The sequence below is a fragment of the Artemia sp. Qi Xiang Cuo genome, chromosome 6, assembly GCF_049724085.1.
Source record: "Artemia sp. Qi Xiang Cuo chromosome 6, ASM4972408v1, whole genome shotgun sequence".
Lineage (NCBI taxonomy): Eukaryota > Metazoa > Arthropoda > Branchiopoda > Anostraca > Artemiidae > Artemia > Artemia sp. Qi Xiang Cuo.
The window spans coordinates 3,230,897-3,302,985 of record NC_142799.1 but is presented as its reverse complement, the minus strand read 5'-3'; the positions used below and the strand labels follow the sequence as shown (position 1 = coordinate 3,302,985).

General features: G+C 34.7%; 2 protein-coding genes across 3 annotated transcripts; both read right to left on the bottom strand.

Annotated features, from left to right (window-relative positions):
• Positions 1 to 24,987: 24,987 nt before the first annotated feature.
• On the bottom strand, positions 24,988 to 42,135 carry LOC148950798 (homeodomain-interacting protein kinase 1-like). 2 transcript variants are annotated; one of them, XM_089090463.1, is made up of 4 exons: positions 42,009 to 42,135; positions 36,415 to 36,614; positions 34,956 to 35,168; positions 24,988 to 25,487 (listed from the first exon to the last, which is right to left on the bottom strand). In XM_089090463.1, exons 1-4 carry the CDS (start codon positions 42,109 to 42,111, stop codon positions 25,416 to 25,418), a joined length of 588 nt encoding a protein of 195 aa, XP_088946589.1. In that variant the 5' UTR covers positions 42,112 to 42,135; the 3' UTR covers positions 24,988 to 25,415. The 2 variants fall into 2 exon arrangements, with proteins under 2 accessions (XP_088946589.1, XP_088946588.1); XM_089090462.1 differs by lacking the exon at positions 24,988 to 25,487 and adding an exon at positions 32,655 to 32,953.
• Positions 27,883 to 31,755, bottom strand: LOC148950799 (homeodomain-interacting protein kinase 1-like). Its single transcript, XM_089090322.1, has 4 exons — positions 31,719 to 31,755; positions 31,316 to 31,567; positions 29,449 to 29,609; positions 27,883 to 28,780 (listed from the first exon to the last, which is right to left on the bottom strand). The coding sequence occupies exons 1-4, from the start codon at positions 31,753 to 31,755 to the stop codon at positions 28,598 to 28,600; spliced, it is 633 nt and encodes a 210-aa protein (XP_088946448.1). The 3' UTR covers positions 27,883 to 28,597.
• Positions 42,136 to 72,089: the final 29,954 nt, after the last annotated feature.

Genomic DNA, 72,089 nt, shown 5'->3' with positions numbered 1-72,089 from the left:
ATAAAGTAATTATAAAAACAAAACTTAGTAACAAGATAGAAGTATTAACATATCAGGTGAAGGAATAAAAATATAATCGTGTCATTATAGCGTCAGGTGGAAATATATTCGAGTATTAGAAAATACAAATATGTACCATTTTCAGTGACAAGATAATCGTATCAGGTGAAGGTAAACTTAGTGTTAGGTGGAGGAAACAATAATTACTGTGTAATCATATAATAAAATATAGAAACTCATTGGCCCCTTCGCCAAATCGAGTGAGAAGGCGTTAAACTTTAAAGTAATGTTGTTATATATATAATCTAATAAAGCAATCGGGGATTTGTAAAAAAAAATAAAATAAGTTTTACCAAAACAGAGCTAATTCAAGTAATGAGTACTAAAATAAATTCTTTAAAGAAAAATCAAAATTTGAAAGTGTAAAGAGAGAGCATAAAACAACGATGAGGACATCGTTAAGAACGGGAAGGATGATATGTAATGGAATCTATTTCCAAGACTCCGAAATTTTCCAAGTAGAAATGCCCAGAACATAGACCCAAACAATTTAAGTAACAATTAATTGTCAAATTTAAAAAGTAGCGAAACATTGTGTTACAATTGTAACTATGAAAAAATCGTTCCCACAAAAGAAGATAACAGCAATAAATATGCAGAATAACCAATTTCACTTGACATGCAACAACCATGTAATCTAAATCTTGAGATGGAAATTCCAAACGATCAACAGATGGTCTCTTGAGATAAGAAATAAAACTATGTGTTCCGCTATAATTAAAAGGTATAAACCTTAAAAACATTTTCTTGAGATGCAAAAGTAAAACTAAATAGTCCGCTATAATTAAAAGGTATAAACCTTTAAAATATTTTCTTGAGATACAAAATTAAAACTAAATATTCCGCTGTAATTACAAGGTAAAGCTTTAAAAACATTTTCTTGAGATACAACGTAAGACTATGTAGCTTGCTTTAATTATAGAGTACAAACTTTGTTCAACTAAGAAAAATTCCAAAGTGAATTCATAGAGAGTAATAAATCGTATCAAAAGCTAGCTAAAATCAAATAGCTGCTTGGTACAGCACTGTCCAATAGTAATGTAGGGGCATAGTACAACCAATAGGAATTGTAAAATGTACTTTTAGTGAATGCCTGAACGTAACCTCTGGCGAAATTGGAGAGAATAGATAGTTAGGACTTAGCAATTTTGAGTCAGTCTTACAGGAGTCTTACACAGTCTTACAGGAGTCTTACACCAGTCTTTTTGGAGTATTTTGTGAGATTAGTGGCAGTCTATTCATAATAAACTTTTGAGAAAACTTTTTATCAGTGCATTAACTTCTGCGTTGCATTCGCCCCAGATGACAGTTTTGTATTAGTGTCTTATATTGCAAGTGGGTTGATATAACCGAAGCTCTGCGACAATTATGTGAGTAATAATAAACACATTACTTTCTTACTTCATTCTCTCTATGTTAATATTTCTCAGAATAGCTAGTCCTTATGGCTCCAGTCACTCCCAAGGGAAATTGAAACCTTTGAACCTGATTTCGATTCAGTATGGCCGTTAGTTTAAGCTCCCCAATTGAACCGTCAAATTAAGCTCCCCACTCTAGGAGTTTCGCCTCCACTCAGGTAAGACACTCGCGAACCGTCAGCTAAGAGCTTGATTAAATTTCCCCATTGAATTAATTAATTGAAATCTCCATATGAGGAAACATTACAAGATATAAGATCAAGTTAATTTAAATCCTCCCCATTAGAATAACCTTGCCTTATTTTATTAAAACCCCCCCATTAGACATGTCTGGATTGTTGTATGAAAGTCCAAGTATTTGTCTTTGTTGGTTAGTATATCTAAAATACCTGTGTTTTTCTATTTTCTTGCCTGCTTATCTTTGATTGCAGATCGGGGCCGATGTTTGAAAGTCCAAATATTTGTATTTGCCTGCTGCTATATAAAAAAGGAATGTCTTGCACCTTATGAATACCAGAGGGTATTTGTTTGATTGTGCAGATTGGTATTTGCAAGTCAAAGTACTTGTCTTTGTCATTTTTTATATCTAAAATGCCAGTTTGTTTTCTGTTTGCATGTCTGATTCTATTTGTTTGCATGTCTGTCTTGTTGATCGGAAGTCCAAGTATTTGTCTTTGTTGTTTTGTATATCTAAAGTGCCTTTCTTTCTCTGTTTGCATGTCTGATTCTATTTGTTTTTATGTCTGGGTTGATGTTTGCAAGTCCAAGAATTTGTCTTTGTTGCTTTCATGTCTAATTCTATTTGTTTACATATCTGGGTTGGTGTTTGCAAGTCCAAGTAATTATCTTTGTTGGTTTGTATATCTAAAGTGCCTATCTTTCCCTGTTTGCATGTCTGATTCTATTTGTTTGCATGTCTGGGATGATGTTTGCAAGTCCAAGAATTTGTCTTTGTTGGTTTGTATATCTTAAGCTCCGGTCTTTCTCTTTTTGTGTGTATGATTCTATTTAATTGAATGTCTGGGTTGGTGTTTGCAAGTCCAACTATTTGTCTTTGTTGGTTTGTATATCTAAAGTGCCTATCTTTCCCTGTTTGCCAGTCTGATTCTATTTGTTTGCATGTCTGGGCTGATGTTTTCAAGTCCAAGTATTTATTTTTATCGCTTTGTATATCTAAAGTGCCTGTCTTTCTCTGTTTGCATGTCTTATTTTATTTTTTTACATGTCTAGGTTGGTGTTTTCTACTCAAATTATTTGTCGATGTTAGTTTGTATATCTAAAGGGCCTATTTATCTCTGTTAGCATGTCATACTATATTTGTTTGACTTTCTGGTTTGGTGTTAGCGAGTGAAAATATCTGTGTTTGTTGCTTTGTATATAAAATGTTACCATCTTTCTCTGTGTGCATGTCTGATTATGTTTTTGTGCATGTCTGGGTTGATGAGTGCAAGTCCAATTTTTTTTCTCTGTTGCTTTGATGTATAATTCTATTTGTTTACATGTCTTTTTTTGTGTTTGCAAGTCCAAGCATTTGTCTTTGTTGGTTTGTATATCTAAATTGCCTTTATTTCTCTGTTTTAATGTTTGATTACATTTTTTTGCATGCCTGGCTTGGTGTTTGCAAGTCAAAGTATATTTCTTTGCGGGGTTGTATATCTAAAGTGTCTATCTTTCTCTGTGTACATGTTTGATTCTATTTGTTTGATTTTCTGGGTTGATGTTTGTAAGTCCTAGAATATGTCTTTGTTGCTTTGTATTTTTTTGTTTGTCCTTCTGTTTATATTTGTTTGCATATATTTGTTTATGTTTACAAGTCCAATATTTTGTGTTTTGTTGTTTGTATATTAAAATTAATTGATTTGTTTTCATGTTTGTTTTTGAGTTTCATATTCAAAGTTTGTGTCTGGGTTTGATTGTATATATAGTTAGACAATATTTAACTGCTTGATAGTCTTAGTATATTTTTATGATTTTATGTGTGGATGTTCTCAACTCAAACACTTTGTTTTTGTCTCTGTTTATATATATAGTGCTGGTCTTTATATGTTTGAATGTCTGATTCTATTTGTTTACATTTCTGGGTTGGTGTTTACAAGTCGAAGTATTTGACTTTGCTGGTTTGTATAACTAAAGTGCCTGTCTTTCCTCTGTTTGCGTGTCTGATTCTATTTGTTTGCATGTCTGTGTTGGTGTTTGTAAGTCCAAGTATTTGTCGTTGTTGTTTTGTATATCTAAAGTGCATGTATTTCTCTGTTTGCATGTCTGATTATATTTGTTTGCATGTCTGGGTTGATGTTTGCAAGTCCAAGAATTTTTTATTTGTTGCTCTTTATATCTAAAGTGCCTGTCTTTCTCTATTTGTGTGTCTGATTCTATTTGTTTGCATGTCTGGGTTGGTGTTTGCAAGTCCAAGTATTTGTCTTTGTTGGTTTGTATATCTAAAGTGCATGTCTTTCCCTGTTTGCCTGTCTGATTCTATTTGTTTGCATGTCTGGGTTGATGTTTGCAAGTCCAAGAATTTGTCTTTGTTGGTTTGTATATCTAAAGTGCCTGTTCTTCTCTGTTTGCATGTCTGATTCTATTTGTTTACATATCTGGGTTGATGTTTGCAAGTCCAAGAATTTGTCTTTGATTGCTTGTATATATAACGTGCCTGTCGTTCTCTTTATGCATATCTGATTCTATGTTGTTGCTGTTCTGGGTTGGTGTTATCAACTCATATTATTTGTTGCTGTTGGATTGTATATCTAAAGTGAAGGTCGTTATTTGTTTGCATTTCTGATTCTATTTTTTTTCATGTATGGGTTGGTGTTTAAAATTCAAAGTATTTGTTCTTGTTGGTTTGTATATCTAAAGTGCCCGTATTTCTCTTTTTGCATGTCTGATTCTAATTGTTTTCATGTCTGAGTTGATGTATGCAATTCCAAGAATTTGTTTTTATCGGTTTGTATGTATAAAGTGTCTATCTTTTTGTGTTTGCTTGTCTGATTCTATTTGTTTGCATGTCTGGGTTGGTGTTTGCAAGTCCAATTAACTGTCATTGTTAGTTTGTATATCTAAAGTGCACGGTTTTCTCTGTTTGCATGTCTGATTCTATTTGTGTGCATGCCTGGGTTGGTGTTTGCAGGTCCAAGTATTTGACTATGTTGGTTTGTATATCTAAACGGTCTGTCTTTCTTTGTTTTCATGTCTGATTTTATTTGTTTACATGTCTGAGTTGGTGTTTGCAAGTCCAAGTATTTATCTTTGTTGGTTTGTACATCTAAGGTGCCTATCTTTCCCTGTTTGCACGTCTGATTCTATTTGTTTGCATGTCTGGGTTGATGTTTGCAAGTCCAAGAATTTGTCTTTGTTGGTTTGTATATCTAAAGTGCATGTCTTTCCCTGTTTGCATGTCTGATTCTATTTGTTTGCATGTCTGGATTTTTGTATGCAAGTCAAAGTATTTTTTTTTGTCGGTTAGTATATCTAAAGTGCATTTCTTTCTCTGTTTTCATGTATGATTCTATTTGATTGCATGTCTGGGTTGATGTTTGAAAGTACAAGTAATTTTCTTTGTCGGTTTGTATATCTAAAGTGCCTGTTTTTCTCTGTTTCCATGTGTGATTCTATTCGTTTTCATGTCTGGGTTGGTGTTTGCAACTCAAAGTATTTGTATTTGTTGGTTTGTATATCTAAAGTGCCTGTTTTTCTCAGTTTGCATGTCTGATTCTATTTGTTTACATGTCTGTGTTGTTGTTTTCAAGTCCAAGTATTTGTGTTTGTGGTTTTGTATATCTAAAGTGCCTTTATTTCTCTGTTTGAATGTCTGATTATATTTGTTTTCATGTGTGGTTTGATGTTTTAAAGTCCAAGAATATTTCTTTGTTGCTTTCATTTATAACTCTATTTGTTTACATGTGTGGGTTGTTGTTTGCAAGTCCAAGTCTATGTCTTTGTTGGTTTGTATATCTAAAGTGCATATATTTCTCTGTTTGCGTGTCTGATTCTACTTGTTTTCATGTCTGGGTTAATTTTTACAAGTCCAATTAATTTTTATTGTTGGTTTTTATATTAAAGTTCATGTATTTGTTTGCATGTTTGGGTTGGATTTTACAAGTCCAAGTTTTTGTCGCGGTTTGATTGTATATCTAAAGTGCATGTCGTTATCTGTTTGCATTTCTGACTCTATTTGTTTGCATGTCTGAGTTGGTGTTTACAAGTCCAACTATAATTTTTTGATGCTTTTTTTATCTAAAATGCCTGTCTTTTTTAGTTTTTGTATCTGACTCTATTTGAGTGCATCTCTGTCTTGATATTTTTAAGTCAAGGTTTTTGACAATGTTGGTTTTTATATCTAAACGATATGTCTTTCTCTATTTTCATGTCTGATTAAATTTGTTTATATGTCTGGGTTGGTTTTTTCAAGTCCAAATGTATGTCTTTGTTGGTTTGTATATCTAGAGTTTCCCTCTTTTTATGTGTAAATGTCTTATTCTATTTTTTTGCTTGTCTAGGCTGATGTTTGCAAGTCCTAGAATTTGTCTTTGTTGCTTTGTCTTTCTCTGTTTGTGTGTCTGATTCTATTTGTTTTAATGTCTGGGTTGGTGTTTGCAAGTACAAGTATTTGTTTTTGTTGGTTTGTATATCAAAGTGCATTTATTTGTTTGTATGTTTGGTTTGGAGTTTGCTAGTCAAATTTTCTGTCTTTGTTTTTGTGTACATCTTGTGAACATGTATTTACATGTTTGGGTGTGTGATTTTCTCTGTTTGAAAGTCTTGCTTGGTGTTTGTAAGTCCAAGAATCTGTTTTTGTTGCTTTATATATTTAGAGCGATTATCTTTCTCTGTTTGCATGTTTGAGTCTATTTGTTTTCATGTCTGTGTTTATGTTTGCAAGTCTAAGAATTTATCTTTGTTGATTTGTATATCTAAAATGCCTATCTTTCTTTGTTTGTTTGTATGATTCTATTTGTTCGAATGTCTGGTTGGGTGTTTGCAAGTCAAAGTATTTGTGTGTGTTGGTTTTTATATCTAAAGTGCATGTCCTTCCCTGTTTGCATGTCTGATTCTATTTGTTTGCATGTCTGGGTTGATGTTTGCAAGTCCAAGAATTTGTTTTTGTCGGTTTGTATATCTAAAATGCCTGTCTTTCTCTGTTTGCATGTCTGATTCTATTTGATTACATGTCTGGGTTGATGTTTGCAAGTCCAAATATTTGTCTTTGTTGGTTTGTATATCGAAAGGACCTATCTTGTAGTCTTTGCATGTCTGATTAAATTTGTTTGCATCTCTGGGTTGGTGTTTTCGAGTACAATAATTTTTCTGTTATTGCTTCCATATTTATATGTTATAAACTTCTGATTCTATTTGTTTGTATGTCTGGGTTGGTGTTTGCAAGTCCAAGTATCTGTCTTTGTTGGTTTGTATATCTAAAGTGCCAATCTTTCTCTGTTTTCATGTCTGATTCTATTTGTTTGCATGTCAGGGTTGGTGTTTGCAAGTCCAAGTATTTGTCGTTGTTGGTTTGTATATCTAAAGTGCATATCTTTCTCCGTTTGCATGTCTGATTCTATTTGTTTGCATGTCTGGGTTGGTGTTTGCAAGTCCAAGTATCTGTCTTTGTTGGTTTGTATTTCTTAGGTACCTATCTTTCTCAGTTTGCATGTCTGATTCTATTTTTTTGCATATCTGGTTTGGTGTTTGTAAGTACAAGTATTTGTCTTTTTTGGTTTGTATATCTAAAGTGCCTATCTTTCTCTGTTTGTGTGTCTGATTCTATTTGTTTGCATGTCTGGGTTGGTGTTTGCACGTCCAAGTATTTGTCATTGTTGTTTTTTATATCTAAAGTTACTGTCTTTATCTGTTTTCATGTCTGATTCTATTTGTTTGCATGTCTGGCTTGGTGTTTGCAAGTCCAAGTATTTGTCTTTGTTGGTTTGTATATCTAAAGTGCATTTCTTTCTTTGTGTGCATGTCAGATTCTATTTGTTTACATGGGTGGGTTGGTGTTTACAAGTCCAAGTATTTGTCTTTGTTGGTTTGTATATCTATAGTGCATTTCTTTCTCTGTTTGCATGTCTGATTCTATTTGTTTGCATGTCTGGGTTGGTGTTTGCAAGTCTAAGTATTTGTCTTTGTTGGTTTGTATATCTAAAGTGCCTGTCTTTCTCTGTTTGCATGTCTGATTCTATTTGTTTGCATGTCTGGGTTGGTGTTTGCAAGTCCAAGTATCTGTCTTTGTTGGTTTGTATATATAAAGTGCATATCTTTCTCTGTTTGCATGTCTGATTCTATTTGTTTGCATGTCTGCGTTGATGTTTGCAAGTCCAAGAATTTATCTTTGTTGGTTTGTATATCTAAAGTGCCTGTCTTTCTCTGTTTGCATGTCTGATTCTATTTGTTTGCATGTCTGAGTTGGTGTTTGCAAGTCCAAGGCTAGATTAAGTTGGGCTAGATTAGGTTAGGTTAAGATAGTTTAGCCTACATACGCGCGCATACATTTTGTTACAACTGTAAGCATGCATAGTGAGAGCAGTGCTTCCAATCTAGGGATTTTTGCCATATAATGGGGATTTTTGACGTTTGTTAGTGGCAATTTTTTTCATTTAGGAATTTGGGGATTTTTAGGGATTTTTTCAAGTATTCTGGATTTTTAAATGAATTTCTAAGGTTTTTCTTAAATCTAGTGACTTTTCACGATATAAGGCAAAGATTCATTATTCAATCAAATAAGTCATACAGGAGGCTAACTAATAAAAAAAAGAAAATTGAGGGGTCCATTACACCTCCCAATACGCTCCAAATTAACATTTATGCAAATATACCGCCTTTAAAACTTCTAATCTCGCACCTCATCATAAATAGAAAGACTCCAGAGCGTTGTCATCAAAATGATAGGCAAACCTACTAAATCGCTAAATTGCAAATATGTTTTATACTTCTTATTTCCTAACATTTGCTGAGGTCAATTTTTTCTTCATATTTAAGATTTTTCACTCTCTAATATCTATCAGTTCCAAAAAAGATTTCAGTGGAGTCATTGAAAAAAAAGAAGGTAGGTATGGATTAAATATAATTGTCTGAAACAAAAAAAAATTATTGAAAAAGAAAATACGACCTGGTGCTTTCAATAATAAGATTTGTAATATAGATAGGTTAAATCGATTACAGTTTGATGATTGAAGTCGGTAGGGAATAAGGGGGCAGGGGTGTCGTATCGGGGGTAGCTGCCTCCCGAATAATTTGAAGAAAATAACAATTATATAGCCTATGCCCCTTGAATATCCGGATATGGACCCCTCTTGTCCCCAATAAAATACTGGACTTACTCCCCTGAAGGGGGGTGGAGTATCTCCTCTGGGAATTGTTTAGTTATTTTAGATTTTACTTCTAATATCTATTGGATACTACAATAATTCTCAAAAGTATTTTGTTTGTTATTTATATGCATAGTGAGTGTGAACAACTTCCTAGTGTCTAGAGGTTTCAATCTTCTATCTGTAATTAAATACAAAAAAGATGTTTTTAACTGAAAGTAAGGAGTGCTAGTCGATCTTAAACGAACAGAACTACCTCCGTATATAAAAGGGGTTGTCCCCTCCTCAATGCCTCACTCATTATCTTAAAGTTTGACTCTTTGTCGCAAATCTACTTTTCAAAACAATTAAAACAATAATTCCCTTTTGTTTTAAGTTTCAATGTCGCTCCTTACTTTCAGTTAAAAAAAAACTATTTTTTTTACATGAGAATTAAAACAAAATTTGTGTATCAATATTCATAGATTTATTCCGTATATGAAGGGTTCCCCCCTCCTCAATACCTTGCTCTTTATGCTAAAACTGTTACTATTACTACTCCTAACAACTCACCGCAGCACAAAGTCACCTGAGGCCAACCCAGTCATGAAGTGCATGTCTGAATTTGTTGCCTTTGCATTGGGATTGGTTACTGAATTTAATGTAATTTTTCAAGCTGAAAAACCACTGTTTTATCGCTTGAAACTAGTTACTGAATCTATTATCAAGAAACTGTCTATGAGCTTCATGAAGAAGGAATATGTATCAACAAATGCATTTCAGCTTAAAGTGTTTACCTTCCTCTCGATAGTATTTATTTAGGTCCAAATGGTCAGGTCTCTCTCTTGACACTAGAATCAGATCCAGATGTGCCCCATGACGCAGTTGAGTTTCATGACGCAGAGCTGCAAAATCTTTTTCCATTGAATCTGTGCACATTTAGAAATATGCAGAAATGGTTGACCCTGTATCAGCTCAGTCACTAAGGCCTCATTTCCTCCCACCCTTTATTTGAAAGTATGGGAAAGTATCATGGGATGGAAACAAATGGAACAAGAGTGGATGAGGCAAATTCTGATCAATGTTGAAAATATTTTTTTTTTACCACCATATCCACTGACCTACTGACGCAACCAATTAAGCGCTCTGATTGATCACGCGCAGCAGAAAACAGAATTGAAATCTGTTTGGAATTTGAAATTTTTAAAAACAGAATTGAAATCTATTTCTCTTACTTAGTCTATTTCGCCTTGCTGCACCTTACTACACGAATGTGAGAAATGCCTAAGTATTGTTTCATATTTTACCTTTTTGTATTACTCAAAGTACATTTTAAGCAATTTTCTATCCTTAAATATTATAATTTCAGTCACCTTTTGACAGATCCGTCGGCAGATAAATTTGTCTTTTTTTCAGACAATTTTATTAGACATCTAACACAATTCAATATGAAAAAAGTCGAAACAAAATAATGTTTACAAAATCGACCGGTTGGAAACCATTCATGCCAATCCTACGTTACAATTCAAATAAAAACAAGGGGGCTGCAAAAAAAACAATAAAGAAGGAAAAAATAACGGACAAAAAAAATATATTCATATGGTCCAGAATCTGAGATCTGGCACTGGAATCTATAAATCATAACCGAACTTAACTAGTCGATAAATACAAAGCATTGTTTTAAATGAAGATATAAAAAAGAAGATATTTTTGTACAAGTAAAAGGTATTGAGTTGCAAAATAAGTCGTCTTGAACAAATACTATTAAAAGTCAGCATAACAAGGCTTGTGAATTGAAGAAATCAGAAAATGGGGAAACCCTTAGGGATTTTGGTATTGAAAATGGGGACTTCTAGGGATTTTCCACCAGTCTACTAGGGATTTGAAAAAATTTGAAGTGGAAACACTGAGTGAGAGAGAAATACAAAGTCGACCTGCAGGGATTTTCCGGCGAGTAGGGTTAGGTTAGGCTAGATTAAGTTAGGTTAGGTTAGTCTAGGTTAGATTAGGTTAGGATAGGTTAGGTTAGCCTACGTACGCGCGCGTACGTAGGCTAACCTAACTTAACCTATTCTAACCTAACATAACTTAATCTAGCCTAACCTAACCTAACCATACTCGCCAGAACATCCCTGCAGGTCGACTTTGTATTTCTCTCTCAATATGCATGTTTGCAGTTGTAGCAAAACGTATGCGCGCATATGTAGGCTAACCTAACTTAACCTAACCTAATCTAGCCCAACTTAATCTAGCTTTGGACTTGCAAACACCAACTCAGACATGCAAAAAAATAGAATCAGACATGCAAACAGAGAAAGATAGGCCCTTTAGATATACAAACCAACAATGACAAGTACTTGGACTTGCAAACACCAACACAGACATGCAAACAAATAAAATAAGATATGCAAACAGAGAAAGATATGCACTTTAGATATACAAACCAACAAAGACAAATAGTTGGACTTGCAAACACTAACCCAGCCATGCAAACAAATAGAATCAGACATACAAACAGAAAAAAGACAGGCACTTTCGATATACAAACCAACAAAGACAAATACTTGGACTTGCAAACACCAACCCAGATATGCAAACAAATAGAATCAGACATGCAAACAGAGAAAGACTGGCACTTTAGATATACAAACCAACAAAGACAAATACTTGGACTTGCGAACACCATCCCAGACATGCAAACTAATAGAATCAGACATGCAAACAGAGAAAGACAGGCACTTTAGATATACAAACCAACAAAGATAAATTCTTGGACTTGCAAACATCAATCCAGACATGCAAACAAATAGAATCAGACATGCAAACAGAGAAAGACAGACACTTTAGATATACAAACCAGCAAAGACAAATACTTGGACTTGCAAATACTAACCTAGACATGCAAAAAATAGAATCAGACCTGCAAACAGAGAAAGACAGGCACTTTAGATATACAAACCAACAAAGAAAAATAATTGGACTTGCAAACACCAACCCAAAAATGCAAACAAATAGAATCAGACATGCAAAACAGAGAAATACAGGTAATTTAGATATACAAACCAACAAAGACAAATACTTTGGCTTGCAAACACTCACCCAGACATGCAAACAAATAGAATCAGACATGCAAACAGAAGGCCCGTTTTTTAGTACTAAGATCTTACATCTAAGATCTTACATCTTTCTGCAAGGATTATCATTTTTTAACTCATCTTTGTTCTAAGATGTTGCAGCTCACTGATATTAGAAAAAAGTGTGAAGACCGCCACTGTTTTGCAATGTAGGACAATGATGAGAGAACTTTGATGATCTACTCATCATTGTTCTCATGCCGCTGATCTGAGCAGAATGATGAGAGACGTTTGCACAAAAACGACCAAAGATGTAAGATCTTTTTTCAAAGATTTCACTTTTAAGCGTTTTCTGACAAAAGTTGTAAGATCTTAGCAGATTGACGATTGAAAAAACGGCCCTAGAGAAAAACAGGCACTTTAGATGTATAAACCAACAAAGACAAATACATGGACTTGCAAATATCAACCCAGACATGCAAACAAATAGAATCAGACACACAAACAGAGAAAGATAGGCACTTTAGATGTACAAAGCAACAAAGACAAATAGTTGGACTTGCAAACACCAACCCAGACATGCAAACAAATAGAATCAGACATGCAAACAGAGAAAGACAGGCACTTTAGATATACAAACCAAAAAAGAAAAATACTTGGACTTGCAAACACCAACCCAGACATGCAAATAAATAGAATCAGACATGCAAATAGAGAAAGACAGGCACTTTAGATATAAAAACCAACATAGACAAATACTTGGACTTGCAAACATAAACCCAGACATGTAAACAAATAGAATCAGACACAAAACAGAGAAAGACAGGCGCTTTAGATAATACAAACCAACAAAGACAAATATTTGGACGTGCAAACACCGCCCAGACATGCAAACAAATAGAATCAGACATGCAAACAGAGAAAGACAGGCACTTTAGATACACAAACCAACAAAGACAAATACTTGGACGTGCAAAAATCAACCCAGACATGCAAACAAATAGAATCAGACACGCAAACAGAGAAAGACATGCACTTTAGATATACAAACCAACAAGACGGATACTTGGACTTGCAAACACCAACCAAGACATGCAAACAAATAGAATCAGACATGCAACCAGAGAAAGACAGGCACTTTAGATATAAAAACCAACAAAGACAAATACTTGGACTTGCAAACATCAACCCAGACATGCAAACAAATAGAATCAGACATGCAAACAGAGAAGCCACAGGCACTTTAAATATACGAAACAACAAAGACAAATACTTGGACTTGCAAACATCAACCCAGAAATGCAAACAAATAGAATCAGATATGCAAACAGAGAAATATTTGCACTTTAGATATACAAACCAACAAAGACAAATACTTGGACTTGCAAACATCAACCCAGACATGCAAACAAATAGAATTAGATATGCAAACAGAGAAAGATATGCGCTTTAGATATACAAACCAACAAAGACAAATAGTTGGACTTGCAAACACCAACCCAGACATGCAAACAAATAGAATCAGACATGCTAACAGAGAAAAGACAGGCACTTTCGATATACAAACCAACAAAGACAAATGCTTGGACTTGCAAACACCAGCCCAGATATGCAAACAAATAGAATCAGACATGCAAACAGAGAAAGGCAGGCACTTTAGATATATAAACCATCAAAGACAGATACTTGGACTTGCAAACACCAACCCACACATGCAAACAAATAGAATCAGACATGCAAACAGAGAAAGACAGGCATTTTAAATATACAAACCAACAAAGACAAATACTTGGACTTGCAAACATCAACCCAGACATGCAAACAAATAGATTCAGACATGCAAACAGAGAAAGATAGGCACTTTAGATGCAAACACCAACCCATTGATGCAAACAAATAGAATCAGACATGCAAGCAGAGAAAGACAGGCACTTTAGATATATAAACCAACAAAGACAGATACTTGGACTTGCAAACACCAACCCACACATGCAAACAAATAGAATAAGACATGCAAACTGAGAAAGACAGGCACTTTAGATATACATACCAACAAAGATAAATACTTGGACTTGCAAACATAAACCCAGACATGCAAACAAATAGAATCAGATATGCAAACAGAGAAAGATAGGAACTTTAGATATACAAACCAACAAAGACAAATAGTTGGACTTGCAAACATCAACCCAGACATGCAAACAAATAGAATCAGACATGCAAACAGAGAAAGATAGGCACTTTAGATGCAAACACCAACCCATACATGCAAACAAATAGAATCAGACATGCAAGCAGAGAAAGACAGGCAATTTAGATATATAAACCATCAAAGACAGATACTTGGACTTGCAAACACCAACCCACACATGCAAACAAATAGAATCAGACATGCAAACTGAGAAAGACAGGCACTTTAAATATACATACCAACAAAGATAAATACTTGGACTTGCAAACATAAACCCAGACATGCAAACAAATAGAATCAGATATGCAAACAGAGAAAGATAGGAACTTTAGATATACAAACCAACAAAGACAAATAGTTGGACTTGCAAACATCAACCCAGACATGCAAACAAATAGAATCAGACACGCAAACAGAGAAAGACAGGCACTTTAGATATACAAAACAACAAAGACAAATACTTGGACTTGCAAACACCAACCCAGACATGCAAACAATGTGGGGGCCCGGGGGCACTTGGGGGGCGGGGGGCATTTGGGGGCTTTGGGGCATTTGATTGGGCTGGGGGGCCTTTGGGTTGGGGTATGGGGGGTCGGAGCCCTTTGGGGTTGGGGTAGAGGACCTCACAACACTGTTCAAATACAACTTGTGTATTATAACGACCACAGAGTTTCACCCTCAAATCCTCTTCTAAAAAATCTTCTAAAGGCATCTTTTAAAATGTCTCTAACTGTTTCGCCGAAATAATTCCCAAAATGTCTAAAACGGTTTCGCCCAAATAACCCCTAAACGTAATTTCTCCGAGTTCCTTTTGTTTTTGCATCCCTGTGCTGTCACATTTGAAATTCCTAGGAAACCCTTTCCCGCGTTAATCTCTTCATCTCTAAGATCAAAATATCTCTCCCCCACCGTTAATGCGCATTTGCAAACTTCGCCCGGAGACAATTCTCCTTGGAAATACATCAAAGTGAGAAAAATCCAGTTTTTTCATTCCCATTGACAAAAACCATAAAACAGACATAAATTGCTGTTGACACCCAAGAAAAACAACAAATAAATAGACCAACACTCAATACCGTCCAAGAAACATCCATCAATGTGAGAAAAATCCTGTTTTTTCAAGGGAGAAAAATCCTGTTTTTTCATTCTCAGTGAGAAAAACCATCTCCCTAGGGACTCTATGCCCATATATGGACTCCCGTTCGGAGTCGGATCCTCCTCTCTACTTGTAGCAATTGTCGCGAGAATTAAAGTTTTAGTTTTAGTGAATATTGGTCCAAGTCACTCTTTACTTCAAGTTTTTTTCACAAAATATTTGATAAGATTCTCTTACGAGAAAATTTTTTGAACTTGTTCATTTTTTTAGTTGAATAGGACAATAAAAAGAAAAAGGGTCAAATTGACAGCGGGATGGTAAGTCTAAATTTTGTTTTTCTTTCGCTATTCTATTTTTTTTTTCTTAACATATGAATATATAATGGATTTAAGTTCAAGGAGAAGAATTGTCCTGTTATGAAAGAAGTATATTTTACATGGCCGTTATAACATCAAAACGTGGCATTTGTGCTGGCAGGATTATTTTTGAGCATGTCTACTCCTTGTGTAAACTAATCTAAGGCGTGAGAAATTGTATAAAGGCAAGTCTACAACTGTTATAATCTACGAAAGCAATCTTTCTGTAATTATGGTTTGAGTTTGGTTTTCTCTTAAAATTAAGTGCATAATAATTAAATATATTATTGATTCAACAAATTGATCCTTTTGCCAGGAATCCTTGCGGTTTAAAATTTACTGTATTTTGTTTCATTTTGCAGGTAATTTAGTTGCTCTGTTTTTAAATTTCTTTTCTAAAAGTATTTAAAAATAAAATTATTCCTACGAAAAAAAAATCCTGAAATATTTTCCATGTCACCCGACCACCACTGATACTTTGGCGTTTGCCCCCCCCCCGGAAAATTTTCTACCGCTGTCCTTGTATTTCACAAAGCACTTTTGTGAACTAACTAGGCCAAGTTCTTCTTTAATTGCATTTCTCTTAGTCAAGTTATTCCTTTCAAAATCCTCTACAAGTTCGGGTTAATTTTATTAAATTTGTTTTTACCGTTCTTTTATAAAAGCTGAAATGGAATTTGCACTAAAAAGCCTAATTTAGAAAGCCAAAAAAAAAAAAAAAATAGCAAACTCAGATTATGTTGCTAGATCAAGGGAACAGATAGAAACCAAAATTGATCCCTTTATGCGTCTTTTGTCGCCAGACAAGCCAAAAATATTTAACATGGAAGAGATAGCAGGGAATTTTCCTATGCCGTTCCCCCTTAATTGGCCAGCCGCATAACTGACAACCCTCGCTCCTAGGCTGTGGTGGTTTGTACCAGCCCCAAAAGCCTTGTTGTATGATCTTTGGACTATTTTAAATAAAATAACTGTCTAGAAATCTTTTTTCAATGTAATTTGGTAAAAAACGACGTGTTGAGGGGGTACAGCCACCCTCAGATCACTTTGACTCTTAAAAAAGGTACTATAAATTCATATTACCAATTCAATGAGTCCCCTCCGAAGTACATACGAACACCGCTATTCTATAAGAACCTTATATGACCCCGGGGCATACCTTACAAACCTTGCCCTGAGAGGTATGGGAGCAGGATTGTCTTCATCAAAGACATAATTTCCGGATGGTTCAACTACAATGAACAAATTTCCTGTCTCCAAATTTTAATCGGACGTCTTTGGGGAAATGATGAGTATGGGTGGGGGCTAGTTGGTCTCAAATCATTTTTGACTCTTAAAAAGAGTACCAAAATTTCTAATCTCAAATCAAATGAGCCCTATCTGAAATTTATACGACCATCCACTCCATAAAACTTTTTATACCCCCAGGGTGTGACTCACAGCCTTATCCCCAGGGCAATGAGGGGTTGTTTCAACCCTAGAGGCATTGTTATATGTTATTTTAATTATTTTGAGCAAGATTGCTATCGCAAAGTTTTAATCAAATTTGTTTGGTGAAGGGGGTTAGTTGGGGGGGGGGGGGCTTGCCGTTCTTTGTCACTTTTTACTCTTAAAAGAAAACTAGAACTTCCTATTTTTACCCGAATGAGCTTCCTCTAAAGCTTATACAACCATCCCATCCATAAAAACCTTAAATGCCCCCAGGGCATAACTTACAAACCTTGCCCCCAGGCTCTGGGGGTTTATATCAACCCCAAAAGCCTTGTTATATGATATTTAAACTATTTTGAATAGAATTACTATCTCAAAATTTCTATTAGATGCATTTCGGGACAATACTACGCGTGTGAGTGTGTGTGTGTGGGGGGGGGGGGGGAGGTAGCTGCCGTCGGATCACTTTGACTCTTATAAATGGCACTAGAGCTACTGATTACCAATCCATCGAGCCCCCTCTGAATTTTATATGACCACGCTTTCTATAAAAAAAACCTTATATATCCCCAAGGGGTAACTTACAGCCCTTGCCCTAATGGCTGGGGGGGATTTGTCAGCCTCAAAGACATAATTTCCAGAACTTTCAACTACGTTGAACATAATGGTTATTGAATTTTCGATTGGAAGTATCTTAGGAAATGTTGGGTGTGGTGGGGGTGGGACATTTGCCAACCGATAACTTTTGACTGATAAAAAGGCACTAGTCCTCTCAATTTCCAATCGAATGAGCCTTTTTTGAAGTTTTTACGACAACACTTTCTATAACAACCTTATATGCCCCAAGGGCATAACTTATAACCCTAGTCCTGAGGGCCGTGGGAGGTTGTCATATTCAAAGATATAATTTCCAAACTTTTCAACTATGCTGAACATAATGGCTACATCAATATTTTGATCAAAAGTGTTTGGAGAATTGAATGGCGAGAACGGAGAATTGAATAAGCCGTTTTCGAAGTTCCTACGACAACTCACTCGATACGAAGTGCCCTGGTCTAAAAGAAACAAACCAAAACAAAGAAAAAAAAATAACTAATACATTGTGCAAACATCGTTCTTTACTCAGGCAGCGCTATTGCGCTGCCTATGATTTCTGATCTTTTTTTTTAAACACAGGGATATCTAGCTCAACTTCCATGGAAAAATCCACCTGCCCACGGAAATATCTTCTGGAAAATTCAATCCCGGTGAAAATTTACCCTGGGCAGTTACCCTTAACATCTCCACACTTAAAATTGGATCAGTAAAGAGAAAGCAAGACACAAGAACTGTCGTATAGGAATTCTGGCGAATTCCGCCCGTATAAAATTTCACCTGAAAATGTCACCCACTGTAAACTTGTCTCTTCATAGAAAATTCTCTCCGTGAAAAATATCACCAGCAGAAAATTTGTCCTCTCATCCCCACCTAAAATATGTTTGCATACTTCCCAATAACAAGTACTATACGTAAACAATGGGCAATTTTTTTTAATTTAACGACCTTTCCCCAGTGGCTCTGGAGGATCATGCTATCTTCAAAGACATATTTATTGGGCCTTTCAACTATGCTGAACAAATTACTCATCTAAAAAGTTTCATCGGATGATTTTGGGAAAAAAGTGGCGTAGAAGGGGGCCTAGTTGCCCTCCAATTTTTTTTTGGTCCCTTAAAAAGTATATTAGAACTTTTTGGTTTTGTTAGAATAAGCCCTCTCCTGGCGTTCTAGGCCCACTGGTTTCATACAATCAACTCTGGGGGATAAAAATAATAAAAAAAAAACGCATCCGTGATGTTTTTTCTGGCAAAAATTACCAAATTCGACATTTTGGCAGATAGGACCTTGGAATCTCTATAGTAAGATTCTTTCATACTTCGAATCTGCTGGTGTGACTTTCATTAAAATTTTATGACTTCGGGGGGTCTTTACCCCTCTTTTTGAAAATCAGACAAATTTTATCAGGATCGTAGCTTTTGATGGGTATAGTTAAACTTAATGGAACTTATATATTTGGATTCAGCATAATAAGACAATTCTTTTCATATATCTATTGGTATTAAAAATTTCTTTTTTAAAAGTTTCGGTCACTATTGAGCCTGGTCGCTCTTAAATACAGTTCGTTACCACAAACAGTTTGCAAGACTATTAGGTCTGAGTGAACTCAAGATTTTCTTCTATGCTATGTTGTCATTATGGAGCAGTGATGATTTATTTAGTGTCAACTTAAATTATGTATATCAAACAGTTCGTGGTAACGAACTGTAAGTAAGGAGCGACCCGGCTCAATGGTAACCGAAACTCTAAAAAACGGGATTTTGATACCAATAGATACATCAAAAGAATCAGATTTTAATTCTGATTTCAAATATATAAGTTTCATTAAGTTTAATCTTACCCATCAAAAGTTACGTGCCTGAGAAAATTTGGCTGATTTTCGAAAAAAGGGGGAAAGACCCCGTAAAAGTTATAGAACCGTAATGAAAATCACACCATCATATTCAGTGTATCAGAGAACCCTACTGTAGAGGTTTCAAGCTCCTGTCTACAAAAATGTGGAATTTTCCATTTTTTGCAAGAAGAAAGATCACGGATGCGTGTTTATTTGTTTGTTTGTTTGTTTTTTGTTTTTGTTTTTTTTTTTTTTTCCCAGGGGTGATCGTATCGACCCAGTGGCCCTATAATATTGTGGGAGGTCTCATTTGAACTGAAATTAAAATTTCTAGTGCCCTTTTTAAGTGAACAAAAAAAATGGAGGGCAACTAGGCCCCCTCCCACGCTTATTTTTTTCCCAAAGTCACCCGATCAAAATTTTGAGATAGCCATTTTGTTCAGCATGGTCGAAAATATGATAAAAATGTCTTTTAGGATGACTTGATCCCCCAAAGTCCCCAGGGGGAGGGCTGAAAGTTATGAACTTTACTCAGTGTTAACATATAGTATTGGTTATTGGGAAGTATACAGACTTTTTCAGAGGAGATTTTTTCTGGTAGGTGGGGGAAGGAGAGGGTCGGGGGCTATATGGAAGGATCTTTCCATGAAGGAAGTTGTCATGGGGGAAGGGACATTGCTATGAAGGGGGCGCCTGATTTCACAGAATTATTAAATAAAAATATCAGGAATTAAATAAAAAAGAACAAGTTTTTCAACTGATCAACTGATTGTGATTAAGAGGTCATTTTTAAAGAACTGGAAAAAAAATTCGAACTATAGTTTAAAGAGCAGGGTATTGACTAGGGTGCGAACCCCCTAATATACGTGTTAAAAATTTATGAATATAGAAGTTCGTTACGTAAGTTAATTCTAAGTTACGTATATTTATTACTAATAAAAACGTTCTTAAATAAAATTAAACAAGTTTCGAAAAAGCCATTAAACCAAATATAATATGCAAATTTTGTTTTAATTATTCATGTACGGTGAGCCAAAATCAAAATCTGCATTAATTTAAAAAAGTTCAAAAATTAAATAAAAAAAAAGAGTTTTTTTAACTGAAAGTAAGGAGCGACATTAAAACTTAAAACGAACAGAAATTATTCGGTATATGAAAGGGGCTGTCCCCCTCCTCAACGCCTCGCTCTTTACGCTAAAGTTTGACTTTCTCACAACTCTATTTTTTTAAACAATAAAGAAACTTTAGCGTAAAGAGCAAGGCGTTGAGGAGGGGACAGCCCCCTTCATATACGGAATAATTTCTGTTCGTTTTAAGTTTTAACGTCGTTCCTTACTTTCAGTTAAAAAAACTTGTTTTTTTTATTTAATTTGTTTTAAGATTGAACATTAAAGGGCCAGTATAACCCTGTTTCTTTGCTAATTTCTAAGAAATCGTGAATTGTTTTTTTCAAAAAGTATGTTATGCAAAACAAAGGTCTTTTACGCCATAAAATACCTAATATTTCACCTGAATTTCGATGGACATAAATTAAAATAACAATTTAGGCTGTAAGTAAATCAAACAGTTTGGGGTAAAGAACTGTTAGCAAGGAATTACGCGGCTCAGTAGTAACCAAAACTCAACAAAACGCAAGTTTGATATCAATAGATATATGAATAGAATTGGCTTATGATGCTTATTCCATATATATATATATATATATATATATATATATATATATATATATATATATATATATATATATATATATATATATATATATATATATATATATATATATATATATATATATATATATATATATATATAATATAATATAAAGTTTGTTGTTACCCATAAAAGTCTACAAGCCCAAGAATATTTGCCTGATTTTAGAGTAGGGGTATGAGGAAACAGACCCTAAATGTCAAGGAATCTTAAATCATACTATCAGAATCATACTATCATCATAAAATCAAATCGTACTATCAGAATCAGCGTATCAGAGAACCCTATTGTAGAAGTTACCAGCTTCCATCCTTAATAAAGTGATAAAGTTAATTTTGTTTATTTTGGGAGAAAAAAGACCACGGATTCGTGTTTGTTTTTTGTAGGATGATTGCATAGAACCAACAGTCCAAGAGTATCAATATAAATATAGGAAAGAATATTAATGAGAAAAAGGCTCATTCAAACGGAAATTAAAAGTTCTAGTGCCTTTTTTAAATGACTAAAAGGATTGAAGGGCAAGTAGCCAATAGAAAATTATTTTTGTTTGTCTTACTTTCTCTCTGCCTACTCCATTTTACATGATGATATGTTAACGGTCATTGTCCCGGGGAGCGAAATTTTTACTGGGTTGGAATTATCTAGATTATCTTTGCATTTGGGGGGGGGATATTCTGTGGAAGAAATTCCCCAGGTTGGACTTTTCCACGGGATAAATTCTCCAGAGGGAATTTTCTGTGGGAGCAACTTTCTTATAGGGGGGCTATTTGCTGGAAAAATCTCCCACAGAGGAAGTGATTTCCGGTATTATTTTAAAAGCAATTAGAAATTAAAGCCTTCTTCAAATGGAAGTGCGCTAGGAAAATTTTCACCTGGTATCGTCCGAGAAAAAAATTTCCGTAGGGAATTTTCAGCTAGAATGGAATTGTCTAGGGGCAATTTTCCTGGAAGGGTAGGGGTGGATTTTACTTGGGAAGACATGTTGATTGAGAGATTTTCTGTAGAAGTAAGGGAATTTACATTGAAGGATAGCCGGATTTCACGGCATTATTTAAAATTGATAAGAGCTTAAACAGAAAAATCAAGCTTATTAGCTGACTGTAAGGAGCAACATTAAGACATGAAACGTACAAAAATTATTATACATATAGGGGGAGTTCACCCCTTCTTATTGCTTCTATCTTTAAGTTAAAGTCTGACTTTCCATCTCAACTCGTTAAGAATAAGTTCTTTGAGAAACTTTAGCATATAAAGTAAGGTATTGAGGAGAGGGTAAAACCCTTTATATACGTAGATATATTAAAAAGTTACCAAAAAGAATTGACATTTTTTTGCGTGATATTGTAGGATTTGTGAAAGAACAATTCAAAGAGGCAGGACTAATTATAAGGATATCAGGATTTTGTCAGGTGGAAGATCATTAATGGCTTCAGACTGCAAGCAGGCCACAGATTTCTCTAAGAGTATTGGTTTAACAAATCTTGGAGAAGTGAAACCAGTTTCTCTCGATCATCGCGAACCAAAGAGAAGATGACCCAGCTGGAAATCGAGGACTTCGAGGAATCGAGGACAGAAAAGACTTCTAAAATTCTTGCCATCAAGCTTGACACCTATGTGAGAATTGGTCTTTACTTTCCTTCGTTTGTTCTACAGAAGAGACAATATACTGAATAAAGAATTTTAAGCAGTTGAAACATGGATCTACAGGCTTTTGAACAGTTTATGACAGAACTTTTGTCAACTTAATCCGTTTTATTAAACAAAAAAGAAATAAAATGCATTCGAGATCTATTTGAAGTTTAGCCATCTGTATTTGGTCATTCAAAGAATATCGTAGAGCCAAAGAATTGAGTTTGAAGAGCAATTTGGCTTTAAGCTTAATTAAATTAAAAAAAAAATTTTTTTTTTAACTGAAAGTAAGGAGCAACATTAAAACATGAAACGAACAGAAATTATTATGCAAAAGGGGGGAGTTTGCCCCTCCTTAATACTTCGCTCTGTAAGCTAAAGTTTGACTTTTCATTTCGATTCGTTAAGAATGAGTTCTATACAAAACTTAAGCGTATAAAGTAAGGTATTGAGGAGAGGGCAAACCCTCTCATATACGTCTTTCTTACGAATTTTTTTTTATCGCTGTCTTTTTAAGTATTTTTTATTATGTTAATATAATTAATGTTTACAATTGAAAGATATAATTAAAATTTACAAAAAAGAATTAACATTTTTGTGCGTGATATTGTAGGATTTGTGACAAACAGTTCAAAGAGGCAGGACTAACTTTAAAGATATCAGGATTTGGTCAGGTGGAAGATCATTATTTGCTTCAGACTGCAAGCAGGCCACGGATTTCTCTAAAAGTACTGGTTTAACAAATCTTGGAGCAGTGTAACCTATTTCTCTCGATCATTGCAAACCACAGAAAAGATGACCCAGCTGGAAATCAAGGAATAACAGAAAAGACTTCAAAAGTTCTTGCCTTCAAGCAAGACGCCTTTGTGAGAGTTAGTTTCTACTTTCCTTCGTTTGTTCTATAGAAGAAACAATATACTGAATAAAGAATTTTAGGCAGTTGAAACATGGATCTACAGGATTTTGAACAGTTCATGGTAGATTTGTTTGTGGCTTTAAACTGTTTTATTAAACAAAAAAGAAATAACACGCGTTTGAGAACTATTTGAAGTCCAGTCATCTGTATTTGGTCATTCAAAGAATACGTAGAACCAACGAATTGAGTTTTGAAGAGCAATTTGACTTTATGCTTTATATCTTTACTTGTCCACAGTCAATCCATATGTCAATTGGAGATTTAACAAGATCGAGAACCTGAAAACCAAGCTAAGAAACAGACTGCTGACTAAAACAGTACGCGAATCAATGCATTGGAAGCAGTACATTTAACGTACAGGCAGCAATGCACTTTCTTGTAATGTGTCCATACAGCTACTTGTAATTTTCAGGAAAAAAAGAAGAAAGTTCTATGGGGGAAGAGGAAGAGATTCTCATAAGCGACTCAGTTTTCGTTCTAGGCGGGACGAAAAATAAAAAAGTTACTAGATCATCCAATATTAACGACGACAGTAATCAAGTAGTACGTTTGAGCCCCCACTGCGATAGTTGAATTAATTACAGTCTTACTGTATGACAGCTAAAGGTCTGAACAATAAAAGTTAACATATACAAACTGCTTGTAGAGTATTACCTTTTAACTATAAAAAAATTGAATTAGGAAGCCCTTCAGACTTTTTTTGTGTCAAGTAGGGATACTTTAAAAAAAGTTTAAAGACAATTTTCTAAATGTTTGACCATTAGGGCGGTTGGTCGTTAAGCATCGCGGGTCTGCATGCCAAATGTAACCTAAACTAACCTACCCTAACCAAAATACCAACCAAACTTTTATTAAAATATACCTACAATGTAGTTTTCCACTGAACCAAACTGTCTCAGTTTACAATCAGCAATAAACCAGTCTTTGGCTGATTCTATAGATCCAATTTCTTGAGTGTGTACTGGCTAAGAGATAAGTACAAGAAAACCCCAAATATAGTTTTTACTAACTATAGAGGGAGGCAAATAAACTTCCACTCCCATACTCGACACCATTCTATTCATCTTGGGTGTAATTACCCACATGCGTGGTCTTCTGGAAGTGTAGAAATTTGGCTGCAATTAGCTGGGGATGCATTGAAACTTGATGAGATCATCCACGTATTACGGTGAAGGGTTGAAAAAAAGATTGTTTTCAACACAGCTTAGTGTCAGGTATATATAATGTTATGAAGCTCCCAAGGGTCATGTATACTTAAACACTCGTCAACTAACTCAAACTTACTTCTTCATGAACATAAAAATGAGGCACAAACAAATAATGCGGTCTATTTCATCTGCGACTTTTATAAATTATAAATAAAGAATAAAAGTGTGAAAATTTAATTTTTTTATTGTAAAACTAATGTGTAAACATACAATTTTAATATAATATAAGTGGTCATAGCGCTATATCATTCTTGACAATGAACATTACCTTTATAAAAGATTTTTTCAATACCATCATAAAGTTATGCAAGAGTAAACTAACGGTCGCAAAACAGCTTTTGGCACTGTTTATTTGAAAATTCCTCAGTTATACTAAACAATCCAAATGTGTAATCACTTTAGAATTTAGTTTTCAGAGCTTATTCTTCACAAGTAACAAATCTGAAATTGACGAAAACTCTGTAGTCGAACAAAGCTCGTGATTGTTTATTTTACTTGCATCAGCAGTACCCCGACTAAGAAAAACACGTAAACTGGGGTTGGGTGTATTTCTCTTCGTAACCGTGGCCTCAAATGGACGTCCATAAACTTTGACCGGTGGTTCTGTGTAATCGCTAAATCTCACTGCTCCAGCAGCATTGAAGTACAGTCTTTAGATATCCAACTCTTCTTTTTGACAGGACTTTCTTGAGCCTTAAAGGGAGATTTAGCTAAGATTATGAACTTAAATCAAAAGATATTACTCAAGATCAATCACAGTCGGACATGGAAGCAAATTGAAAAAAAAATTGCAATCAAAAGTCACTACCATTTTTGGGAACGTCAGGCTAGAAATTTAAAACAGTTAATTAAAAGTAAATGAAAACAAGAAATTATAAATTGAAAACAAATGAGCCACAAAAAATTAGCATCCTTGACTGTTTATGCAAAGGTAAATGAGAATATACTTAAATGCGAGCATTGGTTAAGATTTAAGATATTTGATAATTAATTTCTGTCTTTGCTCCTGTTGCAAGTTTCAAACGTATCTTTTCACAGATCCACTAAAGTCTGCCGTGGTTCTTATGTTTATTCCCACAACTAGAACACAAATATTTGACAAATAATCAGACTTCAGCTCATCAATAAATTTCATAAATTATAAAATAATGTTGGAACTGACTATTACAAATAGATACATAGTGGTATCAATAGCAACATTTCTTTAAAGCCTTGACTATGGTCACTTTTGTCTGAAAGGTGAGTCGTAACGGTAATGTCGTCAGTATTAATCAGAATAAAGATGAAGTGAATGTTGTGTATTATAATATCTGGAAAGCTTTTTTACCAGAATAAATACTGATATCCCAAGAAGTTGGCTAAGTTTCTTCAATCAACTTCCTTTCAAAATGTCTCTAGAAACAGGGCCACTATACGTCAGGTGGTATTGTTGTAACTGGCAAAATTGGTCATGGTAATTTTTGGGTATTTTACGTATTTTACCGTAATTTTACGGACCCTTTAAATATTGTATTTCATGTATTTTACGTAAATTACGTCAGTATCTTACACATTTTACTGACATATTTTACGTCGCCCTGCAATTTTCATGGCACAAAAGCGCATAGGGGCTGGCAGAAAAAAAGGATTGAATATGAATTTGTTTTTTGTATCTTGCTATCAGAACGCTAAAGTGTATCATATTAAAGGTGTTCATAATTTTGAAATGGTGAATTATTAGGTGAAATAAAATTACATTAGTTCTGTAAACTATTAAAGACAGAAAGGGCTAGAAGCAGGATTGACATATGACAAACAAGAAAAAAAGCCGAGAAAATGAGGGTAATGTCAGCCAGCGGACAAAAAAAGGAAGCAAAAATGATAGAGGCAGATATATTGTCAGGGACTTCTTCCCAGCCGTCTTCAAAATAAGAAGGAAAACTAATATTTTGAATTAACTGTAACTGAGCTGAAGAAAGACTGAACCAAGACAACCAAACAAATCAAGCCATAACAAACGAAACACTATTCACCAATTAGATTGGGTAAGAATTCTCTGCTTAGTAATTGACTTAGCTTATCTGCTGACCAAATTCTCATTAAATGTGTGGTCAGAGAATCTTAATTTAAACTGAAGACATTTTTTTTTTAATTCTTTATTTTTAAGTTATTTTAATTTGGGTTTATAGGAATATCGCCAGTATCTCTATTTAAAGCTAGGTCTCTATTTATTGATTCTTTTTTAATTTTAATTACCTCCTAAAAGAATGTGGAAGGCCATTTGCTTCAAATATTAAAGTTGCCTCATCAAAAAGAACTACATGATCTGGATTTTCAACAATAAAGGGGGTCAAAGCAGAATTAATATCCTTGTTTTTATTTTAGATTTCACATCTCAGTGACACTTTTTATTCATCCCGGGAACTGGAGTTTACGCCCCCCCCCTTCCAGAAAGAATATCCCTGCTGAATATCTCCTACGTAAAATACTTCCCTGTTTTACCCTTGGATAATTCCAGGATTTTCATTGGAAGAGAAATTGAAATTTTTACTCTCCTGTTTAAGTCAGGGTAAGGTATTGCATTACCTATAGTAAAGGCATAGACTCATAGAGGTTCAATGTATAAATATTTGTTATTTTTTCCCCAGAGGCACTTTATGTGGAAGGGGTGATCGAATAAGCTTCGGAAGAGGCTAAGTCAATTGGAAATCAAAAGTTCTAAGGCCCTTTTCTAACCAGTTACTACCAAATGGGCTTTGGAACAGACACGGTCACCTGAGCCAGAATCTGAAGGAGAGGTTGATATCCAAATGGTTGATACCATTTTCAAAAGTGACTAAATGTTCCGCTTTCATGATCCAGTGCTTAGTTAATCAAAGTCATCAAAGTGTTACAAAGTTATTTTTTAATTGTATTCGGTACTTTCATAAATAAATGAGAATAACATGTATATGATATGAGGAATGTGGCTGGACACGGCTATTTAAGTATATTTGATTTACTTCCAAATAATGATAAATTTAACTTATTTATTTTATTTTTTTCATCCATTTGATTTTACCAAATGGATGTCCGAAATCAGGAACTGTCCAATTTCTGAGGTATTTTCCTAGGCACAAGATTACCAAAGGGATAAACTAGACAGTTAATTAAATTGATGAAGCTCTAGATGAAGGGGCATTACCTTTTATAAGCCCCGAAAATCAGAATCATTAAAAAATTTCATTAAAACCTGTGAGTGATGCTTTGAAGAAATGTTCAACTGGTCTTGTAGCTACAGGGCAATTCTAAAACACAATTTTACCCTGTATTTCATAGGGAGTACCATATTTTACCCTTTTTTTTTTACCAATTTTCCCTTATTTTACCAATTTCACTTACTGAGTTTTTATTATACGGTAATTTTACAAAAAACATGTGCTAGTTTTAAAGGGAAATTGTAGGAAGCAAAATATTAAAGAGATAACCTTATTTTACCTTTTTTTTTACAAATTTTACCTTATATTACCAATTTTGCCTTATTTTACCAATTTTACTTACTGAGTTTTCATTATATGATAATTTTACAACACTATCTGCTAGCATTAAAAGAAAATTGTAGGAACCAAAGGGAACCTCTAGATTGGAAGAAGGCAAAGGTAGGTCTAGAGCAAAATCATGGAATGGGGGTTCATTTTGAAAAGGGTGCCAATAATTGACCAAATTATCAAAATTATTTTTAAACTGAGTGAAAAACAGAAAGAAACAAGGAATGATGGTACCAGAAAATTTCCTGGGGGACAGGGTCTCCCCTTGGATCCACCAGTGGAAAAGGGACTGGCAAATTAAGGTTGCTGAGGGAACGATCTCTGGTAGCTTCTTTTTCTAGAATGATTGTAGATGCTCGTGTTACAAATGTCCATCAGTTTGATTGCCTCTGTAATGTAAGGACTGTGTTTGTAATCTGACAGATGATCCATTGTACAAAAACTTTGAACCAATCCCTTGGCAGGAGTTAGGCGTTTCCCCTATAAAATAAACATGTGTCAAAACATAACTTTGATACATAGTTTGTCAATTGTCTCACGCAAAATAGAGCCGTTCGATAGAAATGTGTTTACAACACTTTGTGTTTACAACACAGAAATGTGTTTACAACAGCTCGGTTTTACAACACTTTAGTTTAAAAAGACTTAATTTCAAATTCCTAAGTTTGTCTAACTTGTAAATAATAATCTCCTAAACAACAAGAGTTTCTTTAATTTGTTTTTGACATAAATTAAATTTCTAACACCATTAATGTGCTCCGAATTGTTGTTTATTTTCATAATTGATCAAGAAGTCTCCACCTTAACAGTAGTAAAATCTTCTGTTCTAAAACAGCTTATCAATCAATAACAATCAAATATCAAATATAAACATTTCAAAGTTGTTTTAAGTGAAGTATGTCAACAACAAAAGTAATAAGGTGGTTTGTAAAAATTGGCCTAAAGGATACATCCAAGAAAACTGTAAAAGATGGCAAAACATTTTTTTTTTCAACCACTGAAGAAATACCTCAGATTAATTAAACATCTACAAATTTTTTCATGACATTAACCTTTTTTTTCTGAAGACCATGGATAAAAATAAACGAAATTATGGAAACAAATAAAAAAAAATATTGATTTCTGGTAAAAGGAAGCAACAATCTTACCGGATCCAATGCTAACATTTTTTTAAGCATTTCAACAAATTCGAGTCTGTCGGTGTTTTCTGCCTGTAGACATTTGCCGTGTAATTCAGAAGGTGTACCCATTTCAGTAATATCTTCTAAGCAATTAAAAATGTAATTTAGGTCTTCTTCTGGCTTGATGCCTGAAAACAAAATGTTTATTCAGGGACGCGAAGCAGAACAACCAAAATGGGATTGTGGTTTTCATAAAAAAAAGGCCTAATCAATAGTTCTTATGTATATAATATCTATTCATATACCCATTCATTTGCAAGCATTCTGATTAAATGATTTGAAATTTCTATACACTATTTTAATCTCAATTTGAAAAAAGCACTAAGAAGCCAGACAAAAATCCAGTCAAAATAAATGGCAGGAAAAGATCAAAATTTATGTTAAAACTGAAATTTCATTGCCAGTGAATGTTAGCTAGATCAAAATATGAATCTGTTTGACACACTTAGTTTAAAAACTGGAAAGATGAATCTTAATTTTTGTTCTATGGAGGCTACAACTTTAAATAAAAGGACTTAAAATGTTTCTTCTGGTTATGATTTCTTAGTTCCATGTAATTCCAATTTCGTTTATTGCACTATATTTGTTCTAGCACAACAAATAGACAACTTTGCATATGAAAAACACCAAGAAAGGTGAGAATGAAAGCTTATGCTATGGATTGGTTAAGTGGAACTTTATTTTCCGGCTGAAGTGAGTGATATTTTTGATATATACTTTTCAAGGATAAAAAACCTGGTCAAATGTGACTAGTAATTTTTAATATGTTTATACGTTTCAACTTTACTGCATTGACAAAAATCTAGCAGAGCAGTAAAAATATTTTATATTTGAAATAGCCAAATAAAAAACCTTGAATGCCAAAAAATCGGCCGAAAGAAAAATCTTGGACAGGAACAGTTTTCATGTAATGTTTCATTGTGTTCTCAGATAAGTCAGGTTAGTTAGTTTGAATTTTTAGTAAAAATTTAACGTAATGCTTATTTATTTTAAATTTAATACAGATTAATTATGAACTTGGGACTTTTTATTAGCTCTGGCCTTAATATGCATTATAATGATGAAATAAGCTTAATAAATATTTATTAAGATTAGCATCGCTGATGATTTTAAGTTAACCGTGTCGACGAAATTAAAGAAAAATTCAACATGAAGTTAATTTTTCATCTTTCAAGTAGTTATTTTGATTTCTCACTTAGAACGAACACTTAAATTTTATTTAGTATTTTTAACTAAAAAAGATCAGAAAAAAGATCATTATCTAAAAAAGATCAGAAATCAAATACAAATATAATTTCAACTGAGCGTAAGGAGCAACATCAAAACTTAAAGAGAGCAGGAATTATTACGTATGAGGGCGCTGCTCCCAATTTTGATAGTAAAATTTAATTTTGTTGCATCTTCGACCCCCAAAACATACGGCAGATCAGAGAATGGTCAGTATCTGTATACATCTGTAACAACACAACTGATTTCTCGTGTTACTGTGCATTAGATGCAACGATCACAATAGCAAAGATAATTTAGTAGTCTAATTGAATTGATTAAATGAAACAGATTGAAGAATAAAATCGATTTTATTTCTTCTGCAATTAAAAATTTATATGTTAAGAATTCGGCGCGAAAAGAAAAAGGCACATCTCATATTCTCATGTTGTGAAGCATAACAAAAGTCAGTATTTATGGCTTTTGGGGAAAATAGACTCCTCTATTACGAATTTCAGTCTAAGGAACAATGTAAAACTTATAAATGCGACTCATAAGAAAATATATATGCAGACACTAGATTGTCCTCTTTCCTTCTCCTAAGAAGCAAGGAGAACAGAAAACTTACCAAATTCTAGGTGATACTGATCAGGTTCTTTCAGTTTCCAAAAATAGTAGTTTGATTTTGGATCCTTCCTAAAGAACTCTGCTGTATAAAAGGCAACTTTTAGCATAGTATTTGGAAGGTTGCCTCGATTTATCGTAATTTGCCTGATAAGGTCGTACTCATGTAATGCAGGATATAAAGGCACTCCAAGAAATAGTTCTGCCAGCAAACATCTCAGACTCCACACATCAATTGCCTCAGAAAAGGTTAATCCTAAATAAAAGATAAAAAGATAAATTTTATTGGTATTCGTGTAGAAATAACAAAACTAATAATATGATAAAAGGATTTTCAATATTTTGAAAGGAAAAATTTCTTTGTTGAAAATATTTATAGGAATTGATATATATGGGCTAGTCCAAACCAGCTTCATTGTATTCATTGTATTCATTGGTATTCATGTAGAAATAACAAAACTAATAATATGATAAAAGGATTTTCAATATTTTGAAAGGAAAAATTTCTTTGTTGAAAATATTTATAGGAATTGATATATATGGGCTAGTCCAAACCAGCTATGCGAAGCTAATAATAACGAATTAATAAGCACAACAAATTTGAGACCGAAAAAAAGAAAAACACTTATGCTACTAGTACCAGAAATTGCAAGACCTTAATGATGGCGTTGTTGCTGAAAATTTGAATCGGGTGTCATTTTTATAGATTAATTTAAAAAACTTTTTCCACAAAATAAATTTTTCAAAAAAAAGTAAGGAACTCCATTAAACAAGAAATGAGCAAAAATAAAATCAAATAATCTACCAAGCGTGAAACTACCACAGGTCAGCGTCGATAAATAAATGAAACCCAAAACGAACAGAAATTACAATAAATAACCGAGTCAAACTCAAAACAAGCAGAAATTAACATGAGTAGGGCTCAAAACACCTATGCCTTCCCAAGGCCAGAACATAATTTGCACTTTACTGAAAAAATACAAATGAATGTGCATTGTCAGTTTAATATACATATACTGATATTTAGTAATCAAAATGTTAATATTATTTGATTTATTAAAGTTATAAAAGTAAGAACATTTATATTTTTTTCAGTAAAGTGCAAATTTTGTTCTGGCCTTGGGAAGGCATAGGGGTTTTGCGCCCAACTTATGTTAACTTCTGCTCGTTTTGAGTTTGACTCGGTTATTTATTGTAATTTCTGTTCGCTTTGGGTTTCATTTATTTATCGATGCTGATTTGTGGATGTATCTATTGTTTTGAAAATTCTGTTTTTTAGGGTTCACACTACTATTTTATCGAGTTGGTCTTTACTTACAGGTCATTACCACGAGTTGTTTGACTACTCATTTCTACATGGAAGATGGTTTGGTCTTTGTTCTTATCGGACCCTCCTATTTTAGGGAAGGTATTGAACAGAATTGATTGAATTGATTGACAAGGAATTTTAACATTGTCAAAACTTACCTAAAATAATTTCAGGGGATCTATAATGTATTGTTTGTAAAGTAGGGTTGAGTGCTACATTGCTTGAGTAGCAAGACATTCCAAAATCAATCACCTTGACTCGGCACGGCTGTTGAACAGGATCTATGAGCATTATATTCTCTGGCTTCAAGTCTGTATGGATCACTCCCAGCTCCTAAAAATGTAGAGATTTATCCAAATACCGTAATAAAAGAAGATAAACTACACTGGTATTTGCATCTATCTAAGACCTTACATAGGTCTCCACACGCTAAGCTTGTCTTATTCTTCCTTAAAAATTTTCCAAACTGTTTTTTTAGGCATAGTCAAGAACGTATCATCGCGTGAAACTGGAACTGGGAGGCATTTGAAGGTCATACATTTATATTGTATGCATCTATTTAATAGTTCTAAGCATTTCAGAAAAAGCTTAACGGTCTGTTGTGACACCCCTTCAACGCAAAGATCAATAATTTGTATTTTTCTCAATAAGGAATCATTGAGACTAAATTCATCGATTTATTATCATTGAACAGTTACTTAAAATACTTCTCAGTTCAGTGACAATGTTTTCAAGAGCTGATAATCTCTCCCTATTCTTAGATTTATTTGATTTTTTTTTATAAACAAGCAGTTCGTGTTAACAAACTGAAAGTAAGGACTGGTGTGGCTTAATAGTTAACGAAACTGTAAGAAACAGAGTCTTGATAATAATAGATACACCAGAAGAAGCAAATTTTGATGCTTCTCCAAAATATGTAAAATTCATCAAATTTAATTTTACCCATCAAAAGTGACAAGCCTAGGAAAATTTGCCCAATTTTTAAAAAAAGGTGAAATACCCCCAAAACATCAAGCGACCTTAATGAAAATGACACCATCAGATTCAGCATACCAGAAAAACCTACTGAATAGGTTTCAAGCTCCTCTGTACAAAAATGTGGAATTTTCCATTCTGTGCCGGAAGAAAGATCACAGATGTGTGTTTATTTGTTGTTGTTTTTTTATCTCAGGGGAGATCGTATTGAACCAGGGATTGTAGAAAATCAGGAGAGGGCTCATTTTGATCAGAACTGAAAATACTTTCTTTTTAATGTTTTTATTTTTAAAACTTTAAGAAATCAAAATTAATTAAGATTTTAAGAAATAAATATTAGCATATGTATATTAAACTGAGAATGTACATTCATTTTTTTCAGTAAATTCATTTGAATTTTATTCAGTAAAGTACAAATTATATTCTGGCTTTTAGAGAGCATAGGGTTTTAGCACCCTACTCATATTAATTTCTGCTCGTTTTGAGTTTGACTCTGTTATTTATTTTGATTTCTGTTTGTTTTGGGTTTCATTTATTTATTGATACTGATTTGTGGTAGTTGTATGCTAGGTAGATTATTTGATTCTATTTTTGTTCATTTTTGGTTTAATTGAGTTCTTTACTTCTTTTTGAAAAACTTTTTTTTAACAAAAGTTTTTTTTTTAATTAACCTAAGTAAAGAGTGACAATATATCTAAAAACTATATTTACCACTAACAACTCACTGTTGCACCAAGCCGGCTGAGGCACACTTGCATATACACCTCCGCTAGCCCAATCTATTCAACGCCTCCCTCTTTACACACTCCCGAGAAATTCCTATTTTTTCAACCTCATTTAAGGAGGACCCGCCTTTCGTTTGGCACTAAATGGATAATCAAAAACCTAGATCTTTGGAAATATGTCTTCTATAAGATGTGCCACAACCATCTCAAACTTTCTCTCATTATAACTCTACGAAATGGGATAGAACAACATCTTTCATATAGATTACTGTTTAATATACAGTCAGTTTAAGTTAGTTAAGGGGGGGGTGTTAAGTCCCCTGTGAACTATTTACCAATAACCCCCATCCCTTTCTTTTTGAATGATCAAAATTAGGCTTACTTAGTTATTTTGATATTTCATACCCCGCGTTCTCTCCTGCCAATTACGGTTACCATTGCTGACATTCCTAAATACTAAGATAACTTAAATATTTAAAGCAAAATGCAAAAGAAAGGCCGCAGATCTTGTATAAGATTTTTTTTTCTGTCTGCCTTTCATTCTATTCGAAATAGCCTTCAGATTTTTTAGTTTTAAGGACCGTCGTAATGCTTCAATGCTGAATGACATCATAATCTAAATATGAAATAGTTACCTTTAATCTCTTTAATGCAGTAAGTAGTTGTTGTGCAATGGGTCGGATATATTTTAAAGGCAACACTTTGTTTTGCTGCAAGAAATCATGTAGGCTCTGTTCCAGCATTTCAAATACCAGGCATGGACGGTTTTTGTGCTGAAAAAATTCCAAGTACTGCACCAAGTTGTACTGATCAGGATTTTCCTCGTTTATTTTTGACAAAATATCAGCCTGGAAGGAAGTGAAATGAATTTAAGAATTTTTTTTTCAAAAATTTTGCGGATGAATTCTAACACCTACCCAACATTACCACTAAAACACTTTTTTTCTGCTTTTCAGAAAGCCGATAAATTCTATTAGAACAATGAGTAATTTAGCGTTTCATCCAAACCAAATTTCCCTAAACATGACGAATTTATCCACTTTCTTGTCCCTGATCCAGTTTCTGAAGAATAATCTCCTTCCAATGTCCACTATTTCTAGTGCTATGGTATTTCTATTTCTTAATCCCTCCTAGTATGTCTTTTTTTCAACCCTATTGGAAAAACTAGTGGTATCTAATGCTCCCATGACTTGTTTACGCACTTAAGCAACGCATCCCCCGCCCACTTTTGTTCACTTAATATGAGATTAATAATTATCTTATGATAATTGTCTCTATTCTCAAAAATCCATGATATCTAGTCTTCCCATTACCCCTTAGCACCTATTTAGACCACAACCGAACAATTTACTTACCTAAAACAAAATTCTAATTTTACTTTGAATATTATTTACAAAAGTTAATTAGATTTAGTCCTTTCAGGACATCTTGTCACTCTTCAGCAAACCACTCACAACATTTTATGAATCTAAAATATCCTTTTCATTTTGACTGTATTTAAAAAAGAAATCTTATATCTACTCCTTATAAAACCCTTTCACGAACCTTACAAACCACACCCAAATATTTTTTTTCAAATGATGTGAAGTTGCTACTTTCATCATATTTTTAAAAGTCAAAACATTTAGTTCTCTCAAGATCTCCTTAATAAAGCTTAGCAGATCATAGCAACATTTTATTCAGCTAGCACGAAAATATTCTTTCGTCTTTGACTTAATTTATACCTAAGCAGATCACCTTTCGCATTTGATTAAACTTTTATAATATTTACTTTTAACTCTGTTTTTGTCTCGAACTCTTCTGAAAGTTGTCACGGGAAAATTTTTACACAGCCAATACTTGAGATGGCTAAATTTTTAATGAATTATGTAACACATCCTTTAAATTTAATAAAAAATATGGTCACTTTTTTAATGAGTATATTTCAAAGCCAAGGCTATCTTTTTGGATAATGTGTGCAGACATTAAAATAATTTTTTTTCTTTGCCTTTATATGTTACAATTGACAACAGTTCTATGTTCAACAGTTCTATACAACAGTCTCATTCTCTATTACTTTAGATAAAATAATGTGAAATCCTTGAAAAATCTTACCTCGTTTTGGGCCTGAACAAAATTTGGATCATTTTTCAAACTTTTAACTGCAACGATGCTATTGGTTCCTTTTTTCCTGCATTTAGCGACTTGGCCATAAGAGCCACTACCTAAAATCTCCAAAACTTCATATTCATGGTCAAACGAGCGTAAAATCCCATGCTGAGTAAACGAAAATTCCCCACTTGAGCTGCTGCTGCCTAGGGTAAAACAATCAAATTATATATCGATAAAAATAAATATAAATATAATATATATATATATATATATATATATATATATATATATATATATATATATATATATATATATATATATATATATATATATATATATATATATATATATATATATATGTATATATATATATATATATATATATATATATATATATATATATATATATATATATATATATATATATATATATATATATATATATATATATTTATATATATATATATATATATATATATTTATACAATGTGCCAGATAAAATGTAACAAATAAAATACAATGTGCCAGTATGGCTCTTTACTTAGGCAGAGCTATTGCTCTATACTATAAGAGATATAGAATTGATTTACTTTTTTTACGAAGTTATATCATACATAGGACATATTTAGATTTGCGAAAACTGAAGTACATTAAAAGAACTTCAGCAGTTTAGTAAATATTACTCACTGACATTCATATTATTTTTGTACCGTGTTTTTTGCTGCAATTCTGTATAGAATTTTTTGCTTCTCATAAAAAAAAATATAGAATGAATGATAAATATCTTCTGAGCTATTGCTGGCGCAATGGGTCATGAAATGACGTTTCAGTTGTTGTGTCTTTTCTACAGGGACAAGAAGGTAGCTTGCAGTTTAACCTTGTTGCGGAAGGCATTGAGCTCTGGGCCTCGTATTGCCAAACATAGCATCAATCCACTGCATAAGAAAGTGTAAAAGCAGTTTTTTCTTCTTGTATTGGACCCCCTTAACCCAATGAGCTAATAAGAAAAGTTTTGAGCCGACTGGGAAATATAAAGTTGGCTAATCCTTCTTAGGCTCAATTTTCAGACACTTAGTAACCCTAAAAATGAAAATTTGAAGCTCATTAACTTTTAAAATAAAATTGGACTTATTTTTGGTGTTAGACATTTATGGAACAAAATTTCAAAATATTTTGTCTCTGTTGGTGTTTACTTCAGAAAATTTATACACAAAATGTATAACACTATTGATGGCCCCTGATTTCTTTTTCTTTTGGTTTGTAATAGTCATAATAGTCAGTGTTATGTAACTGCTTTTGGTTTGAAAAAATAAAAAATAATCTTCGCTGACCAAAAACAATAATGTTTTTTTTTAATTTTTCTTTTCTGTGCGTAGGGATGACCTTGATTTGGGACTTGTGTATATGCACTTTCCAAATAAATATTGGCCTTTTGGGAGCTAGACCAACGTACAAGATATAGTCAGTTTCTGGCCATCTTATTCCCCAAAAATATTACTTTCAAGCCTTTTGCCATAAAATCTCCCAATGCATACCCTCAAAGTTTTATTTACAGCTACCTATTGCATCTAGCTGTTCATAAGACATTACTGATACGCTATTTTAACAGTCTAGACTTATATTATATAAGACATCCGATCAAAATTTTGAGATGAATATTTGCTCGACATAGCCCATATATCAAATAACTATGCCTCTTGGGTTGAAAAAACCACAAAGCCCTCTAGGGAAGGGCTGCAAGTTGCCTGTTGTTTACATATAAGGTTCTTATAGAAGAGGTGATCACACAAAATTTGCAAGAGGCTCATTCGATTTCAATTCAAAATTTGTATTTCCCTTTTTAAAAGTTAAAATTGATCGGAAGATAACCACCCCCCTTCACCCTTTCTCCCAAAATGATTCCGATAAAAAAATTAGACAGCCATTTTGTTCAGAATAGTACAAAAGTCATATAACAATGCTTCCGGGGTTGATCGTGAGACAAATATTCAGCTGGCCAAAAGGCAACATGTTCGTACTGCTGCTCTTGGTGCAAACACTACTATTATGACGCTAGTACTATTATGCTAAGGGTATGAAGGCGAAAATTTGAACTAAATTAAGACATACTATATGCATGCAAATTGTAAAACGGAAATATGCCAGGAAAAAATTATGGAATTAAGTCAGAACTTTCAGGGTGTACCTCAGGGGGAGGTTTAATTGACCAAAAGGTTATTTATGCACCCTACTATCAATACTAATATCACTGCTGCTTTTACTTCTACAACTACTTCTAAAGCTAAAGTACTAAAAAGAAAATATCAGGATGTGCTGAGGTTCAACTAAATAAAAACTCAAGTTAGATCCCTAACATAAGCGAAACCAATATTATACCTTGAATTCCAGTATGAACCGGGTTATCTTTTGAATGTGATCCAATATTATATGAGGGTGAGGCATTTCTGAGAATTTTCTGAATTCTTAAATCCAAAGCCATTTCAATCCCTTGTTCAAATCTTGACAAAACAGTTCAACAATCAAAATGTAACTAAATCATTATTTGGAAATTGCAAGAAAAAATGTTAAGGAATTTTATGAATAAGATTAACCATGACCTGGTATTATGAATAAAAAATAACCCCGCAATTATTTGACTGAATAATTAATGCCTTACCTCAAGTAAAGTTATTTTACTAACTACTTTGAAATAAAACATAGTCTTCCTGATAAAAGAAAAGAAAGAAATAAACCATAAGTGAATGACACAGAAGAAAATTAACAAAACTTCAAAAGAATTTATTTTTTTGCGTTTGGCCGGTAATAGACTATTGACTGCCGTGTAAACTCTCCTTTTATTCTCTGTAGGCTACTGAATGAATTGCCTGCTCTTAATTCTGCTTTATTGCAAAGCTTCTGTGATTTTAGAACCTTTGCAATAATAGGAAAATGATTCCGATTAAAATTTTTAGACAGCCATTTTGTTCGGAATAATACAAAAGTCATATGCCAGGAAAAAATTATGGAATTAAGTCAGAACTTTCAGGGTGTACCTCAGAGGGAAGTTTAGTAAATATTACTCACTGACATTCATATTATTTTTGTACCGTGTTTTTTGCTGCAATTCTGTATAGAATTTTTTGCTTCTCATAAAAAAAATATAGAATTAAGGATAATAATCTTCTGAGCTATTTCTGGCGCAATGGGTCATGAAATGACGTTTCAGTTGTTGTGTCTTTTCTACAGGGATAAGAAGGTAGCTTACAGTTTAACCTTGTTGCGGAAGGCATTGAGCTCTGGGCCTCGTATTGCCAAACATAGCATCAATCCACTGCATAAGAAAGTGTAAAAGCAGTTTTTTCTTCTTGTATTGGACCCCCTTAACCCAATGAGCTAATAAGAAAAGTTTTGAGCCGACTGGGAAATATAAAGTTGGCTAATCCTTCTTAGGCTCAACTTTCAGACACTTAGTAACCCTAAAAATGAAAATTTGAAGCTCATTAACTTTTAAAATAAAATTGGACTTATTTTTGGTGTTAGACATTTATGGAACAAAATTTCAAAATATTTTGTCTCTGTTGGTGTTTACTTCAGAAAATTTATACACAAAATGTATAACACTATTGATGGCCCCTGATTTCTTTTTCTTTTGGTTTGTAATAGTCATAATAGTCAGTGTTATGTAACTGCTTTTGGTTTGAAAAAATAAAAAATAATCTTCGCTGACCAAAAACAATAATTTTTTTTTTTAATTTTTCTTTTCTGTGCGTAGGAATGACCTTGATTTGGGACTTGTGTATATGCACTTTCCAAATAAATATTGGCCTTTTGGGAGCTAGACCAACGTACAAGATATAGTCAGTTTCTGGCCATCTTATTCCCCAAAAATATTACTTTCAAGCCTTTTGCCATAAAATCTCCCAATGCATACCCTCAAAGTTTTATTTACAGCTACCTATTGCATCTAGCTGTTCATAAGACATTACTGATACGCTATTTTAACAGTCTAGACTTATATTATATAAGACATCCGATCAAAATTTTGAGATGAATATTTGCTCGACATAGCCCATATATCAAATAACTATGCCTCTTGGGTTGAAAAAACCACAAAGCCCTCTAGGGAAGGGCTGCAAGTTGCCTGTTGTTTACATATAAGGTTCTTATAGAAGAGGTGATCACACAAAATTTGAAAGAGGCTCATTCGATTTCAATTCAAAATTTGTATTTCCCTTTTTAAAAGTTAAAATTGATCGGAAGATAACCACCCGCCTTCACCCTTTCTCCCAAAATGATTCCGATAAAAAAATTTAGACAGCCATTTTGTTCAGAATAGTACAAAAGTCATATAACAATGCTTCCGGGGTTGATCGTGAGACAAATATTCAGCTGGCCAAAAGGCAACATGTTCGTACTGCTGCTCTTGGTGCAAACACTACTATTATGACGCTAGTACTATTAATGCTAAGGGTATGAAGGCGAAAATTTGAACTAAATTAAGACATACTATATGCATGCAAATTGTAAAAAGGAAATATGCCAGGAAAAAATTATGGAATTAAGTCAGAACTCTTAGGGTGTACCTCAGGGGGAGGTTTAATTGACCAAAAGGTTATTTATGCACCCTACTACCAATAGTAATATCACTGCTGTTATTACTTCTACAACTACTTCTAAAGCTAAAGTACTAAAAAGAAAATATCAGGAAGTGCTGAGGTTCAACTAAATAAAAACTCAAGTTAGATCCCTAACATAAACAAAACCAATATTATACCTTGAATTCCAGTATGAACCGGGTTATTTTTTGAATGTGACCCAATATTATATGAGGGTGAGGCATTTTTGAGAATTTTCTGAATTCTTAAATCCAAAGCCATTTCAATCCCTTGTTCCAATTTTGACAAAACAGTTCAACAATCAAAATGTAACTAAATCATTATTTTAAAATTGCAAGAAAAAATGTTAATGAATTTTATGAATAAGATTAACCATGACCTGGTATTATGAATAAAAAATAACCCCGCAATTATTTGACTGAATAATTAGTGCCTTACCTCAAGTTACGTTATTTTACTAATTACTTTGAAATAAAACATAGTCTTCCTGATGAAAGAAAAGAAAGAAATAAACCATAAGTGAATGACACAGAAGAAAATTAACAAAACTTCAAAAGAATTTATTTTTTTGCGTTTGGCCGGTAATAGACTATTGAGTGCCGTGTAAATTATCCTTTTATTCTCTGTAGGCTACTGAATGAATTGCCTGCTCGGAATCCTGCTTTATTGCAAAGCTTCTGTGATTTAGAACCTTTGCAATAATAGGAAAATGATTCCGATTAAAATTTTTAGACAGCCATTTTGTTCGAAATAGTACAAAAGTCATATGCCAGGAAAAAATTATGGAATTAAGTCAGAACTTTCAGGGTGTACCTCAGAGGGAAGTTTAATTGACCAAAAGGCTATTTATGCGCTCTACTACCAATACTACTATCACTGCTGCTTACTTCTACAGCTACTTCTAAAGCTAAAGTACTAAAAAGAAAATATCAGGAAGTGCTGAGGTTCAACTAAATAAAAACTCAAGTAAGATCCCTAACATAAGCGAAACCAATATTATACCTTGAATTTCAGTATGAACCGGGTTATTTTTTGAATGTGACCCAATATTATATGAGGGTGAGGCATTATTGATAATTTTCTGAATTCTCAAATCCAACGCCATTTCAATCCCTTGTACCAATTTTGATATCACAGTTCAACAATCAAAATGTTACTACATCGCTGTTTGAAGAATGCAAGAAAAAGTGTTAAAGAATTTTATGAATAAGATTAACCATCACCCGGTATTATGAATAACATAACCCAGCAATTATTGGACTGAATAATTAATGCCTTAGATACTCTTATCTAAGAGTATAAGATAATCTTATCTAAAGAGCTTTTGACTCTTAAAAGGGGATTCCTGAAAACATGAATTTCAGTTAAACATATTTACTACACTGCTGAAATTCTTTTAACGTCCTTCAGTTTTCTCAAATCTGTATATATTCCGTCTAGGACAACACATGATAAAAAAGTAAAAAATTTCTACAGCTCTTATAAAACACCAAGGATAGTATTACATCAAGGATAGTTATACGACGTCATCATGGGTCAAACGTCATCGAAGAGCGATAGCTTCAAAAATGTGGTTCGCTTTTTATTAAGTTACAGCAACGGAAAAAGTTGCTGTAACTTAATCCTGCTTTATTGCAAAGGTTCTGTGATTTTAGCCAAGTTTTAGCTATAAAATTGTACAAATATGACTTTAGAGCAATACTATCCTTGGTGTTTTATAAGAGCTGTAGAAATTTTTTACTTTTATAGCAAGTGTTGTCCTAGACGGAATATATGCAGATTTGAGAAAACTGAAGGACGTTAAAAGAATTTCAGCAGTGTAGTAAATATGGTTAACTGAAATTCATGTTTTCAAGAATGCCCTTTTAAGAGTCAAAAGCTATCTAATCCACTCCCCATACCCTCTTTTCCTTCCCTAAATACATATGACCAATATTTTGAGATAAGGGTTTTGTTCAATTTTGCCTATAGCTCAAATAAGTGTGCCTCATAGGTTGGAAGAAACCACAGTTTATATAATTATCTGTATAAAATTATCTGATAATTATATAAACTGTGGAAGAAACACACAGCCCTCAGAACAACATGTTGTCTTTTCAAAATCAGCAGCCCCGTTTACGGTCCAAGTTGTCCACCGTTAACATATAAGGCTTTTATTGAAGGGGTGATCACAAAAACTTCAGAAGAGGCTCATTCAATTTGAAATGGAAAGTTTCAGTTCCCTGTTAAAAAGTGATGTTCAGCCGAGAGGGAGGTTCAACTGGCTAAAAGTTAACATTTTTATGCTACTACTGCTGCTCCTACTACTATTACAACTGTTATTATAATACTAGTATCACTAATACTAAGGGTATTAAGGTGAAAATTTGTGAGAATATAGAGATTAAATGTAAACCGAATCAAAACACGACAAGTAAGGCTAGTTCTATTACAAATACGGCTGATTTAACATTTGAACAACGTCGAGGGAAAAGTTGAACTAAATCAAAACATATTATGTGCATGCAGATTGGCAACAGGGCGTACCATAAATATTTTTGGAACAGCTTACCGAATCAAGCTGAAACTTCCAGGGAATCACAAAGAGAATATGGAATGTTCTGTTATCCAGTCTTAATCTTCAAGGCCATACTCAGGATTTTTTTTCGGAGGGGGTTTGACTAAAAAAAAAAAATTTGGGGGAGGTTTTACAAAAAAGAACCTTAAAAACGCATACAAAATTTGTTTATGTCCATTTCTGTTACGTTTTTGCGATTCAGGCAAACATTTCGGGGTGGGGGAGGGGTTCAAACCCCCTATGTATAAGGTATTATTAATCTTATAATAGTCCTCCTTTCTTTAAAATAATCAAACATTATCCTTACGAAATGTTTTTTTTTAATAATGCTTTCCAATAATGAGAAAAGTCATATCTCATAGGTCAGCCGAATCCCTATTTGTTTGATTTCTCATTATAGAATTACTAATAAATGACCAGTCTTGTGCAGTCTGACAAACATGCAGTCTGATAACAATATTAATAGTAGTTTTCATGGGCACACGGAGGGGGGCTACCGCCCCCTAGAACTCCAAATTTACACTAGATATGGCTGAAAAAAGGTAGATTGCAAAAAAAGCAGTTGATAAAAGGTTGATGGTTGAAAAAGCTGGAAATAAACAGCTGGAATGACAGAATAAAAGTCAAACAAGAAGCATTATCCATAATGTCTTGGAAAGATTTAGCTCTAATCCAATAAGATTGATTCTGAAACTAATTGATGATTTATGAATTTTGGTGATAACTTCTTAATAAAGATTTCATACGTATGACATAACTTGCTGGCAATATAAGGTTTTGTGAACTGCCAATATAACTTCAGCTCTCCCCACCCTTCATCACAAAATTGGCTGCCCTCCCCTCTAGACAATAAGTTACGTACACCCATGGTAGTTTTTAATTGTGTTAATGGACTTGGAAAAGGGAAGATGAAGAATTCAGAAAAAACTTCCAGTAGGTTTTTTTCATATAAAAGTCATTATGAAATTTTAAAAGTAGAGCATCATTTCAACACCATCAGTCTTTTTCGTTGAAAAGCTCTTTTAGCTATATACTTATTATTCACTAGGATATATGCTCATGCTAATTCCTTCTCTTGGTAAAGAGCAAAGTGGGCAGATGAAATTTATTATTTATTCATCTATTTTTTTTCTGACCCAGTTACTTCGTATAGAAGAAGGAGTTCTCGTAGAAACTTTGAAAGGAGCTCATTCAAAGAGAAGTTAGAAGTTCTCGTGTGATTTTTAAGATTCAAAAGTGATTGGAAGGCAACTAGATAACCTTCTCCGCCCCCCCCCCTGACGCCAATCATTTCTCTAAACAAATCCAGTTAAAAGTTTGAGAGAACCATGTTGTTAACAATGGTTGAAAGTCTAGTAATTTTTTCTTTCAGGATTTCTACCCCTCACCCCCCAATATCTCCCACCTCCCCCCCCCCAGTCAAGGCTATAAATTATGCTAGTTGCCTTTTGTTAACAAATAAGGTTTTTATGGAAGACGTGGTCGTATAAACCTTGTAGGAGGCTCATTTACTCGGAAATAAGAAATTCTAGTTTTTTTAAGAGTTAAAAGTTATTGGAGGGCAACCAGCCCCCCCTTAATTCTCTCTTTTCACCTAAAATATCTAAGCCTAAAATGTTTTATTTTTTTACTTTTGGTTCAGTGTTCAAAGCTTGGCTCTTTACTTTTGAATAAAATCTTGTTTTTTAATACCAATATAAGTATGTTCATGCTTTCAACAGAACGGGGTCATATGGTCTTCAGTCCTTTAGACAAACTAAAATTATGTTAATTTTAAATTCATTTATTTAAATTGCAGTCACCTCACTTATCAACCAAAATTATAAGATAAAAGTATTATTAAACTTTTTAAAAATTGTGGCTAAAACTAAAATAACCAGCCAAAATCAATTTAACTTCCAATCAGATAAAAAAAAGTTTTTTTCAACTGAAAGTAAGAACCATAATTAAAACTAAAAATGAACAGAAATTATTTCGTATATAAAGGGGTTGCCCCCCTCCTGACATTTTTATTCAACAATCAAAACAAAAAGATCTAATTTCATATTGACGTAAAAAGTCTTCACTAATTGGATGATTATGAGCTACCAATTATCTGATTTTATGAATAATAAACACCCCGATTTTTATCCATCCGGGACAATACAAAGCATTTAATGAATATTGACCATGTCTGCGACATTTTCTATAATTATGTCAGTTTTATAGTATTATGTGCCTTATTATGTTAGTTTTCTTTTTGAAATTGTTAAACTTTTTCTTTTTTATCATTATATATCCTATTATGTGTGTTAGTCTCATGTGGAATTATTTTGTGTTATTTGTTGTTTTTTGCCATGGCCCAAAGTGTTTTATTTGCAAAAAATATATATCTATACTATCTTTCAAATAACACACATTAATATAATAATTATCTGCATGTCTATTAGGATAATAGTATATGAACTATAAGGAAAATATTTCTGAAATAAAAATAGCATGACGTTACCATAGAATTTCTTATAACAGTAGATAAATCAAAATATTTTAATCATTATGCTGATTTCATGTATATAAGATTTATTAAGTTTAATATTATCTGTCTGAAGCTAAAGCTGAAATAAAAATAGTATGACTGTACCACAGGAAAAATGCCTCCCTCCGGACTAAGAATACAGAAGTCATTTTAATGAAGCTCCTCAAAATTTAATTTTCTATGAAATTAACATTTGAAATTAAGCAAAACTATTTATCTATTGAAAAAATGTAACAATAATTGAAACAAAAAGCTGGACAAATTAAAAAAAAAAGTTTATTTCTTGGCCGTAGAGGACTATTTGTTTAAGCCTCTACTTGAGAAGTTTTTTTAAGTTCTAGGTAATAAATACTAGTTGCATTCGTGTCAGCAATTTTTTTCGCTATTCTCTCCCCCAATTCCTAACTGCGCCTCATAACGACAAGTTTTTTGGACTTCTAGCAATACACGTTTTGAACATTCGCTTCCCAAATATCGATAGGAAACATTTTTTTTTTTCTAAGCCCGTATAAAGCTTCACTTTTTTTGTGACATAGCTCTGATGAGTCATCAACAATGTGAATATATGAGCTGCCAATCATCTGATTTTATGAATAATAAATTACCTGGTTTTAATCCATCTGAGGGGAGGTATTCTATCTTTCAAATTCTATTTAAATAATATATTTCACTTATTCGCACGCTATAAGACTCATTATGCGCACATTATAAGGAAATATATTTCTGAAATAAAAATAACATGAATTTAGCATGGGGAACATATTTACACTCCCCCCTAAGGATAAACAAAATACTTTTGTCTAAGAATATAGAATTCCTTTTGAGGATTCAGATCAAAAGGAATTTTTCAACCACCCAAAATTCTGTAATGAAAGTATATTAAACCTTGTTAAAAACTGTGTCTGAAAACCGACCTAAGAATCGGGAAACTTGTGCTTTCCGAATAAGAGACGTTCTAATGGCAAGAGTGTTGTAAATACAAAGAAGGAATATAAGCGAGTAAATTCCAAGCAACCTAACAAGGAAGAACTTGCACGTAAACAATACCGGGCAGCTCCACATGGCCCAAATGGACTTTACTGAAAAAATATAAATGTTTTTACTTTTATAAATTTAATAAATCAAATAATATTAACATTTTGATTACTAAATATCATTATATGTATATTAAACTGATAAAGTACATTCATTTGTATTTTTTTCAGTAAAGTGCAAATTTTGTTCTGGCCTTGGGAAGGCATAGGGGTTTTGCGCCCAACTTATGTTAATTTCTGCTTGTTTTGAGTTTTACTCGGTTATTTACTGTAATTTCTGTTCGTTTTGGGTTTCATCTATTTATCAATGCTGATCTGTGGTAGTTTCACGCTTGGTAGATTATTTGATTTTAGCTTTTCTCATTTTTGGTTCCATTGAGTTCTTTACTTTTCTTTGAAAAACTTATTTGTGGAAAAAGTTTTTTTATTTAATTTACGCTCGTTTTACATTGAATCAGTCTTTTGAGGAAGAAAGAAAATAATACTTTAAATCTTTTCGTTTTTTAAGACTTTATAGTTTGGCCTGCTATTTGAATGGCGAAGAAAAATTTTCAGCAATTTTTAACAGCATATACCCTTTAAAAAATCTGGACACAAATAGTACTGTTTAATTTAGTTTCATAGCTCCTCTAGTTGACCTGTAATGGAAAACTTGATACCATTCGCAAAAAAATCTGTTTACTTTCTTTGATAGCTTGGATAGGCTTACGCTTTTTGGATTCGGTAAAATTTTAAGAGCAGAATTGGCCCCGAGAGTTCTAACATAATACCCTCAGCCGTTCTTGGGATACTGCTGGGATTCCTTATTGGCAATTGGCATTAACAAAGTGCATTTTGATTTAATCTTAAGTCAAAATTTAGTTTTTAAACATATAAAAATTGGACTCGAGGAAGACTAAAATCTATTTTATAAATGATATACAACAACTTTCTATATAAACCTTAACTTACAACCCGTGCACTGAGGGCTCTGAGGGGTTTATCATCTTAAAAGACCTAATTTCAAGAACTTTCAACTACGTTGAGAAAAATGGATATTTCAAATTTTTGATTGGATGTGTTTGGGAAAATTGTGGGCGTGAAAGGGGCATTAGTCACTATCCAATCACTTCCAATTTCCAATTGAATGAGCACTTTTTAAGTTTCTACGACAAATTTATCAATAAAACTTTATATACCCCCAGGGCATAACTTAAAATCCCTGCCCTGAGGGCTGTGGGATAGGGGTTGTCATCCTTAATGACCTAATTTTAAAAACTTTTAACTACGTTGAATAAAATGGCTATCTAAAAATTTTGATTGGATGTGTTTTGGGAAAAGGTGGGCGAGAGAGAGAGGGGTTAGTTGCCCTCAAATCACTTTTGACTATTAAAAAGCGTACTAGTCCTTTGAATTTCAAATCGAATGATCCCTTTTTCAACCTTCTACGACAAAGATTTCAATAAAAACCTTATATGCCCCCAGGGCAAAACTTTTAATCCTTGCCCTGAGGGTTGTGGGTGAGTGTCCTCCTTTAAAATATGTTTTCTACCTGGAAATCAACTACCCCGAACAAAGTGGCAATCAACAAATTTTATTGGATGTGTTTGGGGGAATGATAGGTGGGGCGCTAGTTGCCTTCCAATCACTTTCGACTATTAAAAAGGGCACTAGCCCTTTGAATTTCCAGTCGAATGAGCTTTTATTGAAGTTTCTACGACAACGCCTTCTTTAAAAACCTTATATATTCCCAGGGCATAACTTAAAACCCTTGCCCTGAGGGATGTGGGGGAGTTTCCTACTCAAAAAGATATTTTCTATCTGGAAATCAACTACACTGAACAAAATGGTGATCTCAAAATTTTGATTGGTTGTGTTGGGGGGAATGAAGGGCATGACGGGGGGGGGGCTAGTTGCACTCAAATCACTTTCGACTATTAAAAAGGGTACTAACCCTTTGAATTTCCAATCGAATGAGCCTGTTTTGAAGTTTCTACGACAACGTTATCTATAAAAACATCAAGTGTGCCCAAGGCATAACACAAGACCCTTGCCCTGAGGGTTGTGGGGGAGTGTCCTGCTCAAAAAAATATTTTCTATCTGGAAATCAACTACGCTGAACGATATGGCTATCTAAAAATTTTGATTGGATGTGTTGGGGGGAATGATGGGCGTGGGGGGGGGCTAGTTGCCCTCCAATCACTTTCGACTATTAAAAAGGGTACTAGCCCTTTGAATTTCCAATCGAATGAGTCTGTTTTGATGTTTCTACAACAACGCCTTCTATAAAACCTTATATGCCCCCAGGGCATAACTTAAAACCCTTGCCCTGAAGGTTGTGGGGGAGTGTCCTCCTCAAAAACATATTTTCTATCTGGAAATAAACTACGCTCAACAAAATGAATATCTCAAAATTTTGATTGGTTGTGTTTTGGGGAATGATGGGCGTGGGGGGGGGCTTGTTGCCCTCCAATCACTTTCTACTATTAAAAAGGGTATTAGCCCTTTGAATTTCCAATCGAACGAGCCTGTTTTGAAGTTTATACGACAACGCCTTCCATAAGAACCTCATATGCCCATAGGGCATAACTTAAAACCCTTGCCCTGAGGGTTGTGGGGGAGTGTCCTCCTCAAAAACATATTTTCTATCCGGCAATCAACTATGTTGAACAAAATGGATATCTCAAAATTTTGATTCGATGTGTTTGGGGGAATGATGGGCAGGGGGTTAGTTGCCCTCCAATCACTTTCGACTATTAAAAAGGGCATAGCCACTCCAATTTCCAATTGAATGAGCCTATTTTGAAGTTTCTACGACAACGCCTTCTATGAAAAATCTTATATACCCCCAGGGCATAACTTAAAACCCTTGCCCTGAGGGTTGTCGGGGAATGTCCTCTTCAAAAACATATTTTCTATCTTTAAATCAACTACGCTGAACAAAATGGCTATCTCAAAATTTAGATTGGATGTGTTTGGGGGAATGATGGGCATGGGGGGGGGGGCTAGTTGCCCTCCAATCACTTTCGACTATTAAAAAGAGCACTAGCCACTGCAATTTCCAATCTAATGAGCCTGTTTTGAAGTTTCTACGACAACAAACCTTATATGCCCTCAGGGCATAACTTAAAACCCTTGCCCTGAGGGTTGTGGGGGAGTGTCCTCCTCAAAAACATATTTTCTATCTGGAAATCAACTACCCTGAACAAAATCGCAATCTCAAAATTTTAATTGGATGTGTTTGGGGGAATGATGGGCGTGGGGGGCTAGTTGCCTTCCATTCACTTTCGACTATTAAAAAGGGCACTAGCCACTCAGATTTCCAATCGAATGAGCCCTTTTCGAACTTTCTACGACAACTCCTTCGATAAAAAGTGCCCGGGTATGGAGAAAAGAAACACATTGTGCCCTGATTGTTAGGGCACATGATTGTTAAAAATTCTAGACAAGCTATTTTTTTAGAGGCATCGCGCTAGCGCTGCCTAAATAATGAACGATATGGGCACAATGTGTTTTTTTTTTTCTCCATACCCGGGCATTTCGTATCGAAGGAGTTGTTGAGGAAACTTCGAAAAGGGCTCATTCGATTGGAAATTGGAATGGCTAGTGCCCTTTTTAATAGTCGAAAGTGATTGGAGGGCAACTAGCCCCCCCCGCCCCCACACTCATAATTCCCCCAAACACATCCAATCAAAATTTTGAGAAAATATGATTTTTAGGAGGACACTCCCCCACAGCCTTCAGGGCAAGGGTTTTAACTTGTGCCCTGTGGGAATAGAAGGTTTTTAAAGAAGGTATTGTCGTAGAATCTTCAAAAATAGCTCATTCGATTGGAAAATCAAAGGGTTAGTGCCCTTTTTAATATTCGAAAGTTATTGGAGGGCAACTACCCTCCCCCCACACCCACCATTCCCCCAAACACATCCAATAAAAATTTTGAGATACCGTAGCCATTTTGTTCAGCATAGTTGTTTTCCAGATAGAAAACATATTTTTGAGAAGGACGCTCCCCTACTGGATTATAAGTTATGCCCTGGGGGCATATAAGGTTTTTATGGAAATCTTTGTCGTAGAAACTTAAAAAAGGGCTCATACGATTTGAAATTCAAAGGGCTAGTACCCTTTTTAATAGTCGAAAGTGATTTGAGTGCAACTAACCCCCCTTCTCTCGCCCACGTTTTCCCCAAACACATCCAATCAAAATTTTTTGATAGTCATTTTATTCAACGTAGTTTAAAGTTTTGGAAACTAGATCTTTAAGGATGACAACCCCTCCCCCCACAGCTCTCAGGGCAAGAGTTGTAAGTTATGCCCTGGGGGCATATAAAATTTTTATTGAAAGTGTTGTCGCAGAAACTTCAAAAGGGCTCATTCAATTGGAAATTGAAAGGGCTAGTGCCTTTTTTAATAGTTCAAAGTGATTGGATAGCGACTAACGGCCCTCTCACGCTCACCATTTTCCCAAACACAACGAATTAAAATTTTGAGATATCCATTTTGTTCGACGTAGTTGAATGTTCTGGAAATTAGGTCTTTTATGATGATAACCCCCCTCAGGCCCCTCAGTGCAAGGGTTGTAAGTTATGCCCTGGGGCATATAAAGTTTTTATTGAAAGCGTTGTCGTAGAAACTTCAAAAAGGCTCATTCAATCAGATATTGAAAGGGCTTGCGCCTTTTTTAATAGTTGAAAGTGATTGGATAGCGACTAACGCCTCACTCACGCCCACCATTTTCCAAAACACATCAAATCATAATTTTGAGATATCCATTGTGTTCAACGTAGTTGGACGTTCTGGAAATTAGATCTTTTAGGATGATAACCCCCTCAGAGCCCTCAGTGCAAGGGTTGTAAGTAATGCCCTGGGGGCATATAAGGTTCATATAGAAAGTTGTTGTATAAATCATAGGCAGCGTGATCGCGCTGCCTAAGTAAAGACCGGGGACACTCGAGAACGAGACAAGAAACGGGGAGTAAGTATAAGAGGAGGACACTCCCCCACAACCCTCAGGGCACACATCCAATCAAAATTTTGAGATACCCATTTTGTTCAGCGTAGTTGATTTCCAGATAGAAAGTCTGTTTTTTGAGGACATTCCCCCACGGCCCTTGGGACAAGGGTTGTAAGTTATGCCCTGGGGGCATATACGGTTTTATAGAAGGTGTTGTCGTAGAATCTTCAAAAAAGACTCATTCGAGTGGAAATTCAAAGGGCTAGTGCCCTTTTTAATAGTCAAAAGTGATTGGAGGGCAACTAACCCGCCTCTCACGCCCACCTTTTCCCCAAACATATCTAATCAAAACTTTGAGATATCGCTTTTATTCAACATAGTTTTAAGTTCAGGATATTAGGTCTTTGAGGATGACAACACCCCCGCAGCCCCAGGTCAAGGGTTGTAAATTATACCCAGGGGGCATATAAGGTTTTTATATAATGCGTTGTCGCAGAAACTTCAAAAGGGGTTCATTCGATTGGAAATTGAAATGACTAGTGCTCTTTTTAGTAGTCAAAAGTGATTTGAAAGCAACTAACACTCCTTCCACGTCCACCATTTCCACAAACACATCTAATAAAGATTTTGAGATAGCCATTTAGTTCCACGCAGTTCAAAGTTCAGGAAATTATAACTTTGAGCAGGACACTCCCCCCACAGTCTTCAGGGCAAGGGTTATAGCTTATGCCCGGGGGGCATATAAGGTTTTTATTGAAATATTTATCGTAGAAACTTGAAACAGGGCTCATTCGATTGGAAATTAAAAGGGCTAGTGCCCTTTTCAATAGTCGAAAGTGAATTGAGGGCAAATAACCCCGCTCTCACGCCCATCTTTTCTTCAAACACATCAAATCAATATTCTAGATAGCCATTTTATTCAGCGTAGTTGAGAGTTTTGGAAACTAGGTCTTCAAGAATGGCAACCCCTCCCCCTACAGCCCTCAGGGTAAGGGTTGTAAGTTATGTCCTGGGGGCATATAAGGTTTTTGTTGAAAGCGTAGAAACTTCAAAAGGGCTCATTCAATTGGAAATCGAAAGGGTTAGTGCCTTTTTTAATAGTTGAAAGTGATTGGAAAACGACTAACGTCGCTCTCACGCGCGCCTTTTCCCCAAACACATCCAATCAAAATTTTTAGATATGCATTTGCTCAACGTAGTTGAGTTCTTGAAATAATTTCTTTGAGGGTAATAACCCCTCATAGCCCCCCAAGTCAAGAGTTTTAAGCTATACCCTGGGGATACATAAAGTTTATATAGAAAGTTGTTATATAGGTTTCAAAGAAGTGGTCATTTGACTGGAAATTGAAATTACCCTTTTTAATATTCGAATGTGAATGGAGAGTAATTAACCCCCCTCTTACGCCCACCATTTCCCGAAAAACATTCAATCAAAGTTTCAGAGATAGCCATTTTGTTCAACGCCTCTGAAAGTTCTGGAAATTATGTATTTAAGGATGACAAACCCCCAGAGCCCCAAGGGCAAAGGTTGTAAGTTCTGCCCTGGGGGTATGTAAGGTTTTTATAGAAAGAGTTGTCGTAAAACTTCAAAAGGGGCTCATTGAATTCGAAATTGAGAGGGCTAGTGCCATTTGTAATAGTTGAAAGTGATGAGAGGGTAACTAACCCCCCTCTCACGCCCACCATTCCTCCAAACACATCCAATCAAAATTTTCAGATAGCCAAATTGTTCTATATAGTAGAAAGTTCAGGAAATTTGGTGTTTGAGAATGACACCCCTGTCCCCCCCCCCCCAGCACTCAGGTCTAGGGTTGTATGTTATGCCCTGGGGGAATATAAGATTTTTATTGAAAGTTGTGTCGTAGAAACTTCAAAAGGGCTAATCTGATTGGAAATTGAAAGGGCTAGGGCCATTTTTAATAGTTGAAAGTGATTGGAGAGCGACTACCACCCCTCTCACGCCCACCATTTTCCCAAACACATCCAATCAAAATTTTGAGATAGCCATTTTGTTTAACGCAGGTGAAAGCTCTGGAAATTTGATCTTAGAGGATGACAACCACCCTAACAGACCTTATGGTAAGGGTTGTAATTTATGCCCTGGGGGTATATAAAGTGTTTATAGAAAGCCTTCTCGTTTCCAAAAGGGTTCATTTGATTGGAAATTGAAAGGCCTAGTGCCCTTTTTAATAGTCGAAAGTGATTTGAAGGCTTGAAATTTTTTGGCAAAGATCGATATGGGTATAATGTATTATTTTTTAAAAGGACTAAAAAATAATGAGGCTCCACGTGCTTATAGGGTGGTAAATGAATTTCTTAAATATGGTGGCTCTGAGGTTAAAAATAAGTTATTGAAGATTATGAATATGATTTTTGAAAAAGGAGAAGCACCTAATGATTTTAAGTACACCTTACTTAAATCATTTTATAAGAAATGTAATAAAAATGAGGGTGGTAATAATCGAGGCACTAGTTTAATTTCTCTAGGTAATAAACTGCTTAGTCATATGATGCTTTTTAGACTGAGAGATGCCGTTGACAAAGTTTTAAGAGATGAACAGTTCGGTTTTAGGAAAGATAGAGGATGTGTCGACCAAATTTTCACTCTTAGGCTAATAATTGAGAAGTGCCTGAGTTTTCAAACACCTTTGGTCCTCAGTTTTATAGATTATGAGCAAGCGTTCGATTCTGTTGATAGAACAGCTTTAGTAAAGGTTTTATCCTTGTATGGTATACCAGAAAAATACATTAAAGTGATTAGTGCTAAGTACGAGAATAAAACTGCTGCGGTTAAGGTAGGAAATGAGGTTTGCAGCTGGTTTTGTATTAAATCAGGAGTTAAGCAGCGTTGTGTTCCATCCCCCTTTATATGAATCATTTTGATGGAATTTGTCTTAAGGAGCACAGGAAAGGCAATGGGAGACAACGGAATCAAATGGGGAGGATAAGGTCTCCTGGACTTAGATTATGCTGATGATTTAAGCATCCTAGATGAAAGTGTGAGCAAAATGAATGAAGTTTTAGAGGTTTTGCGATTTCAGGGTGCTAGAATAGGTTTAAAAATTAATGTTAAGAAGACTAAGTCACTAAGGCTAGGAATAAGTGAAGATGAAAAGGTGACGTTGGTTAATGCAAAGATTGATCAGGTGGGCAGCTTCACACCTCGGTAGTATTATTAGTAAAGATGGTGGGAGCAGTGAAGATGTCAAGTAGAATAGCCAAGGCCCAGGGTGTTTTTTCACAGTTAAAAAAAATTTTGGAAGAATAGGAAGATAAGTATGCAAACCAAGATTAGAATATTAGAAGCTAAAGTGATGACAGTGGTCAAATAGGGTTCTGAAGCATGGGCGCTCCGAAAAGCGGATGAAGATTTGCTAGATGTTTTCCTAAGAAATTGCTTAAGGATTGGTCTGGGTACCCGGCTGACTGACCGTATTTCAAACAATAGGCTATACAAAAAATGTGGTTCAGTACCGCTCTCTAGGGCTATAATGAAAAAAAGGTTGAGGTGGCTAGGACACGTTGTGCGGATAAAGGATGACAGATTGCCGAAGATTTTTCTTTTCGGCCAACCGTCTAGGGCTAAACGGAAATCAGGTCATCCTCTTCTGGGGTGGGAGGACGTCATAAAGAAAGATTTTAAGGAAATGTAAACTTAATGGGAGGGTGTAAAAAGGGAGGCTTTTAATAGATTGGGATGGAGGAGGAGCGTGCGTAGCTGTGTTGCCCGCAGGCGGCTTGGTACTGCGGTGAGTTGTTAATAGTAGTAGTAGTTGTTGTTGTTTAGACCAGGGCACTTTGTATCGAAGGAGTTGTTATAGGAAATCCGATGAGAGCTCATACAATTGAAAATAGAAAGGGCTAATGCCCTTTTTAATGGTAGAAAGTGATAGGAGGGCAACTAGTCCCCATTCCACACCCCTCCTCCCACACCCACCCTCCCATTATGTTTAAAAACTAAATGTTGCCTTAGGATTAAATCAAAATGCACTGTGATAATGCTAAAAGGCATCTCAGCAGTATCCCAAGAACGACTGAGGGTATTATGTTGAGACTTTCGGGGCTACTCCTGCTCTTAAAATTTAACCAAATCAAAATAGCTTAAGTGTATCCAAGCTATCAAAGAAAAACAGATTTTTTTGCAAATGGTTTCAAGTTTTCCATTTCAGGTCAACTAGAGGGGGTATGAAACTAAATTAAACACTACTATTTGTGTCCAGATTTTCAAAATGGTGTATCTTGTTAAAAATTGCTGAAAATTTTTCTCCAGCATAGAAATAGCAGGCCAAACTATAAAGTCTCAAAAAACGAAAAAATTTAAAGTATTATTTTCTTTTTCCCTGAAAAGTCTATGTCAATATAAAACGAACAGAAATTAATTAACAAATTTTTTCCCACAAAATAAGGTTTTCAAAGAAAAGTAAAGAACTCCATTTAACAAAAAATGAGCAAAAAAAAAATCAAATAATCAACAAAGTGTGAAGCTACCGCAAATCAGCGTCGATAAATTAATGAAACCCAAAACAAACAGAAACTATAATAATTAACCAAGTCAAACTCAAAACGAGCAGAAATTAACATGAGATGGGTGCAAAACCCCTATGCCTTTCCAAGCCCAGAACAAAATTTGCACTTTACTGAAAAATACAAATGAATGTGCATTGTCAGTTTATTATACATATACTGAAATTTAGTAATTAAAATGTTAATATTAGTTGATCTATTAAAGTTATAAAAGCAAGAACATTTATATTTTTTTCAGTAAAGTGCAAATTTTGTTCTGGCCTTGGAAGGCGTAGGGGTTTTGCAGCTAATTTGCGTTGATTTGTTCTCGTTATGACTTTGACTGTGTTATAGTTACTATTTTCTGTTTGTTTTGGGTCCCATCTATTTAATGAGGATCATTTGCGGTAGTTTCACACTGGCTAGATTATTTGATTTTATTTTTGCTCATTTTTTGTTAATTGGAGTTCTTTACTTTTCTTTGATCAACTTATTTTGTGGACAAAGCTTTTTTTTTAATTAATTCTATCATAGAAAGGGATCAGGTTAGGAAATCCAACTTTTAGTACTGAATCTAAAGCCAAAAACATACTCCAGAAAGACATTACCAAGCTATCATGTTTATATCTTCATTATACCTTAATTTTCAGTTTCTTTTTCTCTGGTTTTAGCTCCGAAAATGCAATTCAGAATAAATGTAGGGTTGATCCTCTACATAAGAAAACATATTAAGAAAACAATTCTTACTTCGTAAAATGGAAAATAATCCTAGTTAACATATTTTCAGAGGAAGAACCTTTATCTTCACTTATGTTTCCATTTTTCTATCACATTTTTTAAATATTTGAGTCCATTCTCTAAGTCTTGAAAAATGTTTATAAACAAATACCCAAGTGGCATCTGACTAATCTAACCTAACCTAAATTATCAGTATTTGTCTAGTAATGTTTTTGTTAGATAGCATTAATAATGTCTATCTACAAATTTAGATTATTTTAAAATGGAAAATGGAGTTTAATTCAATTTTATTTTTGAGTTTTGTTAAAAAAGATTGTACAACAATGAATGAAGTGAATAAAGGTTCTCCCCCAGCAAAAATATAGCAAAAATATAGGATGTCTAAGAAAAGGTTAGCTCTAGTAAGTCAGAGAAAACTGATGCGATATTGCAAATTCGGAAATTATTATTTCTAACTTAGCAAAGCAATTTGGCATATGGAAAAGATCATTTTTATTTGGTTCGTTTTCATTGGGTTAATAAAGCACCTTCTATTTGTGTTAAAAAAATTCCTAGTAAGTAAAAAACAATTACTCTTAGGATGCAAAAGAAACAGATGCAGGATGGAAAATGGAGTTTGATTCAAGTTTTTTTTTTGAATTTTGTTAAAAAAGATTGTACAAAGTGAATGAAGTGAATAAAGGTTCTCCCTCAGCAAAAATATAGCATTTCTAAGAAAAGGTTAGCTCTAGTAAGTCAGAGAAAACTGATGCGAGATAGCAAATTCAGAAATTATTTCTAAGTGAGTTCTAGTGCCCTTATTAAGGGTCAAAAGTGATTGGAAGGCAACTAAAACCCTTTCCACGCCCACCATTTCCCCAAACACATCCAATCAAAATTTTGAGGTAGCCATTTTGTTCTACGTAGTTGATTTCCAAGTAGAAATTAAGTTTTTTGAGGAGGACACTCCCCCCGCAGCCCTCAAGTCACGGGTTCTAAATAATGTCCAGGGGGAATATAAGGTTTTTATATAAAGCTTTGTCTTAGAAACTTCAAAAATGACTCTTTCGATTGGAAATTCAAAGGGCTAGTGCCCTTTTTAATAGTCGAAATCGACTGAAGGGCAACTAATCCCCCTCTCACGCCCACCTTTTCCTCATTCAAATCCAATTAAAATTTTATAGAAAACCTTTTTGTTTAACGTAGTGTAAAATTTTGAAAATTAGGTCTTTGAGGATGACAACCCCCATACCCCCGACAGCCCTCAGGGCAAGGGTTGTAAGTTATGCCCGGGTGGCATATAAGGTTTCTATAGAAAGTGCTGTCGTAGAAACTTAAAAAAAGGGCTCATTCGATTGGAAACTTAAATGGCCAGTGCCCTTTTTAAAAGTTGAAAGTGATTGAAAGGCAACTAACACCCCTTCCAAGCCCATCATTTCCCTAAACACATCCAATCAAAGTATCAAAGGGGGGGGGTTATCGTGTTTTTACCCCCCCCCCCCCCGAAATTTTTGACCGACTCGAAAATAAGTCGAAAATTAGTAAAACCTAGGTAAAAATCAGTAAAATTAGTCGAAAACTGAGTACAAAATTAGTAGCCCCCCCCCAAAAAAAAAGTCAAAAATTAGTAAAACCCCCCGTGAACAAAAATTCTGGATACGGCCCTGCCCTCTATAGTCTTCAGGGCAAGGGTTATAAGTTATACCCTTGAGGCATATATGGGTTCTTATGGAAGGAATGCTCGGATAAACTTCAGATAGAGCTCATTTGATTTTGAAATTGAAAGTTCTAGCTCACTTTTTAAGCGTCAAAAGATATTTGAGGGTAACCAGCCCCCACGCCCTTTATTCCCAAATGCCTTCTATAAAAATTTGAGATAGTTATTTTGCTAAAAGTAGTTCAAAGATCATATAACAAAAACTCCGGTGTCGACAAAACCCCCCGGGGCCCGGGGGCAGGCAATGTAAGTTACGTCCTGGGGGCATATACGGTTCTTATGGAAGGGATGATAGTATAAAATTTAAAGAGGGCTCGTTTGAGTGGTAATTGAAAGTTCTAGTTCACTTTTAAAGAGTCAAAAGAGATTAGACGGCCCCTAAACCCCCCCCCTCCACGCCCTTTAGTCCTCAAACCCATCAAACAAGAACTTTGAAATAGCTATTTTTTTTAAATAGTTCAAAGACCATAGAACAAACAGCCCCCCAGGGCAGGCGTTGTAACTTATGCCCTGTGGGAATATATGGTTCTTACGGAAGGGATACTTGTAAAAACTCCAGAGAGGGCTCATTGGATTCAAATTTGAAAATTTTAGTTCAGTTTTTGAGAGTCAGACGAGAGTAGAGGGCAACTAGCCCCCAAGCCCCTTTTTCCCCAAATGCATCCGATAAAAATTTTGATAAAACCATTATGTAAAAACTTGTTAAAAAGTCAGGTAACAGAAACTCAGGTGTCGACACACACCCTAGGGTCTGGGGGCAGGCGTTGTAAGTTATGCCCTGGGGCATATACGGCTCTGACGAAAGGGAGGCTCGTATAAACTTCAGAGAGGCTCATTTGAATGCAAATTAAAAGTTCAAGCTCACTTTTTAATGGTCAAAACAGAACCGAGGGCAGCTAGCCCCCCCCCACGCCTTCTTTTTCCAAACACATCTGATGAAAATTTTTAGATAGACAATGACGCAGTAGGTTTTAGAATTTTACAGTGAGACAAGGAGGCGATACCCAAACTCTTGTTTGTAGTGATTTTTGTTCGTTTCAAGCTTGATTTGCATATTCAATTTAAGTGTCACTCGTTTTAAGATTTATTTATTCTTTTACATTAATATCTATTGTATGTTTGTTTGCATTGATTGCTTATTTAATTTCTGTTCGTTTTAAGTTTAATTTATGCTTCAATAGCAAAATATTTTTTTTCATTTTAAGTTTGATTTTCATATTCAATCCAACCATTACTCGCTTTAAGATCTATTTTTTCATTTCTATTATTACCTGTTGTATGTTTTTTGCTGTGATGGTTTATTTAATTTCTGTTTGTTTTGGGTTTCATTTATTCTTTAATTGTAATTTCTGGTCCTTTTGAGTTTGAATTTTAATAGGTATTTGTATCTGCTGAGCTTAAGTTTAACATGGCCTTTACTTTTCTTTGAAAAACTTATTTTTCGGAAAGTTTTTTTTTTAATTAATTAATTAAAAAAAACAAGTTTTGTTCAACTGAAAGTAAGGAAAAACATTAAAACTTAAAACTAACAGATTATTACGTATATGAGGGGGTTCACCCCCTAATCAATACCTCGCTCTTTACACCAAAGTTTTTGCTATTACTTTCCAAATAGCTATCTATTCTAATTAAACGGTCTTTCTGATTCAGGGGTTTGTAATTCAAACAAAATTCGAACTTTAGCATAAAGACCGAGGTATTGACTAGGGTTTGAGCCCCTTCGTATACGTAATCATTTCTGTTCGTTTTAAGTAAAAAAAACAAGGTTTTTTTAGCTGAAAGTAAGGAGTGACATTAAAACTTAACACAAACAGAAATTATTCCGTATGTGAAAGGGGCTGTCCCCTCTACAACGTCTCGCTCTTTACGCCAAAGTTTTTTGTATTGTTTTGAAAAATTAAGTTTTTAGACAGATTCAAACTATAGCGTAAAGAGCGAGGCGTTGAGGAGGGGATTGCCCCTTCAGTATACGGAATAATTTCTGTTCTTTTTAAGTTTTAATGTCGCTCCTTACTCTCAGTATAAAAACTTGTTTTTAATTTAATTTCTGAACGTTTTTGAAATAATGCAGCTTTGATTTTGGCTCACGGTACATGAATAATTAAAATGAAATTTACATATTAATTTTCTTCTTTTTGACTAAATAGCTTTGTCGAAATTTTGTTCTGACGTAACTAACGAATTAACTTACGTAACGAATTTCTATTTTCCTATGTTTTTATTATGCTTATTAGGGAGTTCAGCCCCTAGTCAATACCTCGCTCTTTACGCTAAAGTTTGAATTTTGTTCGAATAACACACCCCTAAATCACAACGGCCGTTTAATTAGAATAGATAGCTCTTTTGAAGGTACTAAAAAAAAACTTTAGCGTAAAGAGCGAGGTATTGAAAAGGGGATGACCCCCTTCATATACGTAATAATTTCAGTTCGTTTTAAGTTTTAATGTTGCTCCTTACTTTTAGTTGAAAAAAACTTGTTTCTATATTTAATTTCTGATCGTTTTTAAAATAATGCTTGGAAATCCAGCACCCCCTTCATAGAAATGTCCCTTCTCTCAAGGCAACATCCTCCATGGAAAGATCGTCCCCCGTAGTCCCAACTCTTTCCCCTCCCCCTCACCAGAAAAAAACCCTCCTGAAAACGTCTGTATGCTGCCCCATAACCAATACTATATGTAGACAATTGGCAAAGTTTATAACTTGCAACCCCATCCCCTGGAACTGTGGGGGGTTAAGTCATCCTCAAAGACATATTTATTAAATTTTCGTCTACGCCAAACAAAATGGCTATCTCAAAATTTTGACTAGGTAACTTCGAGAACAAAATGAGCGTGGGAGGGAGCCAATTTGCCCTCCAATTTTTTTGGTCACTTAAAAAGCGACACTAGAACTTTTAATTTCCGTTCGAATGAGCCCTCTTATGATATTCTTGGACTATTGGGTCAATACAATCAGCCCGAGGAGAAAAAAAAAACAACAACAAAAAAAACAAATGAACACGCATTCGTTCGTTTCTTGGAAAAAATACAAAATTTGACATTTTTGTAGATAGGAGCTTGAAACTTCTATAGTAGGGTTCTCTGATACGCTGAATTTGATGGTGTGATTTTCAATTAAGTTCTGTGGTTTTTAGAGTTTATTTCCCCTTTTTTTCAAAAATAAGGTGAATTTTCTCAGGTAACTTTTCTCGCGTAACTTTTGATGGGCAAGGCTAAACTTTAATGAAACTTATATATTTGAAATTCGCATAAAAATCTGATTCATTTGATGTATCTATTGGTATCAAAATTCTGTTTTTTAGAGGTTCGGTTACTATTGAGCCGGGTCGCTCCTTACTTACAGTTCGTTACCATAAAGTTTGACTAACAATTCACAGAATATGTTGCAGCCCAGCTGTCTCGATCCTGGGACCACATGTGCCCACTTAGAGTTTCGGTTGTTATTGAGCTGGGCCGCTCCTTACTTACAGTTCGTTGCCACACTGTTTGACTTACCTTATTTACCTTACCTTACGTTCCGTTACCTTACTGCGCTCCTTACTCTCAGCACAAAAACTTATTTTTTATTTAATTTCTGAACGTTTTTGAAATAATGCAGCTTTGATTTTGGCTCACCGAACATTAATAATTAAAATGAAATTTACATATTACTTTTCTTCTTTTTGACTAAATAGCTTTTTCGAACTTTTGTTCTGACGTAACTTACGAATTAACTTACGTAACGAATTTCTATTCTCATATGTTTTTATTAAGCTTATTAGGGAGTTCACCCTCTAGTCAATACCTCGTTCTTTACACTACAGTTCGAATTTTGTTCGAATCAAAAACCCCTGAATCAAAAAGGCCGTTTAATTAGAATAGATAGCTTTTTTGAAAGTACTAAAAAAAACTTTAGCGGAAAGACCGAGATATTGACAAGGGGACGAACCCCCCTATATACGTAATAATTTCTGTTCGTTTAAAGTTTTAATGTTGCTCCTTACTTTCAGTTGAAAAAAACTTGTTTCTATATTTAATTTCTGATCGTTTTTTAAATAATGCTCAGAAATCCGGCACCCCCTTCATAGAAATGTCCCTACCCCCAAGGAAACATCCTCCATGGAAAGATCCTCCCCCGTAGCCCCTACTCTGAAATTCACATAAAAATCTGATTCATTTGATGTATTTATTGATATCAAAATTCTGTTTTTTGAGTTTCGGTTACTATTGAGCCAGGTCCCTCCTTACTTACAGTTCGTTTCCATACTGTTTGACTAACAATTTACAGAATATGTTGCAGCCCAGCTGTCTCGATCCTGGGACCACATGTGCCCACTTAGAGTTTCGGTTACTATTGAGCCGGGTCGCTCCTTACTTACAGTTCGTTACCATACAGTTTGACTTACCTTACGTTCCGTTACCTTACTGCGCTCCTTACTCTCAGTATAAAATCTTGTTTTTTTATTTAATTTCTGAACGTTTTTGAAACAATGGAGTTTTGATTTTGGCTCACCTTACATAAGTAATTAAAATGAAATTTACATATTAGTTTCCTTCTTTTTGACTAAATAGCTTTGTCGAAATTTTGTTCTGACATAACTTACGGATTAACTTACGTAACGAATTTCTATTTTCGTATGTTTTTATTATGCTTATTAGGGATTTCACCCCCTAGTCAATACCTCGCTCTTTACGCTAAATTTCGAATTTTGTTTGAATCACAAACCGCTGAATAACAAACGCCGGTCTATAAGAATAGATAGCTCTTTTGAAAGTACTAAAGAAAAACTTTAGCGTAAAGAACGAGGTATTGACAACGGGACAAACCCCCTCATAAGGTCAATAGCTTGCTCTTTACGCAAAAGTTCGAATTTTGTTCGAATCAAAAACCCCTGAATCAAAAAGGCCGTTTAATTAGAATAGTTAGCTCTTTTGAAAGCACTAAAAAAAACTTTAGCGTAAAGAGGGGGGCATTGACAAGGGGGCGAACCCCCTCATATGCGTAATAATTTCTGTTCTTTTTAAGTTTTGATGTTGCTCCTTACAATTTCTAATCGTTTTTTTAATACTGCTAGGAAATTCGGCACCCCCTCATAGAAATGTCCCTTCCCCAAACCAGATAGTGCACAAGTACCCCCTCTTTTACTAGTAAATATTGGCAACAATGTTTTGGAGGTGCAAGAAAATTTCAAAATTGGAAGTGTGGCATTGCGGTAACGCTACTTCACACGAGCTTCGTAATAGAAACTTTTGACTTCTACACAAGGATAATAAATATCGTATACATAGATGCATGTAAATCCAATTTTGGGGAGGGGGGTCCTGCCGGTGGGGGTCGGGGGGTTATGTCGTAACTACAGATTTAAGAAAAATGGGAACTTTCTAGGAGGGTGCAAAGAGGGATGCGTTGAATAGATTGGGATGGAGGAGGATTGTGTGTAGCTGTGTTGGCCTTAGGCAGCTTGGTTCTACAGTGAGTTATTAGAAGTAGCAATAGTAGAAAGATAGAAACAGAGACACACAACAGAGAAAGATAGGCACTTTAGATATACAAAGCAACAAAGACAAATACTTGGACTTGCAAACACCAACCCCGACATGCAAAGAAATAGAATCAGACATGCAAACAGAGAAAGACATGCACTTTAGATATACAAACCAACAAAGACAAATACTTGGACTTGCAAACACTAACCCCGACATGCAAACAAATAGAATCAGACATTCAAACAGAGAAAGACAGGCACTTTAGATATACAAACCAAAAAAGACAAATACTTGGACTTGGAAACACCAACCCAGACATGCAAATAAATAGAATCAGACATGCAAATAGAGAAAGACAGGCACTTTAGATATAAAAACCAACAAAGACAAATACTTGGACTTGCAAACACCAACCCAGACATGTAAACAAATAGAATCAGACACAAAACAGAGAAAGACAGGCACTTTAGATAATACAAACCAACAAAGACAAATATTTGGACGTGCAAACACCACCCAGACATTCAAACAAATAGAATCAGACATGAAAACAGAGAAAGACAGGCACTTTAGATACACAAACCAACAAAGACAAATACTTGGTCGTGCAAACATCAACCCAGACATGCAAACAAATAGAATCAGACACGCAAACAGAGAAAGACAAGCACTTTAGATATACAAACCAACAAAGACGGATACTTGGACTTGCAAACACCAACCAAGACATGCAAACAAATAGAATCAGACATGCAAACAGAGAAAGACAGGCACTTTAGATATAAAAACCAACAAAGACAAATACTTGGACTTGCAAACATCAACCCAGACATGCAAACAAATAGAATCAGACATGCAAACAGAGAAGCCACAGGCACTTTAAATATACAAAACAACAAAGACAAATACTTGGAATTGCAAACATCAACCCAGACATGCAAACAAATAGAATCAGATATGCAAACAGAGAAATAATTGCACTTTATATATACAAACCAACAAAGACAAATACTTTGACTTGCAAACATCAACACAGACATGCAAACAAATAGAATCAGATATGCAAACAGAGAAAGATTTGCTCTTTAGATATACAAACCAACAAAGACAAATAGTTGGACTTGCAAACACCAACCCAGACATGCAAACAAATAGAATCAGACATGCTAACAGAGAAAAGACAGGCACTTAAGATATACAAACCAATAAAGACAAAAGTTTGGACTTGCAAACACCAACCCAGACATGCAAACAAATAGAATCAGAAATGCAAACAGAGAAAGAAAGGCACTTTAGATATAAAAACCAACAAAGACAGATACTTGGACTTGCAAACACCGACCCAGACATGCAAACAAATAGAATAAGACATGCAAACAGAGAAAGACAGGCATTTTAAATATACAAACCAACAAAGACAAATACTTGGACTTGCAAACATCAACCCAGACACGCAAACAAATAGAATCAGACATGCAAACAGAGAAAGAGAGGCACTTTAGATGCAAACACCAACACATACATGAAAACAAATAGTATCAGACATGCTATCAGAGAAAGAGAGGCACTTTAGATATATAAACCATCAAAGACAGATACTTGGACTTGCAAACACCAACCCACACATGCAAACAAATAGAATCAGACATGCAAACTGAGAAAGACAGGCACTTTAGATATACAAACCAACAAAGATAAATACTTGGACTTGCAAACATCAACCCAGACATGCAAACAAAGAGAATCAGATATGCAAACAGAGAAAAATATGAACTTTAGATATACAAACCAACAAAGACAAATATTTGGACTTGCAAACACCAGCCCAGACATGCAAACAAATAGAATCAGATATGAAAACAGAGAAAGACAGGCACTTTAGATACACAAACCAACAAAGACAAATACTTGGTCGTGCAAACATCAACCCAGACATGCAAACAAATAGAATCAGACACGCAAACAGAGAAAGACATGCACTTTAGATATACAAACCAACAAAGACGGATACTTGGACTTGCAAACACCAACCCAGACATGCAAACAAATAGAATCAGACATGCAACCAGAGAAAGACAGGCACTTTAGATATAAAAACCATCAAAGACAGATACTTGGACTTGCAAACATCAACCCAGACATGCAAACAAATAGAATCAGACATGCAAACAGAGAAGCCACAGGCACTTTAAATATACAAAACAACAAAGACAAATACTTGGAATTGCAAACATCAACCCAGACATGCAAACAAATAGAATCAGATATGCAAACAGAGAAATATTTGCACTTTATATATACAAACCAACAAAGACAAATACTTTGACTTGCAAACATCAACCCAGACATGCAAACAAATAGAATCAGATATGCAAACAGAGAAAGATATGCGCTTTAGATATACAAACCAACAAAGACAAATAGTTGGACTTGCAAACACCAACCCAGACATGCACACAAATAGAATCAGACATGCTAACAGAGAAAAGACAGGCACTTTCGATATACAAACCAACAAAGACAAATGCTTGGACTTGCAAACACCAGCCCAGACATGCAAACAAATAGAATCAGACATGCAAACAGAGAAAGAAAGGCACTTTAGATATATAAACCATCAAAGACAGATACTTGGACTTGCAAACACCAACCCACACATGCAAACAAATAGAATCAGACATGCAAACAGAGAAAGACAGGCACTTTAAATATACAAACCAACAAAGACAAATACTTGGACTTGCAAACATCATCCCAGACACGCAAACAAATAGATTCAGACATGCAAACAGAGAAAGATAGGCACTTTAGATACAAACACCAACCCATACATGCAAACAAATAGAATCAGACATGCAATCAGAGAAAGACAGGCACTTTAGATATATAAACCATCAAAGACAGATACTTGGACTTGCAAACACCAACCCACACATGCAAACAAATAGAATCAGACATTCAAACAGAGAAAGACAGGCACTTTAAATATACATACCAACAAAGATAAATACTTGGACTTGCAAACATCAACCCAGACATGCAAACAAAGAGAATCAGATATGCAAACAGAGAAAAATATGAACTTTAGATATACAAACCAACAAAGACAAATAGTTGGACTTGCAAACACCAGCCCAGACATGCAAACAAATAGAATCAGATATGCAAACAGAGAAAGATAGGCACTTTATATATACAAACCAACAAAGACAAATAGTTGGACTTGCAAACACCAACCCAGACATGCAAACAAATAGAATCAGACATGCAAACAGAGAAAGACAGGCACATTAGATATACAAACCACAACGACAAATACTTGGACTTGCAAACACCAACCCAGACATGCACACAAATAGAATCAGACATGCAAACAGTGAAAGACAGGCACTTTAGATATACAAACCAACAAAGACAAATACTTGGACTTGCAAACCCCAACCCAGACATGCAAACAATGTGGGGGCCCGGGGCACTTGGGGGGGGGAGGTCGGGGGCATTTGGGGGCTTTAGGGCATTTGATTGGGCTTGGGGGGCCTTTGGGTTGGGGTATGGGGGTCGGAGCCCTTTGGGGTTAGGGTAGAGGACCTCACAACACTGTTCAAATACAACTTGTGTATTATAACGACCACAGAGTTTCACCCTCAAATCCTCTTCTAAAAAATCTTCTAAAGGCATCTTTTAAAATGTCTCTAACTGTTTCGCCGAAATAATTCCCAAAATGTCTAAAACGGTTTCGCCCAAATAACCCCTAAACGTAATTTCTGCGTGTTCCTTTTGTTTTGGCATCCCTGTGCTGTCACATTTGAAATTTCTAGGAAACCCTTTCCCGCGTTAATCTCTTCATCTCTAAGATCAAAATATCTCTCCCCCACCGTTAATGCGCATTTGCAAACTTCGCCCGGAGACAATTCTCCTTGGAAATACATCAAAGTGAGAAAAATCCAGTTTTTTCATTCCCATTGACAAAAACCATAAAACAGACATAAATTGCTGTTGACATCCAAGAAAAACAACAAATAAATTGACCAACACTCAATAGCGTCCAAGAAACATCCATCAATGTGAGAAAAGTCCTGTTTTTTCAAGGGAGAAAAATCCTGTTTTTTCATTCTCAGTGAGGAAGACCATCTCCCTAGGGACTCTATGCCCATATATGGACTCCCGTTCGGAGTCGGATCCTCCTCTCTACTTGTAGCAATTGTCGCGAGAATTAAAGTTTTAGTTTTAGTGAATATTGGTCCAAGTCACTCTTTACTTCAAGTTTTTTTCACAAAATATTTGATAAGATTCTCTTACGAGAAAATTTTTTTGAACTTGTTCATTTTTTTTAGTTGAATAGGACAATAAAAAGAAAGAGGGTCAAATTGACAGCAGGATGGTAAGTCTAAATTTTGTTTTTCTTTCGCTATTCTATTTTTTTTTTCTTAACATATGAATATATAATGGATTTAAGTTCAAGGAGAAGAATTGTCCTGTTATGAAAGAAGTATATTTTACATGGCCGTTATAACATCAAAACGTGGCATTTGTGCTGGCAGGATTATTTTTGAGCATCTCTACTCCTTGTGTAAACTAATCTAAGGCGTGAGAAATTGTATAAAGGCAAGTCTACAACTGTTATAATCTACGAAAGCAATCTTTGTGTAATTATGGTTTGAGTTTGGTTTTCTCTTAAAATTAAATGCATAATAATTAAATATATTATTGATTCAACAAATTGATCCTTTTGCCAGGAATCCTTGCGGTTTAAAATTTACTGTATTTTGTTTCATTTTGCAGGTAATTTAGTTGCTCTGTTTTTAAATTTCTTTTCTAAAAGTATTTAAAAATAAAATTATTCCTACGAAAAAAAAATCCTGAAATATTTTCCATGTCACCCGACCACCACTGATACTTGGGCGTTTGCCCCCCCCCCCCCAGGAAAATTTTCTGCCGTTGTCCTTGTATTTCACAAAGCCCTTTTGTGAACTAACTAGGCCAAGTTCTTCTTTAATTGCCTTTCTCTTCTTTAAAAATCTTGGCCTGCAACCTAATTTGACGGAGCATTCCCATTTGCATAATATGTTGAAACATTCACTTATCATGCCAGCCGATACAAGTTGAAACCATGGCTGTTTATCACCGGAAGACTGGTATGTATGCCCGCCTATTGAAACTAAATATGCAACAGTTCAGCAGTTTCTAATATAAGACTGATGATAATAACTTTTAGTAGAAACAAATAAACTTATGAAAATGACTTTTTTTAATTAATTAGGAAAAAAAAAATTAAAAGTCAAGTTATTCCTTTCAAAATCCTCTACAAGTTCGGGTTAATTTTATTAAACTTGTGTGTACCGTTCTTTTAGACAAGCTGAAATGGAATTTGCACGAAAAAGCCTAATTTAGAAAGCCAAAAAAAAAAAAAAAATAGCAAACTCAGATTATGTTGCTAGATCAGGGGAACAGATAGAAACCAAAATCGATGCCTTTATGTGTCTGTTATCGCCAGACAAGCTAAAAATATTTAATATGGAAGAGGTAGTAGGGAATTTTTCTATTCCGGTCCCCCTTAATTGGCCAGCGGCATAACTGACAACCCTCGCTCCTAGGCTGTGGTGGTTTGTACCAGCCCCAAAAGCCTTGTTGTATTATCTTTGGAATATTTTAAATAAAATAACTGTATAGAAATATTTTTTCAATGTAATTTGGTAAAAAACGACGTGTTGAGGGGGGATAGCCACCCTCAGATCACTTTGATTTTGAAAAAAGGTACTAAAAATTCATATTAACAATGCAATGAGTCCCCTCCCAAGTATATTCAACCACCCCTATTCTATAAGAACCTTCTATGACCCAGGGTCATACCTTACAACCCTTGCCCTGAGAGGTATGGGAGCAGGATTGTCTTCATCAAAGACATAATTTCCGGATGGTTCAACTACAATGAACAAATTTCCTGTCTCCAAATTTTAATCGGACATCTTTGTGGAAATGATGAGTATGGGTGGGGGCTAGTTGGTCTCAAATCATTTTTGACTCTTAAAAAGAGTACCAAAATTTCTAATCTCAAATCAAATGAGCCCTATCTGAAGTTTATACGACCATCCACTCCATAAAACTTTTTATACCCCCAGGGTGTGACTCACAGCCTTATCCCCAGGGCAATGAGGGGTTGTTTCAACCCTAGAGGTATTGTTATATGTTATTTTAATTATTTTGAGCAAGATTGCTATCGCAAAGTTTTAATCAAATTTGTTTGGTGAAGGGGGTTAGTTGGGGGGGGGGGCTTGCCGTTCTTTGTCACTTTTTACTCTTAAAAGTAAACTAGAACTTCCTATTTTCACCCAAATGAGCTTCCTCTAAAGCTTATACAACCATCCCATCCATAAACACCTTAAATGCCCCCGGGTCATAACTTACAAACCTCTGCCCCCAGGCTCTGGGGGTTTGTTTCAACCCCAAAAGCATTGTTATATGATATTTAAACTATTTTGAATAGAATTACTATCTCAAAATTTCTATTAGATGCATTTCGGGACAATACTACGCGTGTGAGTGTGTGTGTGTGTGGGGGGGGGTAGCTGCCGTCGGATCACTTTGACTCTTATAAATGGCACTAGAGCTACTGATTACCAATCCATCGAGCCCCCTCTGAATTTTATATGACCACGCTTTCTATAAAAAAAACCTTATATCTCCCCAAGGGGTAAATTACAGCCCTTGCCCTAAGGGCTGGGGGGGATTTGTCAGCCTCAAAGACATAATTTCCAGAACTTTCAACTAAGTTGAACATAATGTTTATTGAATTTTCTATTGGAAGTATCTTAGGAAATGATGGGTGTGGTGGGGGTGGGACATTTGCCAACCGATAACTTTTGACTGATAAAAAGGCACTAGTCCTCTCAATTTCCAATCGAATGAGCCTTTTTTGAAGTTTTTACGACAACACTTTCTATAACAACCTTATATGCCCCAAGGGCATAACTTATAACCCTAGTCCTGAGGGCCGTGGGAGGTTGTCATATTCAAAGATATAATTTCCAAACTTTTCAACTAGGCTGAACATAATGGCTACATCAATATTTTGATCAAAAGTGTTTGGAGAATTGAATGGCGAGAACGGAGAATTGAATAAGCCGTTTTCGAAGTTCCTACGACAACTCACTCGATACGAAGTGCCCTGGTCTAAAAGAAACAAACCAAAACAAAGAAAAAAAAAAATAATACATTGTGCAAACATCGTTCTTTACTCAGGCAGCGCTATTGCGCTGCCTATGATTTCTGATCTTTTTTTTTAAACACAGGGATATCTAGCTCAACTTTCATGGAAAAATCCACCTGCCCACGGAAATATCTTCTGGAAAATTCAATCCCGGTGAAAATTTACCCTGGGCAGTTACCCTAAACATCTCCACACTTAAAATTGGATCAGTAAAGAGAAAGCAAGACACATAAAGAACTTTCGTATAGGAATTCTGGCGAATTCCGCCCGTATAAAATTTCACCTGAAAATGTCACCCACTGTAAACTTGTCTCTTCATAGAAAATTCTCTCCGTGAAAAATATCACCAGCAGAAAATTTGTCCTCTCATCCCCACCTAAAATATGTTTGCATACTTCCCAATAACAAGTACTATACGTAAACAATGGGCAATTTTTT

Coding starts and splice junctions, on each gene's coding strand:
- LOC148950799 (XM_089090322.1), bottom strand. CDS start 31,755: ATGAATACCAATGAATACAATGAATACAATGAAGCTG. Junction 31,568..31,718: donor CAATGAATACAATGAAGCTG/GTTTGGACTAGC, acceptor TCTTTTATTTAG/GATTAACCTTTTCTGAGGCA. Junction 28,781..29,448: donor AAATGTTAGCATTGGATCCG/GTAAGATTGTTG, acceptor TTTATTTTATAG/GGGAAACGCCTAACTCCTGC.
- LOC148950798 (XM_089090462.1), bottom strand. CDS start 42,111: ATGGCGTTGGATTTGAGAATTCAGAAAATTATCAATAATGCCTCACCC. Junction 35,169..36,414: donor TTGTTCAGGCCCAAAACGAG/GTAAGATTTTTC, acceptor ACTTCCTTCCAG/GCTGATATTTTGTCAAAAAT. Junction 32,954..34,955: donor CTGCATTAAAGAGATTAAAG/GTAACTATTTCA, acceptor CTACATTTTTAG/GAGCTGGGAGTGATCCATAC.